Raw genomic sequence first — 67,215 nt, 5'->3', positions numbered from 1 at the left:
AGAAAGAACATATTCACCCGATTTGGCACTCCAAGGGCGATAATCAGTGACGGAGGAACTCACTTCTGCAGTCGAGCCTTCGCAAAGCTATTAGAAAAGTATGGTGTACGTCACAAAGTTGCCACCCCATATCATCCACAAACGAGTGGGCAAGTAGAAGTGTCGAACATAGAGATAAAAAGTGTTTTGACAAAGACTGTGAATGCTACAAGAATGGATTGGGCAAGGAAGTTAGATGATGCACTCTGGGCCTATCGTACCGCTTTCAAAACTCCGATTGGTATGACGCCATATAAATTGGTATTTGCGAAGGCATGCCACCTACCAGTGGAGTTGGAACACAGAGCTTTATGGGCACTGCGACAGTTGAATCTTGATATAGAAGCTGCGGGCACAAGTAGAGTCACAGAGCTGCACGAGCTTGATAAATTTCGTTGCCATGCTTTTTAGAGCACAAGATTATACAAGGAGAGAATGAAAATAATGCACGATAAACATATTCTTGAACGGAGTTTTAAACCCGGAGATAAGGTATTGCTATACAACTCGAGGTTGAGGTTATTCCCGGGTAAGTTAAAGTCACGATGGTCGGGACCATTTAGTGTGGTGAAGATTCACCCCACCGGAGCCATAGAGATTGCTGCATCAAATAACTCTCGCACCTTTAGAGTCAATGGGCACATGTTAAAACATTATTTGGGCATGGAAGATGCGAAGGTAATGTTGGTGACTCATTTGCTCGAGCCACCAAGGTTAAGCGAGCCTTAAGTGCAATTATCTGTGTCGTGCCACGACCTTAAATCAGGCGCTTGTTGGGAGGCAATCCAATTCGTAGTTGATTTTTAGTGTAGTTAGAATTTTTCCTTTCTTTTTTGTTGTTGTTGTTTTGTTTTTAGGTACTAACAAGTTTGCAGGCGAGTTGGGCAAGTCGAACAGGGTTTAAGCATCACCTGACACACCAGGCATTGGGGCTGGCGACGCCTGGCTAACGCCAGGATCTGCTTAGCCTTAGGCTGGTGACGCTGGCTAAAGCCAGGGTCTGCTTGGCCTTAGGCTGGCGACGCCGGGCTAACGCCAGGTACTAGGCCAGGCGACGCCAGGTAAGTTATTTCGGCCCAGCTTAAGTTATTTTAGTCAAACCTCCAAACATTACACGCCCTAAACACTGAACACAATACAAACAACCCTAACCTTACTTAAACCAAAAACACATCAAGCTTTAGGAAAGAAATTCACAAGCACACACATCTTCTCATCATCGTTGCTCTCAACCAAACACACTGCATGAATTGCCCTCACCCACAAACACTCAACAACACATTGCCATAATGGTTTTCCCCATCCCCATTGAAGTCAAGTTTAATCTTGCTATTCTTTCAAACTAATCAGAAATTCTTAGGCAGCTCCCTCCTCTCAAAAGCTTCAAAGGTATGATTTAATCTCTTTTCTTTGAAATTTCAAGAGAGGTACAAGTATACAATTACACACAAAAATTGGTGGTTGTTCTTCATTGTGGTATTGAGTTTGTGTGCCCCAACCCCATGAAACCCCATAGGAATGGTGCTGTGATTATGACAACATGTGGTAGTACGGAACCCCCAAGCCGATTTGGGAGGATAAGGCAATCCCTCATGTCCATAAGAAATTCCATGGCACTAATGCATATTAAGTGTTTGATATAATGCCTCAATGGCATTCTGTGTCCCCATTGGAGCCCGAGTCTCCGGGATTAATAGACTAGTGTTATGAAGTCATACACTACGATAAAAATTTAAGTGTGGGGTGGCTCGCGAGTAGACCATGTATTGTTCTTTGATTCTAATATTAAGAAAAGACGAGGTGAAGTCTGAGTAACCTCGGAAAGTCGGAAAAAAATTTATGTGTGTAGTGTGTAATGCAGTTTTATCTGACTACTGCTTATTTGTGTAGGAACAACGATGCCTCCCAGAAAAGACACAGGCAAAGCCAAGGCTACTTCCACTGCGCCGGCTAAAGTAAAGGCGACCTCAACACCTCCCCCAAAGAAGAGAAAAAGGGGGGAAGCTACCTCCAATCCAAGCGGAGTACAAGCTGTAGCAGCTATAGCAGCTATGCGTCAACAACCACAAGGCCAACAGGATTTTGGCATCAATAACATACCACAGCATACTAAGGATTGGTACACGCGTTGTAGGCCTAAACATGTACACCCGGAAGCAGCTATCAATGAACGCAGCTTGAAAGCAAAGTATCAGGCAATTTGGATGGGCATTCAGGATATGGGGTTGAGCTATGTATTCAAGAACACAGGGAACATTAATCTCAACTTAGTCCGAGAATTCTATGCAGGGTTTGATCTGCAGAGTACTGAACAGTTGGTGCCGATTCGTGGCGATTGATAGATATTTCACCCACGGCCATATGCAACTTTTTAGGTGCTCCAGATGTTCCTGTGGAGCCATTGAACCACTTCATTCGCCGGCCTACATACAGAGAGTTGAGACACATGCTTTGTGGTGCCGATTCTACGACAGCATGGGTCCGGGATAAGATAACTAATCGGCACACGAGGTTTCCCAAGAAGAAGATGAAGACGTTGCTTGATCAAGGAGTTTCTTTACACCGTACTCATTTTTCGTGTTTTGTCATTTTGTGCATGCACTGAGGACAATGCATGATCTAAGTGTGGGGTGGGGACTTGTACATGTTTAATTTTAGTCATTTAGTTATTTAGTGTTAATTGTTTTAGTGCCATTAAGAAAAAAAGTTTAACTCATCCTGATGATGGATCTCCTAGACAGTTTTATTGAGGGAAGTAAGTCAAAAGAAAATACCAAAAAGATTTTTTGTGTGCAGGCATTGTAGTAATTCCCCCTTGATTTTTCTTTGGGCCACGGTTCTTTTTCAGGAGCTTTTAGTTGAACCGGGCGTAGTTAGTTCTAATTTTTAGGAGTAGGAACCACGAAGCCATGCATTTAATTGTAGCAATATCTCTTAGCTTTGTTATGCCTTGAGAATAGTTAGTACTATGATTGTGACGCTTAGGCTCGATTTTTGATTCTCACATAAGTACCTTAATTTGTAGATTCCTAATTCTGCTTAACTGCTTTGACTGGAGTGTCGCGATGAAACCAATCCTGAGTGAGTTATGTGCCATGCGTGTGTGAGTTTTGTATGTATTCTGTGCATTGCATTTGATGTCTAGAACTTGCCCTCTGTGTGTGCAAAGCGAAATAGTAGTCTTGTTCAGTCTGAGAAGTGATATAGGCGTTTCTTTGTTAAGCCAGATATATAAAGTTTACCACCCTAAATGTTATGTATCGTAGTTAACCCCGTTGAGCCTATAATTTTGTTTCTTTGGTAACCACATTACAAGCCGTACACCTTTATTTTAATCGATCATATATTTGAACCTTTTCACTTCTCATGAGCACTCGAATTGTTATGAACTTTGTAAAAGTTAAAGTATGGGGTGGTTGGTTCGGCTTTTGTGTGGAACTAATGAAATAAGGAGAAATGTGCACTGTTTTAAAAAAGTAAGAGCCACTTGAATTGAAAAAGAAAGAAAAGAAAAATTAGCTATATTGTAGTGAAAAATATTCCTTGATAGTGGTGACTCTTGATGTAATTGTGCTTAAAGAAATATGGAGTTAATATAAATTGAAGTGAAGGTGGAATGTTTGGTTTGGCACAAGTATGGTATATGTGTTAAAGTATATGTATTGAAGTGCTTAAGGGAGGTGTAGTCACTCATATCCAAATGTATCCTACTCGACCCGCAGTCTACATTATAACCAATGAAAGTCCCACTTGATCTTAGACTGAATGAACTCGATTAGTAGAGTATTACACTACGAGCAAGCCTATGGTGCATCATTTGTGGCATATGAATGTTATTTCTGAGAGCGAGTGAATTTTTTCTATCTTGAGTTCCTATGTTCTTAAAATTCATTATGTATGGAACGAAACTCTTTGATTAGGTGAGGGCACATGATTCATAAAGAAAAGGTAATGTTGTTGACATCCATGTCAGAGTAAGTAAGTAAATTTTGAATAAGGCATGTCAGAGTAAGTAAGTGAATTTTGAATAAGGCATGGTATTTGTGAGTCGAATCTTGAGGCGAGGATGTCACACTTGTGTGCTTAAACTATTTTAAAAATTCTTGATGTAATGAGTTAGGAGAATTGCTTTAAAATGTCGTATCTATAAGTGTAGTTTGATTTCTCGAGGACGAGCAATGTTTAAGTATGAGGTATTGATGTGTGGCTATAATTTCATAGTTTCGTACATTATGTGCCTTGCATTTACATGCTTTAATGATAAATTGCACTTTATTTGTGCATAATAAAGTCTATTTTATGTGTAGGTGAATTGGAGATGAAAGTAGAGCAAAAGGGATACTTAAACGTTAAAAGTGTGCTCGAGAACAGTGAAAAGGAGAGACCTGGCGAGGCCAGCCAAAGGCCAGGATGGACCAGGCTTTAGCCTGGCGAGGCCAGCCTAATTCCAGGCGTTAGGCTGGTGACGCCAGGCCTAACGCCAGGTCCAATCCGAGTTTTGAAGACTTAATTCGTTCCGGGTTTGACTAGGACTCGGCCCACACGTTTAGGGTTTCTTCTACACATATAAATAGACCTAAAACACCATTTGGAAGAACGTTTTTTCAGCAGCCAAGAAGGGACTTGGGCAGCCAGAGGCAAGCAGAGCTGGTGGAATCAACTCTTGGGAGTTAGAATTATCATTTCTACATCTTTTCATCTTTACTCTGTATTTTAATTATACAAAATGTTTGGGATATTGTTACTATGAGTATGCGTAGCTAACTTCCTAATCTAGGGTGTTGATGGGACCTATTGAAGGATGATTTTCTTGTTACGTTAATATAGATTTGCCGTAGTATTTTCTCTATTTGTTCAACTATATTATTCTTGTGGTTGATTGAAGGGCCCTCAATTAGCTGTGCCTATTTAGTATGTATTACTCGGGAGAGAGTGCATATTTAGGTAGTTGTTAAACAACATCATTCCTAAGCGTATATGAGGGATCAATACAGAGGTTTAAATGTGGGTTTAGGGATAACGAAACCTTGATGCGATCTGAGTGAGCTATACTTAATGCCAGCTAGCGTAATTCGGGAGAATATGCCTAGTAAATTGTGGTAATTACTCGGGAGAGAGTTACGACAGTTAGAGTGCTCATGGTCGATAGAGAAGACTTAAGCAAATTTGTAGAAAACGTAGCAGAAAAGATTCCAACAATAAGGGGAATCACAACCTTAGATCATTCAATTCTTGTTTACAACTTGTTCATAGTTATCTGTTAATTATTACATTTTCATTACGTAATATTTAGTTAATAAAATCCAATCTGCTACTTAAATATTTTCTGAAGATTGGTTGTGTGAATTTGTGTGAGTCTAGTAGCTGTGTTTGATAGGTTAATTCCTTGTGGGATTCGACTCCGAACTTGTAAACCTGATTATATTTACAACGATCGCTTAGTCCTTTTTATAAGGCATAGTTGGGCGTGATGAGTAACCTTGTAAGATTGGAAAAATAATAACCTCATAAGACGATGATACAATACAAATGAATAATCTTTCAAGAAGTTACACTTTCTCGTTAAAGGAAGAAAAAGGAAACAATTCACTTTAAAAATAAAATTGATTCGCTTTGCCTATATGGTATAGTTGAAATATTTAATGTTAGGTGCTCCAATAATAAAAATGGTCCCACATATAATTTTGATATTTAGATGCTCAAAAGCTGTCAATCAATAATCAATAATAATAATAATAATAATAATAATAATAATAATAATAATAATAATAATAGTAGTAGTCACGAGTTATATAGCATGATTTAACAAAGTTGGGTAGTGTGATTTTGGCATAGCCTATAAAAAATTGATAGAGCATTTTATTTCACTTAGGACCTAAGTCTAAGTTTGGTTGTTTCTTGGTCAATGTTGGGAGTCTTATTCTTTATGGTCTACAAGTCAAACATAACTAAAAAAAATAACAATAATCATGTTTCAATTCCAAATAAATTATTGCCGGCAATATAAATTCTCATTGATACGTTACCTCATTTTAATTAAACATAAATCAAAACTTAATGATAAATAAACATAAAACTTTATTGAACCAATACACTTATATGGATTTAGTAACCATTATTAGGCTAAAATTTCATTACATAGTATTAAAAAGAACGTATTTAAACTCAAAGATCGAGATCATATTTTATTTGAAGTTAAAATTTATATATATAAGTGTGAGGTATCCAAGAGATACCTTAGGTACAGCCATCTCCAATTTTATTTGAAGTTAAAATGTATGTATATAAGTCCCTTAGGCACGTACTCGCTCCCTTAGGCATGATGTTCTTTTGTGGAAGACTTGTGTGATAATTATTATTTACTTACTAAACCCCTACAAGATTAGTATATAAAGTGAGTTATTTATTTGTAATTTATAAGTAAAGCAATCAAGTTTTCTATAATAAAAAGTTTACTTGCCAAATTTATTCCGTATATAACCCACAAGTTGTACAGTAAAAATGCATTTAAGAACATCTGAAGAAAAACTAAATTACAAAGCAAAAAAGATTATTTAAATATTCAAAATAATAACTGTGAAACAAAAATATAATAGAGAAAATAGTAGTAGGACTATAGGAGTAAAGTATTTTATAAGAAAAATATTAGGTTGATTATACTTTAATCTATCTTATTCTTGTTCCTGAATATTCAGAAAGACCAGTCATTGTAAAAAGTAGTCATCAGAATTTCCTTCCTATTGTTTTTCCGCCGGAGTTTCTTCGCCGGCGAAGTTGACCACTAGTTCCCGTCGGCCTCTTACCTCCTCCTCCGATCTCCTTCTCCGGCGAAATCCACTTGTAAGTTCCGCCGCTCTCTCTCTCTCTCTCTCTCTCTCTCTCTCTCTCTCTCTCTCTTGATTTATACATAACAGCTAACTATTATGGTAAAATACGAATTGAAAATTCAGTTGAGCATTCCATTGTATAAAGAAAAACATTGAACTCCGATTTATGTAGTTTCTTTGTGATTTTTACTAGTTATTTTGCTGGCTTACTTACTTCACCTGTGAATAGTGGCTATTAAATTCCGATAATGTTCCATAGGAAATGGAATACTTGTCCTTCCAATCTGCCTAAACCTTGGTGGGTAGTGTTACTTGTACCTGTGCTGGTGGCAGTTAGCACATACCCGGTGGAATAATCGAGGTGTGCAAAAGATGGCTCAGACCCTACCATTATAAAATGAAAAACAAAAAACAAAAGGAAAATAGAAATGTAGTAGTAGATTCTTTCTATCTGCGTAAGCCTTGGTGGGAAGAAGTAGCTAGTACTTGTATTGATAGGAGTAGCAGGTACTTGGTGGAGTAGTCTTCATCAAAAAAAAAAAAAAAGTACTTGGTGGAATAGTCGAGACACCCTCCATTCCTACCATAATCAAAAGGAAATAAATGAAGCTTCTAGTGTTTGCTTCAGCAGATATTTCACAGCAAAGCAGTGTTTGCTTCAGCAGATATTTCACAGCAAAGCAGTTGCAGATAAATTATTTGAGTATAGATCTTTGTATCTAGTTAGCCTTTTTGACAAAAATGAAAGATGTATACAATATAAATGGCCCTTTGGAGTTCCTTCACACTCTACAGGATCTGTAGGATACTCTGTTATTTTTAATAACCGCACTTTATATGTATCAGCACTCTCTATCGCTGTATCAATAAAATCTTGATATTTATCTTAGAAAAAGAAGAAAAAATTGTTCACGGGCCATATTTAAATTCAAAATTCGTGAGCCAACAGAACAATGATACAGGTAATGTAAAAGCCCCTGACGTATGGTGGATGATGAAGATAAAAAATTAGGCATAGATTCAAAATCAGAATCTGAAAACAATATTTTTTGAGATTCTGATAGAAGCTACCATGCACAGGACTAATATTTTTTGAGAGCCTTATTTAACTTCAGTACATAATAATAGGAGGGAAATGCAACCTAGCCACCAGAGCAAGTAAAGCAACATTATAAAATATTTTTTTTTTAAAAAAGAAGGAAAAATAAATGGTTGTCCTTCCGATCTGCCTAAGCCTTGGTGGGTAGAGTTATCTTGTACTGTGCTGGTGGGAGTTAGTACCAATCTGGTGGAATATCGAGGTGTGCAAAAGCTGGCTTAGACACCCACCATTATTTTTGAAAAAAAAATCAAAAGGAAAAGAAATGGAATAGTTGTCATTGTATGTTGATTTATCTACAATGCGATAAATTCATTACTTTCAAGTTGTTTAGCAGATCCTCCTAATTTCAGTTTAGAGCCATTGGAAAACTAAGCATTTTATATCAATGATTTGAAATACCCCTTAAACCCAGATTCTTTCTATTAGACCCTTGACATAATTCTAGTGTGCTGGAAAACTTGATGATTGATACATCGTTAGTACTTTTCTTTTTTCTACCAAGATTATGATTATTAGAGATTGTTTGCATGGACTGTAGCGTCTTTTGATATAATGGGATGCAGGGTAAATAGAATTCTTGGTTCTATTATGAGTTTTAGCGTGGTCAAGTCTCAAAGAGATTTAAATTTGGTATTTCATCGAAAAGAAATGTAAAACTTGTAATCAGTTTCTTTCCCTTGTTCTTGAATTCACACTCTATGAACAAATGACCCGCGTGGCGCCCCATTGCTAAATTACATGCTGTTTTTTGGTGTAGAAGTGCGAATTTTGGCCATTCCATTTAGAAATTAAAAAATTACTCATTGTTATAGCTAGATATGAAAGACATCGATTGTTCAAGACATTCGTACTATTATTTTCTAGCTATACACTGGACTTCTCTTCATGCTCAGTCGAGATGGTAAACCTGTCAAGTCCATACCCTTCTCCAGGTCAAATTGCCTCTACTAAGAGGAGGATGCATCAATTTCCAATCCGAGTCGAAATAGAGAAATGTTTCGTTGTTGCATTAATCTCCTTCTTCCCATGCATTAAAAAAACCTAGCTATGTTGAAATTCTCACCGATGCACCAAGCTTTAGTCTTTAGACCACAAACCTTGTGAATCAGAAAGCTCTTCCCATAAAGCAGTAACAGAGTGATCTATAGGCCTGTAGGCTCCACTCTCCAGTAAGAATCCATGTATAATCATCCACAAGATTTATGATTAAACTTGATACAGAATACGAAAGAATCAAATAATCAATAAAGTGAACAATTCTGCAACTGACTTTGAGCTTCAAAATGCCCTAGAGTTCCTGAGATACATTTGAGGTATGCTAGAGTTGGATATCTGGAGACAAGTACCCAAATAGTTTGAGTTTTCTTTCTTTTGGTTGCTGCTTTGACCTTTTATGTTGAACTATCAAGTATTGACTCCTCAAACAGTGTGAGAGAGAATGTAAACCCATAAGATAAGGCTAGAAGAAGATTGTCTAACAGATGCAATGCATTATAAGACCACATAATCAGTCAATCATCTCTTGCTCCATCTTGACGTTCCTCAAGATATTTGGAGTGTGTTAAGTTCAGTGGTGGGTATTCATTGGGTAGTGGCATTTAAAACGAATTAATTGCTGCCTGCATTGGTTCTAGGATCCGAAGGGCACAACAAAAGTGGTGGAAGTTAGCATTAAATTTTTATGGACTATCTAGAAAGAAGGAATACCAGGCGTTTCAAAGATGACAAGGCAGGAGTGCAGTTTGTGAGTCTTAGAAGTTTGCTTCTGTTGCAATCATGCTTTAAAGAAATCACATAATCAGTCAATCATCTCTGACATATCGTTAACACATTTTTGTCTGCAGAATGAGTTCCTCTTCTTTTTCCCCCCTCCTTTTTAATCGTTTTTAATTCTTTTGCACTAGTGCAGCTTTTATGTTATCATTATAATCGAAGATTTGCACTAAGAGCTTCTGATAACCACTCTGAATCAGTGGTTTCCGGTAAATTTCGTCGCTATCCACTTGGCTATAGAGTTTTATTCATGAACCTTTGGGTCTTATATTATGTCATTGCTTCTCTTTTCTCATTTCAGCTAAAGGAGATGGGTATATACCTGAGTACTCCGAAAACGGAGAAATTTTCAGAAGATGGTGAGAATGTTAAGGTTAGATATGGTTTATCATCAATGCAAGGATGGCGAGCAACTATGGAAGATGCTGTGAGTAATCAGTAATGATCCCATCTACTTTAGCAAATATATTGTAGTATGTAAGTTTGTCAAATAAAAGAAATCATATTTTCTCATTCAGTGATTTGTTAGTGTATTTATGCCATAAGGAAAAATGATTTTAGTGCACCCAAGGGTGTGGTCTAGTGGTTAATAAATTGGATGGAGAACCATGAGGGCTCAGGTTCAAATCTAGCAGCGACAAAAAAACTATGTGATCTCTTCGCATTTGCTAAAGCCTAGGTGGGAAGAGATACCCGATATCTGTGTTGGTGGGAGGTAGCAGGTATGCGGTGGAATGGATGAGGTGCGCGCAAGCTGGCCCTGACACCACCGTCGTAAAAAAGAAAAAGTAAAAAAAGTAAAATGATTGTAATACTAAAAGAGGAAACACACACTCTAATAGTCTATGCTTTTTACAGCTTTCGGTGTAGGAAAAGATTAGCTTGTAGCCTGTGTTATTACGGATCCTAAGCATGAGACCATGAGTTAAGGGTATAATCATCTCCATAATTCATGAATAAAGGACTCCTTTAAGCTCTGTTTGATTCTCGTATCTCTATCCATTCTTTTTCTCTGGAGTTATGTAATTCGGCACAATCAGTACTAGCAGAGTTTTCTATCTATATAGGAGTATTTACAAACTTCCTTTTTCTTTGCGTACTTCCTCTATGAGAACTAATCAACTCGTTATAAGCTGGAAATTTGTGACTGTCTGACTACTTTGTAATGTGCTAGTTCTCAATCGCGTTTTCCTGATTCTTAACCATTTCTAGCAACCCAAACTACTTGTTTAAGGCCTTCCACGAAAGGAGATAAAGAACCAAATAAGTGATAGTTGGAAGAATCTCTCTGTGGAAAGATTAGATTATTTAGGACGTTCTATTATGTGATAGTTGTTCGCTTCTCTTGAGTCGAGGGTCTTCCGGAAACAACTTTTCTACCGTCATAAGGTAGGGGTAAGGTCTGCGTACACTTTACCCTCCCCAGACCCTACTTGTTGTTGTATTATGTGATAGTTGGGAAGGGGAGTTCACATCCGCTTAAACTATGATTTTATTGTGCTTTATATTTGTTTGGTACACGGTACATGTATTGTAGCTACCTTGGGAGTACCTTTCATATGTAATGTATGCTTCTGTTTTGCAATACATGCTCAGCGTCTGTGTTATCATAGTATATAAGCTATGGAAAGATTCAGCTTGATGTGTGATGTGAACTTTATTTTGATCTAACTATTGCCCTCATTTATTTAGCATGCAGCAATTACTGACTTGGATGCTTCCACTTCCTTTTTTGGTGTCTATGATGGTCATGGAGGTAGGCAGTGACTATATATGCATCATTAAATGGGAAAACTTTATTTTCAGATATCTGACAAATTTAATAATTAAAGCATGTGTGGTTGAGTTAAGGTAATATTAGCTTACGAGGTTATCCGCTCTAAATGAATTATTCATGATATGACATCTATCCTATTCATGTCTTCAGTAAATAGATGATATTGTCCATTTAAAAGTATATCCTAGAGATATATCTGGTCTTGCTAGCATATGATTATCTTATACTCTTTTGATGAATTATGTTTTTAATGGTGTTGAAGATATCCTGCATATTTGGATATACTATGAGATAAATCTGCTGATGGATGATGTTTCTATTGAGTCCCACATCGACAATGAAAGGGATGGGTGGTCTCCTTATATGGACTTGGGCAATCCTCACGTCTTGAGCTAGCTTTTGGGTCCGAGTTAGGCCCAAGGTCCATTTATCATGGTATCAGAGCAGGACCCATCCTGATTTTCTAATGTTGGGCCCCCATAATTGTCCACGCTCCAGATGTCCAGTCACGCCAGAGAGGGTGTTGAGTCCCACATAGACAATGAAGGGGATGGGTGGTCTCCTTATATGGACTTGGGCAATCCTCACCTCTTGAGCTAGCTTTTGAGGTTGAGTTAGGCCCAAGGTCCATTTATCAGTTTCATGTTGTGACGTTCCTTTGGTGAGAATGGCATTTGTACATTGGGTGGTGTTTAGCTTGTTATACATGCTCAGTGGAATGTTTTGTATATTTCCCATCTAAATTTGCTGTCTTCTGCTTTTTATTTGTTCAACTTATGGTCTAGGAGTTTTTTTTGGTTTTTATGTAATTGAAGTATATCTGTTTTGGAAAACTGGAGGTTAATTTGTCGGCTAGAGTTCAGGGGAGAAGCTCTTATTTCACTTGACAGTTCCTTTTAAACCATGGTCACTTTAATCCCTGTAACTTTTGGTGCACTAGAAAGATAAATTAGGCTAGTAATGTGCATTGTTAAAGATGTCTTGCATAACCAATATGCTACCTTTGTTATATATGAAATAACTGAACCATTTATACATTTCAGGTAAAGTTGTTGCTAAATTTTGTGCCAAGTATCTACATCAGCAAGTGCTGAAGCATGAAGCATATCTGCATGGAGATATTGGAACTTCAGTCCAGAAAGCCTTTTTCAGGTGATTTTCTTGTAGTTTTGGTTCTATAACTGGCTAATTAATAAACTGTACTCTGCTGCATCTTTTAGCATCGATTACTGAGTTTCCATATATGTGAAAAGATTCATGTCAACCTTATTCCAGACTTTCAGTTTGCCTTTTGTCTTTATATATTAACATGATGTATGCTTTTTGGATGGATGAATTGAATTATTTCTACCTGTCTGCTTAAACTAATATCTTCTGAAACTAATAGATGACACCTAGTTGACTGCATCTGCATTTTAGTCCTTATATTCTTTTTAGGCCAAATACGTAGACGGCCCCTTAAACTTGGCTCCAGTTTCCATTTTGACACCTCAACTCATGTTAGTACCTATTGAACACTGCAAAACCAGTGTTCTTCACCGCGCATGAATGGGTCTCAAATTAGATTTTTCCTTTTTCTTTTCCAAAAAATCACATCTTTTCTTTCTCTTTCTCTTTCCTCATCTCTCGCGCGACCAACTCAGCGTTCTCCTTCTCCCTCCTCTCTCCCTACAATCACTACTACCACTGCTACTCCTTAAATAATCCACTAATCAATTATAATGATAGCAAAAAATTTCTGTTCTAACAAAAAGAACAACAAATAAAATAGAAAAATAAATTGCCCATGGCATTACATGAACAGAATAACACTGGCAGCCAAACTAGTGTTCACCGGCATGTGCGAATCTAGTAAGGCCCAAGGGAGTGGTATGCCACCCGCAAGCTTCGGTCGAAACTCTGTATATATAATGTATATATATATGTAAGAAATCACATATATATTTAAAGCGCCACTCGTAGTAACAGATGATACAAAGGTGCTAGTGGCAAAGGGTAGGAGATTCCACCTTGGTTGTGAAGGATCTAAACCCACTGGCAATAGTTTTTTAACCTTTTGGCTTGCTACATCACGTTAAGCTTTCTATCATTCTATATATTCCGTTCTTTTATTTTTTCTTCTATAATTATTGTTAACTATCTTACTTTGTTTGTTAACTTTTGACATTCTTTTTGTGTCTCTTATTAGTTAAGGTATTTGTTTTTTCACACAAAGTCAAAATAGCATTTTCTTTTGCAGATCTTCGCTTTATCATAACTATAGTACTATATTTTTCCGTTCAATCGATTTATATTATATACCAAAAAAATAAGTAACCCGAACCGAAGTCCAAAGTTGCTCAAACCGACAAAATATACTCTATCTCAATGTATAAACAGCGACACATGGACGTTCAAAGCTACAAGGCACCCGGAAGCTCCAAATCCTGGATCCTCCACTGTTCGCCGGTAATGAAAATTCCGGCGAATTCTAAAATTTAACTATCATGGCCAAGCTCATCCTCCTTTCTCTTTGTATTTCACAACGGCCATCTTTTCTTTTTCGAAATCCTTATAGCCTTCTCCTTAAGATTTGGGATCAGAGCTTCTTTACTGCAGAAAATAGCTTTTTGTTTTACCAATTTTCAATTCATTCCTCATTTCTCTATTTATTCTTTTTGGTTAGATTAAAAAAAAGAGGTTATTAATTGTATTGGTAGAAGGATCTAACAATCGTGTCTGAGGGATGAAGGTGGGTCTGGCAAGAGGAAGATGTGGTGGGGGGAGGGATGGGATTGCAGCGAGGGACGGCAGAAAAAAGTTTGAAAATCGTGGGGGAAGGGGGGGGGGGGGCATGGAAGATTGGGGGTATGGGATGGGGATGTCTAGGGAAACCTTAAAATTGTGAGTGGTGGTAGATATTAAAAGGCTGGGGACATGATGGCGGCTGCAATGGGGTTTATGGAAGAAGTCTTGTTTCTTCTTTTGTTTTCTTTCCTTTTTTTTTTTCCTTCCTCAAAGGTCTTTTTTTAAATTCAAAAGCCATGTGGCATTTTCTGATTCGTCCATTTTGCCACGTCACTGCACGTGTAGTTCACGCGGCTGGACTTACTTGGGTATTTTTCGTGAGGTGTTCAATAGTTACACTTTTATTGGAGTTGGAGTGTTCAATAGGTACTAGCTTGAGTTGAGGTGTCAAAATAAAAACTGGAGCCAAGTTTAAGGGTTTGTCTCGGTATTTGGCCTTCTTTTTATTACTCCTGAAACCTAAGTTCTTTTGTTGGTTCTCCAATGGTGATTATCAGCTGTCACGTCGCATCCTTGACATTCAGATAGAAAACCTAAGTTGCATTGGTAGTCATTACTTCGATAGAAGGAACAAAAATGAAAGCTTTAAAAGTAATAAGCTGTAATCTAAGCTGTTAGACCTGGCTTCATTTATCTCCTCACTTAAAACCATGGATCGTATGATTTTCACTGCATGACTGTCCCAATCTCCGTCACCCCGTGAAATTCTGCCTCAACATTAAGTATTAAGCATGAAAAACTTCAATATATTTAGGGCTGACTAGGTTATCTGTCAGATATATAACGCTTATTTTGGATTAACACCATTTGATTAGATTAGCAGAACAACAATCTCTAACTAGTTTATCTCTGCCCCTCCTTTCTTTTTGCTGTTGCTTTTTCGTGTCTCTCCCCCTCGATATTTGATCTATTCTACCTGTTCTAGATTGCTATGGTCAAGATATAGACAGAGAAAACTCTCCTCCTCTCTATGAATATTGAAATTGAATAGTAAATACCAGGCTAGATAGGTCGGACGAAGCAGCAAAGACTCAACTTTACTAAGGATAACCTAGTATATGGGGAAGTCATCGTTCCCATATCGATTTGGAAGTCAATACCTTCGTATCCCTCTGTTCCCTGCCCCGTAACCCGTGCAAAAAAGACCTAAGAAAGAAATTCTATTTCGTTAATGCTAGTGTATATAAGCTTTATTGTTGTTTGTGCACATGTTTGACACAGAGAATAGAGAGGGTACTTACAAGAAAATAGAATTGTGAAGTGCCAAGAAACTGAGGAACGTTAAGAAGAAGTGCGTTGCTTAAGATGATATCAACTCCCCAGGCCGTTGTTAACCATTTTATAGCTAATAATCCTATGAATTCAGCTTGCCTAACCTTCCAGCAGAGATCTTTTGGTATGAAACGGTCTTAAAGTTGTAACTAAATGAAGATCTAAGTCATGCTTGCATTTTTTGCATTATGAGATCACTAATTGCCTTTTATGTTGCTAAGCTGTGTGTTGAAAGATTTTGTTCTGTTCTTGGTGCAGAATGGATGAGATGATGCGTGGTCAGAGAGGATGGAGGGAGCTGGCTGCGTTAGGGGATAGATTAAACAAGTTTACGGGTATGATAGAGGGTCTTATGTGGTCTCCAAGAAACGGTGATGGAAACGGCAATACTGATGATTGGGCCTTTGAGGAGGTACGTGCAGAAATTGGGATATAGTGTGATTTATTGCTTTCCTTTTGTTTTATAGTTGACATATCAATTTTTAATTAAGGACACGTAATTTCAATTCCCTGTCATTTCTCGTGGCACATTGGGAGGCGGGAGCTACCTGCATATTTCCATTGTTGTGCTCATTGATTGATTGTTTTATGGCTATGTGTTTGCTGTTATCAGGGGCCTCACTCTGATTTTCCTGGACCAACTTCTGGAAGTACGGCTTGTGTTGCAATCATTAGAGAGAACCAAGTCATTGTTGCGAATGCTGGTGATTCGCGCTGTGTGATTTCACGGAAGGGCCAGGTGGGATGCTATCTTCGAGTTAATTACTGTCTTTCCTGCATTCTTATACTTTTCTCCTTGGGTAGATATTTTGTATCTGAAGTCGTGTTCCGACAGGACAGCTCAGCATGCCATGGCACTGAACTTGCTAGAGCTGGGTCGTACTTTGTCATGCGCAGTCATGGATGCATTTGTTCTCGCAATGATGCATTGATTAACTTTTATGGTTTAATACCAAGCATCATGTGTCTTTGTGCAGGCGTATAATCTATCAAGGGATCACAAACCTGATCTTGAGATTGAAAGAGAGAGGATCCTGAAAGCAGGTGGTTTCATCCACGCAGGACGTGTTAATGGTAGCTTAAATCTTGCAAGAGCTATAGGTATTATGCTATTGTGTTTGTGAAACTATATTAATCTGCTTAAACACTAGCCAATTGAGATGCAGTTCGCAATGTCAGTAATGGAGCAAGATAGAAGCTGTAATTAGGATCTATTTTCTAAGTGGCAAATTCACAATTTAAACTTTTGGTTATTTAGGAATAGATGGGAAGAAAAGTATCTATTGGATGAGGTAGCTAGCATATTTTAACTTCTTTGCAGGTGACATGGAATTCAAGCAGAATAAGTTTTTGCCAGCTGAGAAGCAAGTTGTTACAGCCGATCCAGACATAAATATTGTATGTTCCTTAAATTCTTCATAAATCGTGCAATGTCTTCGATCATAATGTTAAGACATCTATTCTCTGAGAAGTTCTAATGCTATTGGATAGTGCATAATATTCTTTGTTCCATGTGTAAAACTGTCTCTATTTCAGCGTGTTGTCCATTTAGAGAGTTTTTTTCCTTTCTAAAAAAAAGGGAAGAGAACAGTCTCTAAATGACCAACACTCAGAAATAGCAATCTGTGGTAAATCATGCCGAATTTTGTAAATTGAAAGTGACCAAATGCCAATCCAACAATCATTGGATGCTCCGACTTATCATAAAGTTTATCTATGGAACTCCAACTGTTGATCAAATTTCATTATCCTGCTATTGCAGTAATTATTTTCAGCTCAGTTGTTAATAACCATGTGATGAGAAAAGATGGAATAGTTCATAAGGATCAAACAAGAATCAAATGCAAAGAGTGTCCAGGAAGATTGTTTGATCTGAGATGCTGCCTACTATGATCCTCCAGAACTGAGTTCCTTTAACTTTTGAAGCCGCTTTATATTTTCATCAGTTTGTGGAAGTAATACTCTAGTAGTTTAGGGGTTAAAAAATGCTGGTACAAGCCAGGTGTATATGTAATACTCGTAATATCTATTGAGTCTCCAGAGATCTCTATTGGGTCCTTATTTTATTGGAGTTGTGTGTTTATAGTAACTCTTTTGGACAAAGAACTCCAGAAGAACAAGCCATAGAACTGCTTCTTACAATTTATGGAAACGGAAATGTTAGATTTAGTCCGCTTTATCACGAGGAAAACCCCTCACTTGCCCAATGTCAATAAATGGGACAAGTACCTAAGTAGAGGCAGAAACGGTGAGGTTCCTACTTATGCCTCCATGAGAATCAAACTAATCTTCGATTTGGAATGTGCTCGTGAAAACTGAAGTCCGAACTATAGCTCATAAGCTAAGATTACCAGATCATTGATATTGCTTCTTTTTGAAATAATCTTCCCTGTTGTATATTATGCAGTTGAACTATTTCTTATCAATATCAGTCTATAGTTCAATGTATATTACTATTGGTGCTCTGTTCAAGGTATTTATAAAGCATATCCATTTTGTCAATCAAAGATAAAATCCCACAATGTAAATCTGTTGCATTGAAGATCCAACAGAAGAACAGCTTTGTTTGGAATCGGTCTTCTTTCTTGGTGATACATTTAACTTTATGATTTGGATGGAAGGGACAATATTGGTACGAACTGCTGAGAAATCACAAGTTCTGATCAACTCTGAATTGTGAAATAGTATTAATGCTGCATTGCTGTTCCTCTTCTCCTATATTTCTAAAGAACAGATTCTAACATTTTTTTGTTCTCTAATTAGGTTGAACTATGTGATGATGATGATTTTATTGTGCTCGCCTGTGATGGTGTGTGGTATGCTTTCTAGACTCTTTTTTTTTTCAATTTGAAAAGTCTGCTAGAATTTAAGACTACAACAAAGAAGAATAGATAGGCAGGAAATTTAAGATCATATCAAATTGAAAGAATATCATGCATGTTAACCTTTCCGATTCTAATAACAATGACCATCTTGTTGAGTTTCATAGTGTACCCTTTTGCTCCTTACATCTATCATTAGTGACTGACACCACGACAAGCTATTGTACTGGTAATAGATAGTTTGTTCCAAAGAGCCACTGCAAGTAGGACCGACACTACACCAGCAATTGTTGTGATGTAACTGAGCTGATTCTCAAGAATCGTACCCAGGGGTCATTTGGTTCAGGTATAAGATGAAAGTGAATTGTCATTATGCCATTGAATTATAATGAAGGGATAGTGTATGAGTTAAGAATTAGAATATAGGGTCGTACTGATAAGTGAGAAAATGACTTATTTGCCCCGTGTATGTGAAAGATGAAGGGAAAGGCTATTCCATTTTCCTCTGTCCTCCTTCCCCTTCTCTTTGATCTGGCTCTACTCCATTCCTGTGCAGCCTCTCTTCCCATGAGTCATAACTATACTGGTGAAGTCACCAATTCAGGCAGAATCTTCTCCCCCTCCCTCATCTAACCAAAACCCATGTCTAACCTTGATTTGCCCTGCTCTCCCCACCTCTTTGCGGGGCAAGCGCCTCTTCAACAAGAATATGCTTTGCTTCCATCTCTTTCTCAAACTTTTATTTTCTGAATTTTTTTTGCATTAGGGTAGGCTGCCTACATCACACCCCCTTGGGGTGCGGCCCTTTCCCGGGCCCTGCGTGAACGCAGGATGCTTTGTGCACCGGGCTGCCCTTTCTTTTCTTTTTTTCCCTCCATTCCAATTTGCTTGGTGATACTTGACAGCACACGATTTTTTTTAAAAAAAGAAAGACTTTTTCCATGTAAGTTTAAATTACATGAAGTACCAAAAGTAACCTCAGTATCAATAGGACAACATTCAATTTTTCATTGCGAAGGATGACTGACCTGTTACTTCATCTTCTCTTCTTCTTCTTCTTTCTTATTGTCCATGTGGTGTCTTGTTCTCTGTACTTCTCTTTTAATAAAAAAGTGACAATAAGTAATTCCTAGAACGTGTTATTGAAGGTAAAATGAGATTGTAAAAATTAAACAGTTTCTAGATATAGAAAAGTACCCATTTTTTTGGGAAGTAAAAAAAGGAAAAGATTCCATACAAATTGTGACAAAGGAGTAAGTATTTTGCTTGCTAATTTCATTTTTTCTTTTTGGAAATTTCAGTTGCACATCTTTTTAGTTCTTCGGTTTTATCTTTTTGTTTGTTTACAATGTTCCATCCTTTTCTTGCTCTAACAGTTTTTTCATTTCCCCAGCCAGCATATTTGAAAAGCTTTTGCTTGCTTTTTCCTTTCCTCTTGTTGATGTTGTTTTTGAATATATTGGTTGTATATTTTCTCTTCTTGTAATTTATTTGTCTTTTGAATATTCCCCACCATTTTCTTTCTTTTGTCAAAGTTTTCTTTCCCAAGTTTCCTTGGGATTTAGTTTTTGAACTTGAAAAACAAAATTAGACTTTTGGAGGTCGGCAGATGTACCCTTTTTGTGTAGTTGTGTAATGAAAAATGAATATCAAAATAAATAACTTAAGATTTTCTCACGTAGAACAATTTAACTCCAGTAATTTATTACTAAAATTTTATTCTGATATTAAACCAAGAGTTGCACTGGATTAGATAGAATGATTGACTAGTTATCCTATGATGCGGAATCCCGAGAACCAAACTCTGGGCGAGGATTTGAAATTTGAGCTATAATCCTCTCATTTCAATCTATTCTAGAGAGTATGCCAGTTTAATCCCTCCATACGTTTTAAGAAGGCGAAGTTTATGCATGCCTCGTGGTGAGGGAAAAGCAAAATGCCTTGGGATTCATACAGCCATATCCAAACTAGTTGGGATTGAGACATAGTAAAATGATTGATCTGAGTGTTTGCACATCTTCTCTTGGCTTGGATGAGGATCTTCATGTAAAGAATATAGGGCGGTGGCCAGTGATCTTTCACCTTTTGCGTAGATTATGTTTCCTTCTTGTCTAATGTATTCAACAATTTTACAATACTCTATCTTGGTTCTCATTTTTCATTGATCCTATGGTTTTTCGGCTCATCTACCACTCTTGCATTGCGCCATTGTCAGAAATAAATTCTACTGATTAGTAATGTGTTTCTTGTTTTTCAGGGACTGCATGTCGAGCCAGCAATTAGTGGACTTTATACATGAGCAGCTGAACTCGGTTAGTCTGATAGATGATGCTTCTGTATCATTAAGATTGGTTAATGCTCAAGTACAAAATTCAAATATGTGTGTTAGCTGTAGCATTGAGATCTTTGAGTTATGTGATATTCATCATATTCACTTTATGGAGGTGCCCAAGGCCAAAGATTATAAAGCCACTAAAAGTGAAACCTGTGGAAAACCTAGGTGAGGAAGTGCATTGTCCATAAAAAACGTTTTGCAACTCTGTTTCTTCCAAAATGACATCTTTTTGCCATGCATGCTTGCCATATTTTGGAACATGCTTATTTGCCACAAATGGAACTTCTTTGCTATTAAAAGAGTATAAGGCTGAAGTTGAACTAAGTATAAGAAGGCACATCCACTAATTTGCACCTCCGGTTTCAAAAAATATGAAAAATTAATAACACCCGTTGTGCATGAGTAATTGTTTGAATAAAGATAAAAAAAAACAGTCTTGTTTTAGATCTAGAGCAGTATATGCTTGCTTTCTGACCACTCATCTTTTTATGTAAGCAATCAAAATTTTGTTTGCTTAAATATGATTATTTGTTTGGAGCACTGCACTTTCCAAGAAAAGAAAAAGAAAAAAGAAAAGTTCCTCTTTCCTAAGACGTTTTCTGTTGGAAAAATGTGAATCACTCGCTGTATTTAGATACCAATGTAGGAAATCAATCGCCCCCCCTTCCCCCGTAATATGATAGCACTTAGGAATTCAAACTCTTTGAAGTAATAGTTACCTAGGAAATAAGCAAACTCCAATTATTTTCTTGGAAATAAGGAGGCTCATCATTTTTACCTTGAGTTCCTGATTTCCATGATTGCTCTGATTCTTAGCCTTAGATTTGTGATGACTCAACTGATTCAATGGGCAAATTGATCTTCACTCCTCTCATGTCTTTACTGGATTAACAAATGCAGCCAAGGCTGAGGCCAGCTAAATAGTCCCCAGCCAATTTGCATCATGTTATCTTTGATAATTTTCTGTTCTTTCTTCATCCAATAACGCGCTGCTATCTGGTTGAGAGTCTTTAACTATAATTGACCTAGGAGGTTTAACTTGTAGGAATCCAAGCTTTCAGCGATATGTGAAAGAGTTCTTGATCGGTGTTTGGCACCTACTGCTGGAGGTGAAGGATGCGATAATATGACCATGATTTTAGTACAACTCAAAAAACCTATTCTCTCGGGGGCTTCTCCACGCGATGAACCATCGGCTTCTCCAGGCGATGAACCATCGGCTTCTCCAGGTGATGAGCTGTCAGCTTTGAGTGAGAAACTCCCTGCTTCAGATGAAGTAAATGCTGAATCAAAACCAGCAGAATGTGGATCAAGTTCATAATCACAGATATCCTTTGTTGAGTCTGAAACTTCCTTCTCAAAGTATAATCTGCAGTTGTAAATGATTGTTTCTTTTGGGCTATGTGGATCAACTACTGAAAATTTTACTTTTATTGCTGCTGGTTGTATATGTTTTTTGTATTGTACTATAACTCTTTGGATGACATGTATAGATGCTAGACCAGATGTCTGACATGAAAACTAAAAACCGAACAATTTGTTATCCAAATTGATTACATCCTTTTTTTTCTTTTCACAAACTACACTCTCCCTTATCCCTTGGTTTTTGAAGTTGTTGACCTGTTGGATTGAAATGATAACTCCTTTCTATGTGTAATTTCAATACTTTATAAGGGCTGTCAAAGGCATTTTCATCCTTTTTAATAAAAAAATTATGTTCAGAAAAGTTGATAATAAGAATAAAAAATCATGATAGTATAATTTGCTATTTACTTTTTTGAGATGCTACGTCAATTCAATTAGATTACATCACACTTAAACTTAAATTTTTTCTTTCGAAATATATTCCAATTGAGTCCATAAGCAGAATATTTGTGATGAATATAAGAAAACAAGAAAAGTTTAAGCATAACAAAAATATATGACGGCAAGTAAAATCCTGGATTAAATTAGCTATTGGTCTGGATGTAAAGTGTAGCAAATTTAATATATTCATTAGAACTAGACAAGGTATAAAATACTTCGAACTAAAGGTATAAAATGCTTCAATTTTTATAGCTCTAATTATTATTGAAAGAATCTTCACTAATTCTAAAACTAAGTTTAGATTGTACTTAGATTAAAACTTTGATTTAATCTAGAATTTTACTTGATGTCATAATTTAATCAGATTACATCACGCTTGAACTTAGTTTTTCTTTTAAAAAACTATTCCAATTGAGTACATATATAATATATATTTGTGATGAATATAAGAAAAGAAGAAAAAATTAAGCATAACAAAAATATATGACGGCAAGTAAAACTCTAGATTAAATCAGCTATTGGTCTGGATGTATGATATAGAGTTAGTAAAATGTAGCAAATTTAATATATTCATTAAAACTAGACATGCATAAAATGCTTTGGGAAAAAGAGAGGTTTAAATGCTTTAATTTTCGTAACTCTAATTATTATTGAAAGAATCTTCACTAAATCATTTCTCTAGAGTTAATTGGAAAAATATTAGGAGGTCGTTAAATTCAAACTCGTGATACTTTAGTTTGGATTACAATATAGTAACGAAGCTCTCCTACGATGAATAGTTTATTAATTCACTAACATTTAGTAAATCTCTAGCATAAAATTTCAGTATTTTCTTTAGAAGGCACAAATAAGATGCAGTCGAGGCACAATTAGAAACTAAATTGCTTATTACCCAAAAAAAGAAAGAAACTAAATAGCCACAAATTTCTAGTGCATCCAAAAACAGTAAAAAATACACGTGGCAGAAAGGCTGATCAATAGCCCAACACTGAAGCCCATTAGTAGAGGCCCAACACTTGGTCCAAATACCTTATATAAAAACCGAAATACCCATTACTAAAAAACCCTAATAGCGAATAGAGGCTAAACAGCACTTCGTCATCTTCCCGGCCTCCTACGAGTTCAACCGAAGATGAAGGTTACTAAATAAACCCTAATTTTCTCCTTAATTCTGTTTATTAAGTATATTTAGCTGATTTTTTTTATTTGTTTTGTAGTTCAACATCGCAAATCCCACCACTGGATGCCAGAGGAAGCTCGAAATCGACGATGACCAGAAACTGTAAGACAATAGTGTCTGTCTTTTTTTTTTTTAATTTGTAAATCTAACTTTATGTGTTTGTGTGTGTATATAGTGTGTGTGTATCTGTTTTAATCTAGCTTAATTTATTATAGACATAATCAATCGGAAGTCATTCTCATTTTATGATACGTGTAAGTGCACGTGTGGGATTGAGAGAGAATTTTGTTTTAGAGAGCTGTTAGTTGTTGCAATGATAAACTGTTTATTATTGGAATAAAATGGACATAAATAGAGCTGAATGTTTATGATGTGTTAATATGGTCACAATGTTTATAGAGTATTAATATATGATCGAGCCCAGCTAGTTTGGAATTGAGGGCAGTCTCGTTGATTGATTCGTATTATTGCCAAATAAAAAGGATATTGTAAAACCTTTATTCCTATTTACTGTGATTAGTGAACCTCTGTTTACTTCTTTTAGTACTTTTGGTGGAGCTTATAATACTGTAAGATTTGTGTGAATTTATCTTTCTGTCTTTAAGACAAATTATTGAACATTGGAATGAATGAGCCTAGATGGAGCGGAATGAACGTTGTAGTGGATTGATATAGCTGACCTTAACTAATTTCTATACGAGCCATAGAGTAATCTCTGTGTTGTTATAATTATAATTTTTTACTTAGCATGTTAACTGTCAATTGATGGATTTATGTTGCAAACCTCTGTATTTTCTTGGAACATGTATGTCCAATCTTGTTTTATGACATTGACGCATTCATAATGTATTTTGAAGTAGCATTATCTAAGCTAAAGTCTTGAAATGCAGCCGAGCCTTCTTTGACAAAAGGATCTCCCAGGAAGTTAGCGGAGATGCCTTGGGAGATGTAGGTTTCTGTTCCTTTTACTCCGTAATTTTTGGGTTCAAATCATTAGATTTCATCAACTCTTTTTAAAATTGTTATTTTTCAATTTGCAGGAGTTCAAGGGTTACGTTTTCAAGATTATGGGAGGATGTGACAAGCAAGGTTTTCCAATGAAGCAAGGAGTGTTAACTCCTGGCCGTGTTCGTCTTTTGCTTTACCGAGGTAGGTTTAGAATGATCTTGATGGGCACACCTAAATTGTTTTTTGCATCAAAAGCTATGATTTTAAGATTCTTTTTAAAAGCTGTTATTAGAAGTACCTAAACATTTACACATCAAACAGGTACCCCTTGCTTCCGTGGTTATGGTAGGCGAAACGGAGAGCGCAGAAGGAAGTCTGTCCGTGGATGCATTGTCAGTCCTGATCTTTCTGTTTTGAATCTGGTTATTGTTAAGAAGGGAGAGAAAGATCTGCCTGGGCTGACCGACACTGAAAAACCAAGGATGAGAGGACCCAAGAGGGCTTCTAAGATTAGAAAGCTCTTCAATCTTTCGAAGGAAGATGATGTCAGGAAGTATGTTAACACATACCGTAGAAATTTCACAACCAAAACTGGTAAGTTCTTTACTCTTATTGCTACTTGTCATTAGTTATTTATGCATTTATTTATGTTTGTGTCTGCTGCCTGATGAAGTGGAAATCTTAAACTTACCTAAAATGTTATTATTATGCTCTGTTGGGACAGGGAAAAAGGCGAGCAAAGCTCCTAAGATTCAAAGGTTAGTGACACCCTTGACTTTGCAAAGAAAGAGAGCTAGAATTGCTGACAAGAAGAAGAGAATTGCCAAGGCTAAGTCGGAAGCAGCTGAATACCAGAAGCTTCTTGCTACTAGGTTGAAGGAGCAAAGAGAAAGGCGTAGTGAGAGTTTGGCCAAGAAGAGGTCTAGACTCTCTGCAGTTTCTAAGCCATCAATTGCTGCTTAAGATCAGTGAGATCATAAGAGGGAAACAAGGATCAGTGAGATCTAATTCCTGCTATTTTTGTATCTGGCTCGTTTAGTTATTGCTTGGATGTCTTATATGCTTTTGGTGGTTTCTAGTGTTCTGATATGATGACTTTCATCTGATAGGTTTTCACATACAATTATCTTTCAGCTTTCAGATTTTGGTTACTTTGTCTCTGATCTATCTATATACAACGATCTGCTGTTTTATGTTTTTCTCGGGATTGATCAGTTCTTTTAGGTTACTCTTCTGACGTAAATCTGCTCTCAGCAGTCTTCTACAATCTGTTGAGGTTTGATCACTTAAAAAAATTAGAATCGTAGGCATGAGATGTCTTCACCATCTGAATCTCGAGAGGTGCAATTGTCGTTCTTCTATTGAATGGCTAAATTCTTCAGACAAAGCTGTTGAGCTATCTTGAACACCATGTAATACTAAAATTAAGTATACTAAGAATGTTTGCTGTCATATATGGTTGGTAATAATCATAGCGAAAGGCAATTAGAAATGACAGATTTGAAAGTATACTAAAATGAGAATCGAGGAGATGCACAATATATTTTCACTTGAAATAAATTAAAGTTTGAACTAAATCTCGCTCTAACTTCCTATAGCTATCATATTTACTTCCTATAGCTAATATTTTGTTGCTACCGGACTGTATTCGTTGTTTACTTCCTATAGCTAATATTTTGTTGCTACCGGACTGTATTCGTTGTATTTGCGCTACTGTATTTATGAATACACTTACGGAAATTCGCCTAATAAGTTGGGAGCTTAATAACGGAAAGAGTATCAATTAGTGTGTAGCACTCCTAATTTAACTCAACAAAATTAAATTCTACCAAATTTCGTTGCTATCGGACTGTGTTCGTTGTATTCGCCTACTGTATTTATGAATACAGTCGTGGAATTTGCCTAATAAGTAGAGAGTCCAGCTGTTTAATAACAGAAAGAGGATCAATTAGCGTGTATCACTCCTAATTTAACTAACAAAATCAAATTCTACAAAAATTCGTTGTTACTGTACTATATTTCCTGAATTCACGCGACTGTATTTACAAATATAGTGAGGTAATTCGCCTAAAAAATCGGAATTATAGTTGTTTAATTCTGTATTCCATGTATCGTAGGAATGTATTTATAAATACAGTGAAGCAATCCGCCTAAAACATAGTGATTACAGGTGTTTAATAATGGAAAGCGCAATATTGAATTGTATTCAATTTCACTATATTGAATTCAATTGTATACAAAAACAACAAAAATCAAGAAATAGGGTGTATACCATTCTATACAATTCGACTGTATACATTGTATTCAATTTACCGATATCATTATTCACTATTTTACATTGTATTCAATTTACTGTATTCAATTCGACTGTATACAAACAACAAAAAATCACAAGAAACAGTGATATTCGTCTATATTCAAAAAATACAGACCTTCAGAATACATAAAAGACAAGCGAAAAAATAATGTATTTATACAAAAAATACTATGTATTTGAGTGGATTTGTACATAATACAACGTATTTATATCATTGTATGTGACTCAATAGCAAAGAAGAGAAGAAAGTTAATAGTGATATGCAACTGTATTAAAAAAATACAAACATTTGGAATACATAAAATACCGGCGAAAAATTAATGTATTTATTCAAACATATAATGTATTTGAGTGTATTTGTACACAATGCAATGTATTTGTATCATTGTATGTGACTCAATAACAAAGAAGAGAAGAAAGTTCGTCGAAGATGGCGTTTTTCGGTCAAGCAAAATATTATATACATTGTATTAAAACTAAAAATGGAGACGAACAAAAATTCGGTCCTCAAATCTTCTCCGGCGACCCTGCTTCAGATTTCCAAAAGCTCAACCTGTAGCTATGGCCATATCTGTTCTCCTACTCCCTCTTCGCTTCAGATATTTTCTCTTCGCTTTAGAAAGTCCACCATCACCACAAAAATGGCTGCTACGACAATTGCTTTGATGGAAAAGGGGGAGAGATTTGAGGGAGAAGAGAAGGGATTGAGAAGCTTGCTGATAGAGAGAGAAGGAAGAGAGAGAAAGAGCATAACTGGCGTATTTCATGCCTCAATTGTTGGGTATAAAATAAATACCTATTTTGCTATAAAATAGAAAAGGTAGCTATAAGTAATAATAATTTAAAATTATATTAGTTTATAATAAATAGGGTGTAATAGTTTGGTACATGAGGTAATTTTTTTTTTAAAAATAACCTACTTATGGGGCTTTTGCATCTATACCCGATTTTGAGGGTCACAATTGAGGCTATACCTACTTTGCAAAAAAATTTATAAGTCTACCCACTTTACGATCAACTTCAGACTTATCAGGCCTGAAGTTTAAAAAAATTAGTCTGAAGTGTAATGCACTTAAGGCCAATTAAGTCTAAAGTGCAAAAATTGCACTTAAGATGCACTTAATGCCAAATAGGTCTGAAGTGCAACAAATATTTTCTTGCACCTAAGGTTAGAGAGGGTTCTGAAGTGAAAAAATTACACTACAGATGCACTTAAAGGCCAAATAGGTCTAAAGTACAACCAGTGGTTTCATGCACTTAGGCCAACGAGGTTCGAAGTGAAAAAAATGCACTTCAGATGCACTTAAGGCCAAATTGGTCTGAAGTGCAACCAATGTTTTCATGCACTTAAGGCCAAATAAGTCTGAAGTGAAAAATTACATTTCAGATGTAATTAAGGCCAAATAGGTCTGAAGTGCAACCAACGTTTTCATGTACTTAAGGCCAGATAGGTCCGAAGTGCAAATTGCGAGAAACAGAAATTTGTTCTTCGAATTTTAACAATCTAATATACGATTTAATACCTAAATCTACTCCAAACGAGCTCAAATTTGAAACATAACCTCCAAATATCATCAAGAACAAACCTCAGTCATCAATTTGTCAAAAAATAATGAATCTAACAAACTCATTTACAATTAAGAAAAAGAAGAAGAAGAAACCCTAAGTAGTAATAAAAAATAAAGCACCACATCAACTCACCACCGTAAAATATTAGAAACTACCTTAAAATATGTTCACAAACACTATATAAAATCACTATCACCAGTAGAAGAAGAAGAAGGAGGAGGATGAGGAGGAGGAAAAAGCCTGAAGATGTTTAAACTTTGGGTACTAGTTAAAAAAAAAAATTAAAAAGTGGATACAGGTTAAATACGGCGACCAAATAGGGCGCCCCGTGCAATTTTTATCTACTTCTTATCCCCTCTGATTAAATGACTTTATGTGTGTGTTATCTCTAATAACTTAAAGAGTTTAAGTTCTATGATTGAAAGCTTACTTTCAGTAGTTTTTGCTTATACCCTGTATCTAAATCAGGAAATTCGTTAAATATATATAAATATTTGATTGTGAACCAAAACAAGTTATGAGTTTGATAGCAAATTCACAACCCATAAATTTCAAATCTTGACTTTACCTCAACTTTACTCACTGGCTTTTAGGTGACAATCTTCCAATTGTTTTCAACTCTATTCCAAAAATTCAATGTTTAATTGACAGGAGTTTAAGGAATATATTTTCAAGATAAGGGGAGGATGTGACAAGCATTGTGTTTCTCATTTAATTGTTGGTAGTATGGACAGTTTTAGCACTTCACTACTTCACATCTGTTAATTACCTTATCATTATAAATATCTTTTGTTTCTTAAACTTCATATCAAGTGAAAGAAAAAGTAACATAAAATTTGGTGTCAAATCAAATATAGTCATAATCAGGGCGGAGCTAAAAGCCCGAATACGAGTTCGGCCGAACACAATAATTTTAACTTAAATATTATATCTGTGTTAAAAAATTTTATTAAAGGTATACATATATTGAATTTAGAACCCAATTATTAGCAATTAAATTCGTCGTTCTAAAATCGAGAACCCGTAGAGTTAAAATCTTGACTCCGCCTCTGATCATAATACTTAGACACTAGTATAGAAGAGTTAAATAGTAAAAAAAAGGTTGGTAGAAAATGTAAGCATCTTTTTCATGAGGAAATAAGCCTTCATGATTATTTACAATGTTGAAATGAACAAAGTCTCTTTTTTAGATGAATCTCACGTGTAACAAAAGAGATGAGATCATAAAACTAAAACAAATTTATAATGGACCCCAAAACCATTTGACCCCTTTTAATAGCTGACCCCTTTTAATAGCTGAAAGCATTTTAGTATTAAAAGGTAATTAGCTAATCAATATTGAAAATTTGAAAATACTGATCATTCTTTATTTAATAAACACGAGGTCGCAAAGTCGTGAGCTGACATGCTAAAGTTGCTCAGAATTGTACGTTACGCTTGGCTACTTGCACTATAGTTCAATTTTGACGTTATCAAGATTCAACATTTCAAAGGGTCTTCAGATTCAAGCATGAACAGACAGGCAGACACGTCGACAGAACAAAACCCCAACTACCCAACCCCCCTATATTAATACTACGAGAAAATGACAAAAACAATTGAAATAAATTTAACAATCAGAACCGGTTAAATTTGATAAAAACCAAACATGCTTGCTTTTGACAAATTATATGATAAAAAATAATATATTTAGGGGTCGTTTGGTACTTGGTAGGATGTATTAAGGAAATTAATACATATATTAGTTTTGGTATTATTAATCCCTTATTTGATAGTGTTTTTCAATCTATGTATAATTAATACTCATATTCAGTACTATTTTTATATATAGCGAACCATATCATTAGTAATACCATAGTTTTTAATACATAGATAAGCATGCATAAAGATATTATTGCTCTTTAAATATAACAAACCAAACAATCGATAAAAAATAATTTTAGCATAACTAATTTCAAGATCACTAATATCGACACTACTAATAAACTCTATTCAGTATTATTCTTATCCCTTAATAGCTTGTTTGGATGATTGTTATATATCGTTTTATAATGTATCATATAGTATTGTATCGTTTTGATGTATACAACGTTTGAATAAATTATATTATTTGCCGTCATTTCATGATGTCATGCACCAATAATATCAAGAAAAAACTTGCAATATTTTAAAGAAAAAGTAAGGTACAAAGACAAAATTATTATATAAAAAAGTATGATAAATAATAAAATAGAGTTATTTAATAATAAGGAAGGGCATGATGAGAGAAAAAAATAAGGTAACAACGCGACCACATCAAATCGGTCGTTCCATAAAGTAACACTTTTAATCGTTACGTAACCGCAAATTTAAAGATACGATACAATAAAATTTAAGTAATAATCAAAATAAATATTATATTTAAAATAATAATACAATACAGTATGTAACAACAATATAAACAAGCCGTAAAGCACTACTCTTAAGTCTATACAAGTGACAGTTTTTTAACCTTTGTAAGATTCCCTTCTTGGAAAGTCCGAACAAGATTTGCTTTTAGCTACCCAAAAAAGTTACCTTTTTTAAAATATATTGTCTTAAAACCCCATAAAAAAGGCTCCTTTCTTGATCACCTGATCCTTAAGTTTTCTTATGCTGTGAGTTCCTCTCATCATGGCATTATCATTGAGAGTCATATTATTCACTCTCTTCATTTTTATTACACTCATTTTTACACAGATCAAAGTTGAAGCTGAATCATCATCTGTGAATAATGATGAACTGGAACATGTTCAATCCCATGATTCCAATTCTCAAGAATTGGACCATCTTAAGTCCAAGATCCAATCTTTGGGTTAGTTTTGAAAATTTTCCATTTTCTTTAATGTTTAGTTTAGTTTATGATTTTTGGTGTTTTGGAAATTGTGTTTCTTGAATTTCAGTGTGGATTAGCTGATCAAAAGTCTAGCTTTTAAGGTGCAATGGAAAATAGTTTGGACTTGAGAATCATTTCCTGGAACATTTTCCATTGTTTGGTTGGATAGTTGTTTAAGAGGGAGGATAGTGCGCGCAAGTTGACAAGGACACCACCATTATTAAAAGGAAATGGAAAATTTCAAAACTAACCCAAAAGAATGGACCATCTTAAGTCCAAGATTCAATCATTGGGTTAGTTTTGAAAATTTCATTTTTTTAGTGTTTTGTTTAGTTTGTGATTATGTTTTTTGGGTGTTTTGGAAATTGTGTTTCTTGAATTTCAATGTGGATTAGCTGATCAAAAGTCTAGCTTTTAAGGTGCATTGGAAAATATTTTGCATTGGAGGATCTTTTCTGGACATATTCCATTGTTTTTGAGATAATTGTTTAATATGGAGGATAATAGGATGATAGTGTTCTGGTTGTATTTTTTTAGTACTGATAAAGATTGATGATGATATCCATGAGTTCGTTAAAATAAGTGGTATAAATTAAGAACTGTGGTATTTGAAAAGAAAATGACTTCTGTTCATAAGTAGTGGAATTTGCCATAGTTCAAGGTAAACAAATAGTGAAATATAGTTTCATGAAAGGAAATTCTTTTGGGGACTTTTTTTTTTCCAGTCATAGGAAGCTATACTTAATTTTCATATCGGGTAATGCAAGGGACTATTTGAGAGTGTTAATTTGATGACTTAATTTGGTTGACTGGTTAAAGTTCTTATCTTTATGGAATTGAGTTAATGATAATCTAGAATTGAAGATAAGAATAGATTTTGGGTTAGTTAAGAAAGGAAAGAAAGAAAGGGCAACCCGGCGTACAAGGCATCCCGCGTTCATACAAGGTCCGAGGAAGGGCCGCGCCCCAAGATGTGTGATGTAGACAACCTACCCTAATGCAAGCATTAGTGACTGCTTCCACGGCTCGAACTCGTGACCTATAGGTCACACAAAGATAACTTTACCGGTGCTCCAAGGCTCCCCTTCATATTTTGGGTTAGTTGATACGCTAAATTTGATGGTAGAATAGATTTTGGGTCGGCGATGCAAGATTACAGGACTAAAAAAATTAAATAATTTTGTTCAATTACATATATTGTTCAAAACGGTTGAAGAAATGGCTACATTGAAGGCAAAACTGAATGCTATATGTCAGAGCTAATTAGTTTGGTACAAAGAAAGAGATATCATTATGTCCTTATAAGATAGCAGAGACATATTGTTTAAATCAGAGGGTTGCCTTCATAATACTGTGTTGATGTACCCATTAAGTCACCTACAATGGTGTCGAGAGATGAAACAGAAAAGTTATTACTAGTCATATTTTACAAGGTATACTTTCTGGGTGCAAAGTATAAAGTACTCTGTCTACATAGGCTTCTGTATCTACAGGGGCATACACAGTATTTTTCGTAAGCAGCGTCGACATTTAAGGAAGTGAACAAATGAACAAATGAGGAAGGCAACGCTATAGTAAAAGAAAGATTCAAATAATAATAATAAAACATAATAAAATATGTATTTGACAAAATTTTCCAACGAAGCGGTGTCGGATGACACCGCTTGCACTAAGGTGCGTCTGCCCCTGTGCAACAGGATGTGTTGGCTTAAGCAATAGGGAGCTGCTCCTTGATTCTTTGGTGAAAATGTTTTGGTAACCTAAGGATGTGATTATTAGTTAATTACTGTGTTCTCTAAAATGTTTTTGCTTTTCAAGAATCAAATGTGGAGGAGACGGCTATGGAACTGAAGCAGAAGGATGAAGTCATTGCTGACAAGGAGAATATGATTAAAGAGAAATCAGAGAGTATTGCTTCATTGCTAGCCGAGATAGCTTCTCTCCAAGTGAGTCCACAAACTTCCTCATACTAGTATTGGCTTTTATCTGCACTTCTATGATTGCTAAAATATCTGAATAACGCTTCTATAACACCTATGCTCATAGTTTTTATCTTAGGAAAACTACACAATATAGCCGCTCTAAAAAATAGTAGCCAGTAAATGTATATTATACATATTTCGTACATAATATTTTTGTATATTTGGCTAGCGGATGTAATTATTTCTGGCCGACCGGCCAAACGTGTAACTTGCCCTTATATCTTTTGTTTTCCCAGAAAAAAGGTACATTAGATGCTGAGGAGCAAGTTAGAAAGGCTCACGCACTAGTTTATCAACTAGAAAATCAAGTCGACAAACTGAAAATGGAAGTTGATATGAAAAATAAGGAGAAAAAAGAGCTGGGAGCCCAAATAAATGAAGCAGAGAAGAGAGCAACTGAATTGAATTCAAAAGTTGAGAAGGTAACCTCTTGTCTGAAACTGCATTTTAGTTTTTTGTCTTGGTACCTGCAGTATCTAGCCTAATCATATAATGTCATTCACATTCTTTTGAATTTATGCAGCTTCAAAAGACTGTTGACGAGCAGAAGGCAAAACTAAGAAAAACTGAACGGGCTCTTCAAATTGCTGAGGCATGCTCTTGATAAAAATGCAACTTCAAACTTTTGAAATTTGTATCGTAGGATACAATTTCTAATGCATCTCCTGTTTTGTACCCTTCTTTCAGGAGGAAATGATTAGAGCTAGATCCGAAGCCATGTCAAAAAGTCAGCAGCTCGGAGAGGTATAATTACTTGGTGTATGTTTGATTGCTTAAGCTGCATGCAGGGAATATATTACTCTCCCTGGGAGGCCATAATTTCATGCCTATTTTGGGTTGGAACTGTCTATATTTTGATAGATGCTTTATCCGATCTCCCAGTTGGACTAGAAATCTTGTGATCCATGTAAAAATTTCAAACTGGTACCGTTTGATTGCTACCTGTTATTTTCTGCTTCGACATGTTGATTTTATAGTTTAGCTAGTCTTTAAAGGTCCAACCACAGTAAAACTGGGGATATCTGTGTGCTGGTGGTATCACGTATGTTTCGAAATAAAGAATGGTGCTGTTGGTGGTGATATCAGCAGCAAGGAAAGAACTGGATTGACTTTTCTAACTCTCTTTAATAGAGACTACTTTCAAATTCACTTGCCTTAGAACCTTCTCTTTATTGACATTGATCTAGAATCAGCTATTCCTAGTTCTTTTTTATTGTTCCTAGCCAGACCGAGCATGCGTGGAGTTAATTTTTCTATAGATGGTAGATAGGATACACCATATGATATATTCTATGGTTAGCATGTGATGGCCTCATGTACTCTATATGCATGGGATTTTCATGAGAATAACTACTATTTCCCTATGTTGCGCTTTTAGTTAAATTTCTAACTTTCTAGGGTGCCAAGTATTGGACTGGCCAGTGATTTTTGTTGATTTTTTAACCACTTCATATAAACATCTAAGTTGTCAAAGAGAGTACACTTTTCATTCATTTAATGATGTTCTCAACACGCCTCCTCGTGTGCGAGCTTGGTTCCTTTTCATAAGTGAATCATGTGGAAATATTTTGGCTGAACCGTGGCGATGAGATGCGAGCTCAGGACCCTACCTGCTTGGATACTATATTGAAGTGGGTGACCACCTTATTCAAAAATTTCATCTCGCAGAGACTACACTTTGCTTAATTATGTCTTCAACAATTTTAAGGATCCTTGAAAAATTAAGTAGTGAGATTTGAGTTAAGGGAAGAAATGATGTTTTTATAGTTGTTATTTGGTATTCCTTTTGGCTCGGTTTGTTCGTCGAGCTTTGGATGCAATAATTTTGTTTGGTTGCATATTTGGTTGGTAAAGATTCACAAGGATTTAGTTGATTTCTTGTCACTTCTAAGAATTTGACTATGTGGAACCAGGTTATGCTTCCTACCAAGCTATTTCCGTAGTAAGTGAGTGTTATCAAAGGCGAAAAACGCAAAAAAGCTCTAAGCCCCGTTGGGGCTTTAAACGCAAAGCGCAAATAAAGCGTGAGTTTTAATAAAAAAAGGCGCAACAGGAGAAAAAGTAAAAATATGTATATGTAGTCCAAGACTAATAATTATAAGCATGAATAACGAATATATGGACAAAAAAATTGAAAAAAATTACGATAAAGTGAATATCAATTGATTAGTGTCACCTTTTCCGGATTACATTCATTGGCAAGGAAAAGTATGCCTTAGAGCCTTGATGCGACACTGAAGCTTCCGTAAAGCGAGGTGAAGTGCTTAACATATTTTGAACCTCGCTTCAGGGCTTAAGCGCGCCTTTGATAACACTAGACTAACTCAGATAAAAAAAAAAACAAATGAAGAAAGGCAAGAAATTTGAATACAAGAATTGCCCGATACTAGATCTTTAATCAAAGAGAGGGATTGGAGAATTTCAAAATTTGAATACGATGATGCAGCAGTGTTAGTTATCAGAGCTAGCAATTTCATCATTTGTGTCATTCTTTTTCCACCAGACGTTCCTTATGCCAAGTAATGCCTGAAAACCTTAAAGGCGGAAGTAAAGTATTTTTGCAAAATAGGTTTTATATGATAAGTATGCCTTATTTTAATATTTGCTTCTTGCCGTAGTAAGATTTCGGTGAATCATCCTACATGCCTGGTAATATGTTCTTTTCTTTTCTGAAAATTCAGGTGCATGGTGCATGGCTTCCACCTTGGCTTGCCGTTCGTTTCATTCATTTCCAGGTAGTTGGATAAACAATCATGTTTCTTTAGAACTTCCGAAGTTGGAGCAACAATCACATGTAACATGATTTATCCTGATTTCTCATTTTTTTGTCAACTGCAGTCTATTTTGGAGAAGCACTGGATAGAGCACGGAAAACCTGCTATGGACATAGTGATTCAGAAGGTACATTGTTTTTTGGCTGTTTGATATCCCAGTAGGCTGCGTCGAGGAAGAGCTAGGATTTCAACGTTATGGTTCTAAATTTTAGAACGACGAAAAGTGCTAATAACTGGGTTCTAAATTTAATACTTTTTACATATTTAATGAATTTCTTAACACAAATACACTGTTTGAGCAAAAGCTACTGGGTTCGGCCGAACTCGCAACCGGGCTTCTAGCTCTGCCCTTGAGGCTGCGTTATCTCTTCTAGTTTAACCTGCTTATCTCTTTTATTTGCTTTTTAGGCTACTGAAAAGAAGGCCCAAGCTGAAACATGGGCTGCACCACATGTGGAAACAATCAAAACAGTAAGCCAGCTTTTGCATCATTAATGTCGAACATCTTTCTTTCCTAGATATAAAATTGTTTCATTCACTTATAGTTTCAACATTTCCATGACCTTGCAAAGAAGTTATGTGCTCTTTATTTTACATTATCGTAGATTAAATCTTTTATTTGTTATCATTATGTAGAGAGCTTCTAGTACTTTTTTGTTTTTATTTTGTATAATATTGGCCATCAGTGAGCTTAAATGGAACGACATGTTCAGTGAAGATTCATACAGCCGACCTCTACTTGTTTGGGATTGAGACATAGTTGTTGTATTTATATCGTTATATCCAATATTATATAGTAAATTCAGCTGCAGTGAGTGAGGATATGGGTATTTGCAGATATTGTTGCTTAACTTCTTATTCAAAATTGAAGAAATTCTCTCGCAATTCAAACTGGATTGATTTGAGAAGCCTTGTGTGTACTGAACAAGTAATTATACAAATTTAATCTACTGTTTGAAGCAATGGATACCAGCTGCGAAGGAGAAGTGGGTGGTGATTTCCACTACCGCCGAGCCACATATAGAATTGCTAACTACTAGAGCTCTTGAAATTTACGAGACATCTAAAGGCGCCATAACTCCACATATCATCAAGGTTCAAGAACTAGCAACTCCTCATGTTCAGGTAGCGTTTCCCAGTCCACTTAAGAATAATTTTTTCCCGATCTTGTCATGCATTTATAGATGAGTAGTCCTACCTTCTAAGTCTGCCATCCCTGAACAAAGAATGATTTTCTGACAGGAAATTAAGAAATTCAGCAAGCCGTACATTGATGACGTCGCCACTGCTGCAAAACCACATGTTGAAAAAGTTCGTGTTGCTGTCAAGCCGTACACAGAGGTGGCGGTTCATCATTATGGGAAGTTCCTTGAGTCTGCAACGACATACCATGATCAGGTATGAGAAAGTTAACAGATATTATTCCCTGAAATATGATTTCATGCAGATGTATCTTCTCCCCTTTAGATTCCACATTTCTACTACCACCTCGATAACTTATGCATAATAATTGGATATTCCTGTAGTTTGAGAATGTCATCATTTTCTACCTTTAGAAATATTACCCGTATTTCTTTCTTTGGATTTTTAATATCAACATTAAATCATTGGATTTGGCAACATTAAGTTCATATTCTTTGCCGAGGCCATTACATGCTCAATGCTTCTGGACTTGCTGTCAGAAGGATAAGTAGGTTACATTTCTGGCTTCTGATTTTTACACTTCAAATGCTCTGGTTGAAGTAGTAAATGCCCTTATTTAGATTTGCGCATATATATACACACACACACATCCCAATTTATGTGGCGGGTGTTCGGATTTTGAGAGTCAATCGAGTTTTTCTGATCTCGATTTTTTCATATGCCTTTTGAATATTTTAAATTGTTAATTATTGTGACTTATAATACTTTTTACGTAATTTTTAAATATATAAATTTTGTTTTTTAAAAAATAAATAAATTTCTATATCCAAATTCACGGTCAAAATTAAGAAGTTTGATTCTCGAAATTCGCATTCTGACACATAAATTGGGACGGAGGGAGTATCATATTATTCTTTTGATCCACCAACTGTGAACTCCATCTGATATCCTTTGAAGCTTCAAGGCACAGTCAAAGAAACACTAGAGAAGCATGACGTTACAAGATCTCTTGCGACAAAGGAGCTGGTTTGGTTTGCTGTATGTATCTATTCGCATACTTCATTTTGCGCAGCCGTTCATCTCTCCGCTTTTTCCTCCAATTTTGTATCTGATCAATTGTAAAATTGGTTGATGTGTTGTAGGCCTCGGCATTGTTGGCTTTGCCCATTATAGTTCTGTTCAAGCTTTTGTCTTCCATCTTCTGGTTAGTACATCTACTCTGTTCCTCATTTTCTTAAGTAGAGATTATTTCATTGTTGCTCAAATTTCTCTTTCTTGAATTGTATGTTGCAGCACAAAGGCAAAGGAATCCGATCGCACTGGTAATTCACACCATTCACGTCGTAAGGCCAAGAGGGGTCATCCAGACAAGAGTGTAACGGAAGTTGACTTTGTTCATCAAAACTAAGGCGCGCTTTATAGTTCACAGGTATTCCTTTTTATATTTAACTAGCATCGATTATTCTATGGACGAGTTTGCAGTTTCTCGACAAGAGAGCATGAAATGCCTTTCTAATCGCCAATGTGTGCTTCATTCTTGTTTATTTATTGTCCTTTGCCGCTTAGCGTCTGATCTCTGGATTGTTTTCTCCTCGGCAGATTGTCTGTGCTTTTTCTCCCTGGGCATTTGGATCTTTAAGTCTGTCAACAAATTCTTTTTGTTTGTTTCTAAAGCTCTTGCCTTAGGTTTTTTCTTGTGATGTGTATGAAGCCAAAATGGGGATACAACAAAAGGTTAGATTTGAAAATTGTGTTGGTGTATCACAGCTTTGGCTTTGGATAGTCTAATTATTCCTGTAGAAAACTCTGTTTTTTATTCTAAAGTGATAGTAAGTGTATATGTTTTGATGTATTTTTGGAGTATATGAAACTGTATCAGGTTTCTAGCAGGGTGCAAAACAAGCATTATTTTCTACTTGACTTTCTCATAATTGTCCATGAATTTTAAACTTTTATACACTGATATTGTAAAAGAATTTCTACACTATCTGATCGATTAAAAGATAATAATAAGTGAAACTAGTTATATATCTAAAAAATAAGCAGCCAACCTGCTAAAATATGTAAAATTATACCAATAATTTTTTCTAAACTATCGGTATATATAAATTAAATCTTTATCTATAGAAACTCGGTTTTAGTGTGGTATTATGTTTTATACTTTTCTTGGAGTCTTTTACACTATTCTTTTTTATAGTGGGGTATGGGAAGAGAAAATAATATGGGAGATGATAGGAAGTGGGGGAAAAAAAAATCAAAATCTTCTTTCGATTAGCTGAAAGAGAAATACGAGGGAAAAGTATCGTCTTGTTAATTTTGGGAAGAAAAGTATGAGTTTCGACTTTCGACAATAACAACAATTACGCCTCATTTTCAACCAAATAGGGATCGGCTTTATGAATTTTTATTTTTTTATTTAAGCTCAACTCATATAAAAGACAAGTTCCAACAAAAAGATTATTATTATTATTATTATTATTATTATTATTATTATTATTTTGTTCAGTTTCTTATTCTCTTCTTTTCAACCTTGCATATCAAACAAGAGTAGAGGAAAACTATTTACCACTTTCTGCTTTTTATCTACTTTCCAAGTAGCATATGCAAAGACGCAGAATGTAAAGGTTTACTAAAATAGTTGATATATAACCCAAACCCATTTGACCCGCCCAACCTGCCCAAACTTTAATGGGTTTGGGCTAGAATGATTTTGCAAATGGCTGTTTTGGGCTAGTCCAAGTTAACCCATCAAAAATTATTAGCCCAAATGGATCCATGATGATGCCCAGCCTTAACCCATGGAAATGCTCAATCTTAGAGTTCTACCTTGACACATGTTCTGAAAATATTTTCTAATTTTTTCATGTTTGGTTAATATCTTCATAAAGAAAGTTACTCATTTTATTAAAATGAAAGAAAATATTTTTTCTACAACATGAAAAGAAAATATTCTTTTTGTTGAAATAAAAAAAAATACTTTTTCTACAACAGGAAAAGAAAGTACTCATTTTGTAAAAAAAAAAATACTTTTTCTACATCATGAAAAGAAAGTACTCTTTTTGTTGCAACAAAAGAAAATACCTTTTTTTACATCATGAAAAGAAAATACTTATTTTATTCAAATGAAAGAAAATACTTTTTCTACATCATAAACAGAAAATTTTTATTTTGCTGAAATGAAAAAGAAAATACTCTATCTACAACATTAAAAGAAAATATTTTGTCTACATCATGAAAAGAAAGTACTCTTTTTGCTGAAACAAAAGAAAATATTTTTCCTACAACATGAAAATAAAGTACTCCTTTTATGGAAAAAAAATATTTTTTCTATATCATGAAAAGAAAGTACTTATTTTATTGAAATGAAAGGAAATACTTTTTCTACATCATAAAAAGAAAATATATTTTTTGCTGAAATGAAAAAGAAAATACTCTATCTGCAATATTAAAAGAAAGTACTCTAAATAATCATGAAAATAAAGTACTCTTTTCGTTGAAACAAAAGAAAATACATTTTCTATAATATGAAAAGAAAGTACTCATTTTATGAAAAAAATACATTTTCTACATCAAATAAAATTCTAAATTCAAATTGAGGAAAGAAATAATTTGGCATGAATTGATATTTATTCCAAAACATAAGTTAATTTTTATATATGCTTGTTTTAAATGTTGAGAATATTGCAAAAATTTGGGGCAATTTGAGCGGGTTGGGTTACAACCCAGTGTTTAGCCCATCTTGACACATACCATCTTAACCCAAGTAAATTTTGGGCAGGGTTAGGCAATGACCTAGTTAATGAGGCACCCCATCTTGACCAGTCCGAATACAGCCCGAACAACCCATTTGCCATCCCTATATACAAGCAAAAACCTCAAATAAGCTCACTCAATTCATTATTAATAAAAGTTAAATATTGATTTGGTAATCATACAGACTATAGTAATAACTTGTAGTAAGAAGCAAAATATTTTCCCCACCTACCAAACATTTGACAAGATACACTATGTATTGTCAAATTTTTCTCCACAATATATGCGTATTACAACTATACAAGATTTTCCTTCACGATGAATTTAAACTTTCGATTTTATGCTGCTCATATAAAAGGAAAATTGTTTATGATATCAATTAGCTAGGTTCATATTAGATCGTATATATAGTTTGATCTGCATAAGTCAAGGTTCGCGCTTACATATTGGTTGCAATTCACTTGTCGGAGCTCGGCAAGTTATAGCGAACGAGTAAAGGGTAGCCCAGTGCGCAAAGTATTTCGGGTTCATGCAGGGTTCGGGAAAGACCGTACCCCAAGGGTAAGATGTAGACAGCCTATGACTGTTTCTACGACTCGAACATGTAGCGTATAAGTCACATGAAGACAATTTTACCGTTACTCCAAGGCTTCGGCCTTCAAGTTACAAGAAAAGAGAATACAAAAAATTAATTCTACTAAAGTTTACTACACTTTCCCTCTCCACATATAGTGACCATTCTTTTTGCTAGTCCTAGAGTTGTCCAACTTGAGATTGTATAAGTATTTTACTTTATTGGGACCAAAATTTTGTTTTAGTTCGTAATAGCCAGAACCAATGTTATTCTTCTAAAGCTCCGGATATATTCATAAATAAAACTTTACAATAAGAAAACTGCTTGATTCAACTGGACCATTTGCATTAACAGTTGAACAATGATGAGTTTGATAAGAAAAAAAACATAATAAGTTAAGACGTAAAGATTTCAGATTCAATTTTACTAAGCGATGTCAAAACCTTCTCTTCAGAATAATTCTTTTTTAAATTTATCATTTTAATTATACACTTTATTTTTTATGTTGCTCTTATAAAAATGATAGTGTTAAAGTACTTTAATTAAATAAATAAATAAAAGGAAAAAGTTAACAGATTCAATTCCTTTCTAAGGATCGTACATTTATTGAATACTTTTAAAATTTCACATTTCTAGTAACAAATGTTGAGATGGCCGAGTTGGTCTAAGGCGCCAGATTAAGGTTCTGGTCCGAAAGGGCGTGGGTTCAAATCCCACTCTCAACACATATTCTTTTTATCCTCTTTCCTTAGCTTTACACAAGGTCACAAGTAGGGCTGCTTATCGGGCGGATTGAGCGGTTAATTACTCTTAACGGTTTGGCGTAACGGTTATCGGCTTTTAAATGTATTAATCCGCTAGCCACCCGATAAGATATCTGGCGAATTGGTATCGGTTTAGCTCTTATCGGGCGATTATCGGGGGTTTATCGGCCTAATTCAATCTATATTGCGTTCATTAATTGTTTGCTGACTGATTGGGCAGTTAATTACTCTTAACGGTTTGGCGTAACGGTTATCGGCTTTTAAATGTATTAATCCGCTAGCTACCCGATAAGATATCGGGCGGATTGGTATCGGTTTAGCTCTTATCGGGCGATTATCGGGGGTTTATCGGCCTAATTCAATCTATATTGCGTGCATTAATTGTTTGCTGACCGTCTAGCATACAAATTCAGAATAGAAAATTACACATTGAGTCCAAACATACATGTCTGTTAACGCCTACATAAGAATGATGTAGTGTGTCATGTGTTGTAGAGTGAAAAAAATTATGGCATATCATTGATGTTCTTCTATTAAACATAGACAACAAGCATTAGTTTAAAAAAACAAAAGCAGAGGTGAACCATAGACAGCAACTTAAACAATCTTGTTGTAGGGTGGGAGAATAAGCTAAGCTAAGCCAAGCCTGGGTTCTTCTGATGCATAGTACGTAAAGGTTCTGATTATTTAGGAATTAAGCGTTAGAACTTAGAGATAGAGTATTGGAAGAAGTGGAAGAGTTTTTGATATTTAATATATATATATATATATATATATATATATATATTCTTAACGGGTTAATGGATTATCCATTAAGAAAAATGAATAATCCGCCCCCAAACCGATAAGCCGTTATTAAAAAAAATTCAATCCCTAGGAGAGGGAGTTTTAAGTATCTTGGGTCTATTATTCAGATTTTGGTTCGGTTTTCAATTTCGGTTCGATTTTGAACACCCCTAGTCACAAGCTAACACAAAGGAAAAATAAGCAAAAGCTTTCATCGCTGTAGGCTTCACAAGTTAACTTTCATACCTTATGATAACAAAACTCTCTTTTTTATTTGGTTTGTAAAAATTGAACATCCACATTTAATATGATTTCTTAAATTCATGAGGTTAGTTTTTATGAGTGCGGGTAAATTCTGAATTCACTATTACTTTTCGCGCAGAACACGATTCTACCATCAGAGTTGTGTTTAACCGGAAAAATTAGAGTTGTTCTTAAAATATTGTACCTTAGGCATTGATCCGTCAAGTACAGTCAATTATTCAATTTACTACTTTTATATAAAACCTTGAAGTGAATTATTTTAGCGCAGTGAAAGAATTTTTATTGAGAAACTAGTAAAAAATCTACTTTAGAATTATAATTGATGTCAAAAAACATCTTAAACTTCAAAATAACATAGATGTCAACTCAATTGCTTATCTGAGTTGCTATTTTTTTGGATGAATGATTTGGAAGAAAGGAAATATGACAAATGATGCTACTTATTTTGTGCATAAAACTTACCAAAATATCCTTCTCTTTTCTTCCATTCCCATTCTCTATTGTGCACCACATATACGATAAGAACTATCCCTCAATCGATAGGTTAAAGATAGAAAAATAGTACCGGTGATATTTCTAATCTTTGAGAAAATCGGGATTTTTTTCACATCACAACGTCAACCAAAGACGGGAGCATCTTAGCAGACACTAGAGAGAAATACCTAGTAACTTCGTCGCTCCAAAACGATTTGGTAAACTTCAAAACATGAATTATAATAAATAATATTTAAAAGGAGAGATATTTCTTTAGATATAGTTAAAGTGCACTGAAACTTTATATTTGTTAAGTGGCCTTCATCATCTCGTCGGCAATCACCGTCGCCAAAAATGTCATAGTCGCAAAACTTTGTCGTACCATACACCCTTTCAGCAGCTCTCCACACAAACATATAATGTTTAAGTGCGAATAAAGGCCAAGAACTACTAATTTCAAATTCTTACAATACAAAGGTTAAGCAAGAAAGCTACAAATTAAAAGTCATTCATTCAGACTCTAGCTAGATGGCTTTGCCATAGGTGTACTAACACTCCTCAATAAACATATAGTAATAACTTTGTTTCCTAATTAAGTAGAAAGAAAAGTAGTTCCTAACACAAATACTAAACAATATAATTTAAACACATACTCCTCTTCCTTATTGATCAATAAGTAGCCCAATAGTTGTCTAAATCAGCACAATAATTTGCACTATTCATTTCTGCCCCATAACCTGCCTCACTTGTAATTGCACAATTATCCAACATAGAAGAAGTCATCACTTCTTGTTGAATATTCATAACTTGTGTTGGTGGTGGCGGCGGCGGCGGCATTGGCCTTAAAACTGGCTGAGACGAGGCGGCGGCACCACCACCAAGATTCAAGTTTAAGCCTGAAATAGTAAAAAAATTATCTCCTCCTCCACCACCACCACCACTACTACTACCTCCGATATTGTAATTCATTTGGGGTTGTTGTATTGGGAAATTGTTCATATAATTAGATGCATGGTTTATGTAATTTCTTCCCATTGCAAATTGGAAGCCATGATCAGGTTGCATCATTATTTGTGAGGATATTGCATTTTGATTGATCTCTAGAGAATAGGGATTAACTACTGTCCTTGAATGGTTAGTAGGGTACTTCTTCAATCCTGCACTCTTCTGGAAGATTCGGCAAACCACCCACTCGTCTTGCTGACAGTGTAAAAAATATTTTTTATACTATTAGATCGTTAAAAAGATAATAACATGTATCGGTCTATAATAAATGGAAATAATTCCCTAAAACGTAAAGCAGGTAACTAGCTATAACAAGTCAAAATAATAGCGTAAAAGGTTTCTTATTGACATGTTTTCTAAATGTAAATTCTTTTGTTGAATTTTAAATTTTTTTTGCAATGTAAATTTTATTTAAGTTGTCTCTGTAGCTAAAAAAAATAAAGAACTTTAAATGAATAAAACTTCGTAAACAACTTAAACTGACTTAGTTGATTATTTGATCCCAAGGGATTCCAATTCCTCAAGAAAATTATTGCACCAAAATAAAAGTTCAAATTTCAAACATATAGGGGGATAACACATGGATACTTTGACATGACCAGGTTAATATATGTAGCTGAATAAATCTAATAAATATAAATGATATATATGGATAATGTAAAAATTTACGCTATTGTGTAGTTTAACTTGAGATCGCATATTATCAATTATCATTTTCACAATGTCGGTTTATTAGAACTTAAAGACAAATCTAATAGAGTTTAAGTGATATGCACTAAGTGTAAGCAATTTTTACACCATTATACATGCATACATTTTATATATATATATATATATATATATATATATATATATATATATATATATATATATATATATATATAGAGAGAGAGAGAGAGAGAGAGAGAGAGAGAGAGAGAGAGATTAGTATAAAGAGAGAAAATATAACCATGTCATACCTTGTTTGTTCTATAAGAGGATTTGGATCGAATTCTATATTCATGCATCACCCAATTTGATTTCTCTCCTCTTGGAGCTCTTCCTTTATAGAAAACCAATGTTTTTTTCATACCAACTAATTCTGAAGTTTTACTACTGAATATCTCCTTGTCTTTGCCAGTAGTTTTCCAATATCCAGTATTTGTAGCTCTATTTGTTCTCACTCCAGTTGGGTATTTCCGATCGCGAAGGCTGAAGAAATACCATTCTTTTCCTCCCATTTTTGCCTTCCCTGTAATTCTCACATGAAAATTATGGAGTTAAAAATATTGCATTTAACTTATACTTTCTTCGTTTCATTTAGATGACATATTTCACTTATCGAGAGTTAAACTATGTGAAGTTTGACCAATACTTTAAAATATATTTTTTATCATATTGACATGGGGAAAAGTATAACTTGCAGTACTTTCCATATCGTTTTTGAATATCTAAATTTTAATTTTAAAATACTGAGTTGAACTAACCCAATTTAGCTCAAAGTTTAGTCAAAACTCTTGATAAGCGAATTATATGTGGCATCTAAATTGAAACAGAGAGAGTATGCACGTAAAAAAGGTTACACCATGAGTGTATTTTAACATTTTATATAGTAGGTTAATTTTTTTATTTTTTAGGTTACTAATCTCATTTATTATGGGCAATTTACATGTAGTTATCTTTTAGATAACCTGATAGTGTAATAACTCTTTTATAATAGATATTAAGTTATATCAGAATTTTCGACGAGAAACGTGAGCGTTAATTTGTTGATAACTTATTAAGAAAGCTCAATCGGTAGTACAAGAATAATGATAATAGCTTAATTTGGTGTTCACTAAACGTTTGGGTTTGAAGAAGAAAAGAGGAGGAAACTATTTAACTATTTTATTGTCACAACATTAAATAAATCTCCATATAATTCCGTAACAAATAACCCTTCGGAAAATCCCCAAGCAAGTTTACCGGAAGATTTTCCCAAAGATTTGTCAAGCAAATAATTTTTAAAATTTTTTGATTGTATACTTGGGGATTTACTTGTGGAAAAGATAAATCAAATAGACCACAACAAAAGAGTAACTTGAAACCGTTTATTATCCAAAATGAAAGTAAAAACAAAAACTATTAAGTGGAGGGAAAGATCTAAACTTGTTGTTTTATGCCCATCACTTCTCTGGAAATTTCTCATAGACATGACATATTTTTCTAGGAGTGATCATCCAATTTGGTCGATTTTTGATCGGTAATTGTTCAAAATTGATTGAATTTAGTCGGTCTTTTTATTGAAAAATAGTTGTTTTTAGTAGTTTGAAGCCATGAATTCTAACATGGGGATTCAAAAAATAAATATTAGAGTGTCACACTTACGAATAATCAACCTACGATCAAAGAAAAATTTTGAACCATCTTTAACACTACGTACATACACTAGAAGTCCGATCCCCCTACATCAGGAAATTATCAACAATATATTTTTACCTAGCTACATATACAGTATAATTTTTCGTAAAAAGGGATTCAACTGAACCCTTTCGGACCATGTACCTAAATGCAAAACCAAAAAAAATATTAGAAACTAAATTACAAGGAGTGAAGTTTAGTATATATTACCTGGAAGATCCCAGGGCTCAGATTTGTTAAGATCAACATCTGCAATAGCCCTTCCAGTAAAACTAGCATCAGAAATCTTGTTCACAAGATAATATGTTATTAGCTCTTCATCTGTTGGATGAAATCTGAATCCTGGTGGTAGACTACTCTCTTCTTTATTCACTTCTAATTCCATTTCTTTAATTTTTTGGTCCTTAATAAGTTACTTATATTTGTTTCTTTCTTCAACTACTATGCAAAACCTAGAATTTTACAGCTCTAACAGAAACCCTAGAACTCAAAACTTTTATATAATAAACTAATAAGAAAACCAAAAAAGCAAATATTTTAGAAAAAGTTGGTACACGAAAAACAATATGTGAAAAGTTGAAGATCTAAACAAGTTGCACAAAAAAGAGGAAAACCTAGCTAGCTAATAAAGTTTGTTGTTTGCTATGTGTTGCAAGAAATATATATATTTGCTTGATTGGTTGCATGTAGAGGAAATGGAATTTAGGGTTTTGTATAACTTTATTGCTAAAAGGTTTGCTAGAAGTTTAGGGTTTGAGAGACAAGAGAAGAAGTGTTTCTTGCTTCAGAATTTAAAGAAGAAATGGGGAAGAGTGTGTCCGAGAAGCTCTTACCAACTATGGATCTTGAGGTACACGGTGGCGGATCCAACATTACGGTAACGAGTTTATCTGAATCCAATACTTTCGACGTGGAGCACAAATATGTATAAAAATTTACTAAAATTATAACAGTAATATATATGAACTCGCAACTTTAAAAATATAATGAATTCAATAGTAATAACCTTGAAATATTGAACCGATAGAGCTTAAATCCTGAATTCGACTCTGGTTTTTACACTACTTTCTAAACAATCTAATTTATGCAAACTGATAGTATAAATAATTTTACGTTGTTAATGTAATTAACTTGGCATAGCAGGTTATTTTTTTTATTTTTCAAGTTATCATATCATGTTTGTTATAAACAGTACAACCGATATACTAGATAATTGTTTAACCCGATAATGTAAAAGTATTATATATTATCTATATATAGAATTTATATTTTGTTAAAAAAAAGATATGTACTCAAACTTCCTTTTTATTGAGAATTTGATCACAATACTCGTTATGCAAGTACTACAATGTAATAGACCCATGGGCAGGGGCGGATCTATAGCCTCAATTATGGGGCACGCGAACTCATTGTCCTCCGCCAAATTAGGTATTTTATGTGCGTATTTTTTTAAAATTGATCTAATATTATGTATTGGCACAAGTGCTCCACAAAAGTTGAATGGTGCACTTGGTTCAATACTTAATACAGAGAAATACTTCCCGATAAAACACTGCATAGCACTAGTCTAAGAAAATGATATTAGCGTGAGTATATTTTTCATGAGTATATTTTGCTGTTAATATTCTATTATTGGCAAATTTAGATTTTTATAATAGATAGTTACAGTCATTGAAATATTAAGTAGGCGGATCTAAAAGCATTACATATTGGCTCACCGGAACCCAATACCTTATTAAACTCAGTTATTATTGTGTATAAATTTGAGATCATTTTAGGAATTCATAAACTTTAAATCCTAGATCCTTCTCTGATTAATCCTACATTTTTTAACAATGTTGTATAGTGAAACTATTATGATTAAATTAATTGGACTCGTTAATACGAATAACGTCGTAACTATATGTGCATTTTCCACTATGTTTCACCCAACGTATTCTATGAACTAACTTCAATTGAACGTAAGCAAAGATTTTGACAATCTTAGGTGAATATATTGGATTACGAACAACATACATGATACATCTAAATCACTAATTGTATTAGTAGAGTTGTAACTAGAATGCCAAAGTGCAGGAAACTAATATTTCTAGAATATTTACTAGACCAATATTTGGTGTATTCTGAATATTAAAGAAATTAACTGTGAAATGTTAGTAAATATAATGTATAATGTGCATATATGTGAAAATCTCTTTCATGTATATAAATTGATTGTTGAATCTTATTAAATATAATTTTAGTGTAGTGCCAAAAGTTGATTAAAAAGTATTTTAGATCATATAATTAACTCCCAATTGTTTACATTTTAGAGTGCCATTTTTAAATTTCCTTGTCTCTAATCTTGCCTTCGCCTCGTGTATTGAGGTGACTAAACAAATTGAATGTTGATCTCTAGCATAGTTCCATCCAACTTTTTGGCAAGTAGTGAATGTCATGATATCTTAATCAATGATTGTAACGACCCGGCCGGTCATTTTGACTAGAGTTGTAGCCTCATTCCTCCATTTACTGCTCATTCTGTACTTTATAGCTGTATTGTGACTTGCCGGGATCGTCAGTTCGAGTCCAGAGAGATTTCAGAATGAATTGAGACACTTAGTCTCAAGGTTGAAAACTTAAGTTGAAAAGGTTGACCAGATATTGACTTATATGTAAACGACTCCGGAATAGAGTTTTGATAGTTCCAATAGCTCCGTATAGTGATTTTGGACTTAGGAGCGTGTCCGCAAAATTATTTGAAAGTTCATAGCTAAATTAGGCTTGAAATGGCTAAAATAGAAATTTAAGTTTGGAAGTTTGATCGGGGAGTTGACTTTTTGATATCGGAGTCGGAATCCAGTTCTGAAAATTTTTATAGCTCCATTATGTCATTTATGACTTGTGTGCAATATTTGAGATCAATCGGAATTCAATTGATAGGTTTCAACATCAAATGTAGAAATTGGAATTCGTTAAGCTTGAATTGGGGTATGATTCGTAGTTTTAGCATTATTTGATGTGATTTGAGATTTCGACTAAGTTCATATGATATTTTAGGACTTGTTGGTATTTTTGGTTGAGGTCCTGGGGGCCTCGGGTGAGTTCCGGATGGTTAACGGATAGAAATTTGGACTTAAACAGCTGCTGAATTTTTCTGATGCTTGTATCTGGTTTCCTTCATCGCGTTCGCGAACATAAAATTTGGACTGGCCATTTTATGCTTCGCGTTCTTGACCGGGGGCACGCGTTCGCGAAGGGTCAAGGGGCAAGGCTTCGCGTTCGCGATCGAGGCCTCGCGTTCGCGAAAGGGAAAGCCGGCCTGGGGGAAATTTGGTCTTCGCGTTTGCGAGACCAGGCTCGCGTTCGCGAATGAGAAAATCCGGGCAGCACAAAAATGTGCTTCGCGAACGCGAGGGAGTTGTCACGTTCGCCAAGAAGGAATACCTCGACACAAACTGTAAGTTCTGAAAATGGGACTTCGTCACAGTTTCCATTTTTGTCAGATTGGAGCTGGGGAAGAGGTGATTTTTGTGATATTTTCAAGAAAAACAACGGGGTAAGTGTTCTTAACTCCATATTGGTCAAATTACCCGAATCCATGGTTGTTTTTAACATTTAATTGAGGATTTAAGTAGGAAGATTTAGAAAACCCTCTAAGTTTAGATTGAAGATTTGATGGTTGAGTTAATGTCGGATTTTAGTAAAAATTATATGGTTGGACTTGTGGTTGAATGAGCGTTCGTATTTTATAACTTTTGTCTGGTTCCGAGACGTGGGTCCCACAAGTGATTTTTGGGCTAAATTTCAGATTTTGTTAGAATTTTTTTATTTTCATATGAAAATTATTTCTATAATTTATATTGATTGAATCTAATTAATTATGACTAGATTCTAGTCGATTGGAGTCGAAAAATTGAGGAAAAGGCCAACTACTTGACTGATTGAGCGTGGTTTGAGGTAAGTGACTTGTTTAACCTTGTGTGAGAGAAATTTCCCTTTGGATTGGTATTGATATGATAATTGTGATGTGTTGAAAGTCATGTACGCGAGGTGACAAGTGTGTACACAGGCTAAATGTGAAAAACTCTGATTTTTAATTTGTGTAGATCTCTGTTACACATTAATTAAATTATTTTATCCATTTATATTCATAATCATTGATCTATTTTTATATTTTAAATTTGCATGACAGTTTTTCTGTTAATTGTTTTACCTGTTTAGTTGAAACTTTGTTTCTTTTATTCTGTGCTCATCATTTGAAAGTTAAATTTCTTAATTAAATTATTATTAATATCAAGTATTTGACATTAAAAAATTGGTATTGAGGCAAGGTGTTAAATTTGTGAAATATTATTTTTGTTGAGTTATTCACTTCCGAATATTTTGTGAGATTTTGTATTCATTGTGATTGAGCCGCGAGCTCCTTATTGTGGAAATAATATTGTTGTTGATTTATTTTGGCAAGTTGAAATATTTGGGCACTTGAGGTGCAAATTATGATATATTATGATATTGATACGCATGCGGTGGTATAAGGTCTGGGTGTTGAAACGTATGCGGTGAGATAAGGGTGGCTAAAACGCAGGATGCTATTTCGGGAAAAATATTTTTCTTTAAAATTAAATGGGAAGGCTCCCGCAGTGATATAAGGAAATGAGATATTGTGAATTTATTTATGATTTGGGATTACGAGGCGGTACCTCGAGAGTGCCCTCGTTGATATTTCTTTATGGCTGCATTTGCCTTTGGTTATTTTGTGTTTTCCTTAAAAGTTGTAAATTTCTGATTTCCTTCCGCGAGGTATTATTTGCCCTTATTCTGTGTAGTTAAATTGTGACATACTACTTACTTGATTCATCCCCATTGTCATTATTATTATTATTATATTGTTAAACTTTTTACCCTGTCTTTTATTATTCCAGTAGAGCCTGGCCTGACCTCGTCACTACTCTACCAGCTTGGCACTTACTGGGTACCGTATTGGTGTACTCATACTATGCTTCTGCACATCTTTTTATGCAAATCCAGGTACTTCATATCAGACCAGGCATCAGTGAACTAGCCGTACGCGGAGACTTCAAGGTATATCTGCTAGCGTCCGCAGACCTCAGAGTCCCCTTCTATCCTTATTATGTTGTTTTCCTTATTCTCTTTAGACTCTAATGTATAGAGACCTTTAGAATAAATTCTTAGAAGCTTGTGACTTATTTCTACCTGGTTTTGGGAGTTGTAACTATTTGAATCGCGATTTGATTTATTTTAAATGTTGAGATTTGAGTTTTAGTTTTGTATTTCGCATAAATGATAGGCTTACCTAGTCTTAGAGATTAAGTGCCATCACGACATCCTACGGAGGGAAATTGGGGTCTTGACAAGTTGGTATCAGAGCTCTAGTTTCATAGGTGTTATGAGTCACAAGCAGGTTTAGTAGAGTCTCGCAGATCGGTACAGAGACGTCTAAACTTATCTTAGGGAGGCTATGGAACTGTTAGGAAAAGTTTCACTTTCTTTGATTCCTTATCGTGCAAGATTTTGACTTCAGACTCTAAACTTTTGTCTTTATATTCTTTCACAGATGGTGAAGACACGTACAACTGGATCAGATGACCAGACACCCGTGCCCCTGCTAGAGCCGCGAGAGGCTGGGGCCATGGTAGAGGCCGAGGATGTCCACGTGGTGCAGCCAGAGCACCCGCACGAACTACCACAGAGAAGCCACCAGTAGCTCCACTTGGAGAGCAGGCACCTGAGGCGCCTGTTACTATTCTTGCACTTTAGGAGACTCTTGCCCGGTTTCTGAGCATGTTTGGCACTCTAGCTCATGCAGGGTTAATTCCACTTGCTCCTGCCACATCTCAGGCCGAGGGAGGAGCACAGACTCCCGCCGCCCGTACCCCACAGCCACAAGCCTAAGTTGACCATGCCCCAGAGGTTATACCAGTGCATCCAGTTTTCCCAGTTTGGCCCGAGGTTAGGGCAGTAGTTTCGGAGGGGGAGCAACTCAGGCTTGAGAGGTACAAGAAGTACCACCCTCCCACTTTCAGCGGTTTGGCTTCAGAAGATGCTCAGAGTTTTCTTGAGAAATGTCATTGTATTCTCTATACTATGGGTATTGTGGATTCTAGTGGGGTTTCTTTTATGGCATTTGAGCTTAGAGGAGCGGCCTACCAGTGGCGGCGGGCATACGAGTTGGATAGTCCGGCTGAGGCAACTTTACTCACTTGGACTCAGTTTTCAGATATGTTCTTGAGGGGATATGTTCCTTAGAGTCTTAGAGATGCATGGCACGCAGAGTTTGAGCAGTTGCACCAGGGTTCTATGACCGTGTTATAGTATGCGGTCTGATTCAGTGATTTGGCTAGGCATGCACTAGCCTTAGTTGCTACTTTTCGAGAGCAGATTTGCCGATTTATTGAGTGGCTCCACCCTAGTATCAGATTCAGTATGGCCCGAGAGCTGGAGATGGACATCGCATACCAACAGGTGGTGTCAATTTCTAGGAGATTGGAGGGTATGCGAATCTGGGAGAGAGAAGAGAGGGAAGCCAAGAGACCTCAAGATTCTGGCACATATAACAATTCTCATGCCCCAGCTGCAGCCCGTCATAGTATAGGCTATGTGGGCCATCCTATTCATTCAGCACTTCTAGTCGCCAGCTGTATTCCGGCTACTCCCAGACCTCATGTTTCATATTATGCACCGCCAGTGTCTACTATACCTCTTGTACGGGGTGCTTTTAGCAGTCAGTCCAGTCGATCAGGCCCGAGCCAGTCCCAGTATCCACGTCCCCCGAGGGCTTGTTTTGAGTGTGGTGACACTCGTCATATAATGATGGATTGCCCCAAATTTAGGAGGGGTGCACCTCCATAGATTTCTCAGGCCCTACCCATTCCACAAGTCCCTCAGGTTTCTCAGTCCATGGTTACTACACCAGTTTCCACTCCACCTGCACATCCAGCTAGAGGTGGAGGTCGGATACGTAGAGGTCACCCTAGAGGGAGAGGCCAGGCCAGATATTATACCCTTCCTGCTAGGACGGAGGCAGTTGCATCTGATTCTGTTATCATAGGTATTGTTCGGTCTATCATAGAGATGCATCAGTCTTATTTGATCCAGGATCCACTTATTCTTATGTGTCATCTTATTTTGCCCCATATTTGGACGTAGCCCGTGATTCTTTGAGTTCTTCTGTTTATGTATCTACACTCGTGGGTTATTCTATTATTATTGACAGCGTGTATCAGTCATGTTTGATTGTTATCAGTGGTTTTGAGACCAGAGCTGATTTATTATTACTCAGTTTGGTGGATTTTGATATTATTTTGGGCATGGACTAGTTGTCGCCCTATCACGCTATCCTTGATTATTACGCCAAGACGATGACGTTGGCTACGCCAGGTCTACCACAACTATAGTGGAGAGGTACCTTGGATTATGTTCCTAATATGGCTGTTTTATTTCTTAAGGCTCAACGAATGGTTGAGAAGGGGTGTGATGCGTATCTGGCCTATGTGAGAGATGTTAGTGTTGATACTCCTACTATGGAGTCAGCTTCTGTAGTAAGGGATTTTCCTGATGTATTTCCAGCGGATCTTTCGGGTATGCGACCCGACAGAGATATTGCCTTTGGCATTGATTTGTTACCGGGCACCCAACCCATTTATATTCCACCATATCGTATGTCCCTATTAGAATTGAAATAATTAAAAGAGCAGTTACAAGAGCTGCTTGATAAGGGTTTTGTTTGGCCTAGTGTATCGCCTTGGGGTGCTCCTGTCTTATTTGTGAAGAAGAAGGATGGTTCTATGCAGATGTGTATTGATTACCACCAATTGAACATGGTAATAGTGAAGAACGGGTATCCATTACCACGTATTGATGACCTATTTGATCCGCTTCAGGGTGCCAGGGTGTTCTCTAAGATTGACTTGCGTTTAGGCTATCACCAACTGAAAATTCGGGAGCCAGATATCCTGTAAACTTCTTTCAGGACACGGTATGGTCATTACAATTTCCTTGTGATATCATTTGGGCTAACCATTGCCCCAGCAATATTCATGCACTTAATGAACAATATATTTCAGCCCTATATTGACTCTTTTGTCATTGTGTTTATTGACAACATTCTGGTGTACTCCCGGAGCCGGGAGAGTCACGAGCAACACCTGAGGACGGTGCTTCTGACTTTGAGAGAAAAGAAGTTATATGCAAATTTTTCGAAGTGTGAATTCTGGCTAGATTAAGTGGAATTCTTGGGTCATATAATTTCGTGCGAAGGGATCAAGATAGATTCGAAGAAGATTAAGGCAGCGCTGAGTTGATCTAGACCATCCTCAGCTATGGAAATCCGGAGTTTTCTTGGCTTGGCGGGGTATTATTTCCAATTTGTAGAAGGTTTCTCTTATATTGTTGCACCTATGACCAGATTGACCCAGAAAGGTGCTCTGTTCAGGTGGAGCAAGGAATGTGAGGAGAGCTTTCAAAAGCTCAAGATAGCTTTGACTACAGCCCCAGTATTAGTGTTGCCTACAGGTTCAGGGTCTTATACTGTGTATTGTGATGCATCGCGTATTGGTCTCGGTGCAGTGTTGATGCAAGATGGTAGGGTGATTGACTATGCGTCCAGGCAGTTAAAGGTACATCCGAGGAATTATCCGGTTCACAACCTTGAGTTAGCAGCTATTGTTCATACCTTGAAGATTTGTCGGCATTATTTGTACGGTGTCCATTGTGAGGTTTATACCGATCATCGGAGTCAACAACATCTGTTTGAACAGAAGGATCTTAATTTGCGGCAGCGGAGATGGTTGGAGTTGCTTAAGGATTATGACATCACCATTCTTTATATCCCGGGAAGGCCAATGTGGTGGTTGATGCCTTGAGTCGTAAGGCGGAGAGTTTGGGTAGCTTAGCATATTTACCGTTAGCAGAAAGGCCTTTAGACTTGGATGTTCAGGCCTTGACCAACCAGTTTGTTAGATTGGATGTTTCCTAGCCGACCCGAGTATGGGCTTGTGTGGTTTCTCAGTCTTCTCTTTATGATCGTATCAGAGAGCGTCAATTTGATGGGCCCCATCTGCTTGTCCTTAAGGATACAGTTCAGCACGGTGATGCCAAAGAAGTCACTATTAGAGATGACGGTGTATTACAGAAGTAGGGCAGGCTATGTGTACCCAATGTAGATATCTTGTGTGAGTTGATTCTCTAGGAGGCTTACAGTTCGCGGTACTCCATTCATCCGGGTGCTGCAAAGATGTATCTGGACTTAAGACAAAATTATTAGTAGAGGCGGATGAAGAAAGACATAGTGGAATATGTAGCTTGGTGCCTAAATTGCCAGTAGGTGAAGTATGAGCATCAACGACCGGGTGGATTGCTTCGGAAGTTGGGGATTCCAGAATGGGAATGGGAGCGGATCACTATGGATTTCGTTGTTGGGCTCCCACAGACTCAGAGGAAGTTCGATGCAGTTTGGATGATTGTGGATAGATTGACCAAGTCAACTCATTTCATTCATGTGGTTACTACTTACTCTTCAGAGCAGCTGGCTCAGGTTTACATTCGCGAGATTGTCAGGCTTCATGGCGTACCAGTATCTATCATCTCTGACCGGGGTACGCAGTTTACATCACAATTCTGGAGAGCCGTACAGTGTGAGTTGGGTACCCGTGTGGAGTTGAGTATAACATTTCACCTTCAGACGAACGGACAATCCAAACGCACTATTCAGATATTGGAGGATATGCTTCGTGCGTGCGCGATTAATTTTGGGGGTGCTTAGGATTAGTTCTTTCCACTTGCAGAGTTTGCTTACAACAGTAGTTATCAGTCGAGCATTCAGATGGCGCCGTATGAGGCCTTATATGGTAGGCGGTGCCAATCTCCAGTGGGTTGGTTCGAGTCGGGCGAAGCTAGACTATTGGGTACAGACTTGGTTCAAGATACTTTGGAAAAGGTTAAATTGATTCAGGATCGGCTTCGTATAGCCCAATATAAACAAAAGAGTTATGCATATCAGAAGGTTCGTGATATTGCATTCATGGTTGGTGAGCAGGTCTTGCTCCGGGTTTCGCCTATGAAGGGTGATATGAGGTTCGGAAAGAAGCACAAGTTGAGCCCGAGGTATATCAGACCTTTTGAGATTCTTGAGAGAGTTAGAGAAGTGCCTTATAGACTTGCACTACCACCTAGTCTCTCTGTAGTTCATCTAGTGTTCCATGTTTCCATGCTCCGAAAATATCACCGCGATCCATCTTATATGTTAGACTTCAGCTCAGTCTAGTTGGATAAGGATCTATCTTATGTTGAGGAGCCAGTGGCCATTATGGACAGACAGGTTAGAAAGTTGAGATCGAAGAGCATTGCTTCAGTAAAAGTATAGTAGAAGGGTCATCCGGTCGAGGAGGCGACTTCGAAGACCGAGCATGATATGCGCAGCTGTTATCCTCATCTTTTTACCACTTCAGGTATAATTGTAAACCCGTTCGAGGATGAATGTTTGTTTAAGAGGGGGAGGATGTAACGACCCGGTCGGTCGTTTTGAGAGTTTTAGCCCCATTCCCCTATTTACTGATCATTATGTACTTTATAGTTGTATTTTGACTTGCCAAGGTAGTCAGTTCGAGTCCGGAGAGATTTCAGAATGAATTGAGACACTTAGCCTCAAGGTTAAAAACTTAAGTTGAAAAGGTTGACTGGATATTGGCTTATGTTTAAACGACCCCGGAATAGAGTTTTTATGATTCCAATAGCTCCGTATGGTGATTTTGGACTTAGGAGTGTGTCTAAAAAATTATTTGGAAGTCCGTAGCTAAATTAGGCTTGAAATGGCTAAAATAGAAATTTAAGTTTGGAAGTTTGGCCGGGGAGTTGACTTTTTGATATCGGAGTCACAATCCAGTTCTGAAAATATTCATAGCTCTGTTATGTCATTTATGACTTGTGTGCAAAATTTGAGGTCAATTGGAATTGAATTGATAGGTTTCGGCATCAAATGTAGAAGTTGGAATTCGTTAGTTTTGTTAAGCTTGAATTGGGGTATGATTTGTGGTTTTAGCATTGTTTGATGTGATTTGAGGTTTCGACTAAGTTCGTATGTTGTTTTAGGACTTGTTGTTTTTGGTTGAGGTCCCGTGTGCCTCGGGTGAGTTTCGGATGGTTAACGGGTCAAAATTTGAACTTAAACAGTTCCTGGATTTTTCTGATGCATGTATCTGGTATCCCTCATCGCGTTCGCGAGGGGAGTCTCGCGTTCGCGAAGAGGAAATTCGGACTAGCCATTTTGCGCTTCGTGTTCGCGACCGGGGGCATGCGTTCGCAAAGAGGAAATTCGGACTGGTCATTTTGTGCTTCGCGTTCGCGACCTGGGGCACGCGTTCGCGAAGGGTCGAGGGGCAAGGCTTCGCATTCGCGATCGAGGACTCGCGTTTGCGAAAGGGAAAGCCGACCTGGGGGAAATTTGAACTTTGCGTTCATGAGACCGGGCTCGCGTTCGCGAAGGAGGAAAATCGGGCATCACAAAAATGTGCTTCGCGAACGCGAGGGACCTGTCGCGTTCGCGAAGAAGGAATTCCTGGACATAAACTTTAAGTTATGAATCCATTTTTGTCAAATTGGAGCTCGGGAAGAGGCGATTTTCGGGAGATTTTCAAGAAAAACAACGGATAAGTATTCTTAACTCCATATTGGTCAAATTACCCGAATTCATGGTTGTTTTTAATATTTAATTGAGGATTTAAGTTGGAAGATTTAGAAAACTCTCTAAGTTTAGATTGAAGATTTGAGGGTCGAGTTGATGTCAGATTTTAGTAAAATTTATATGGTTGGACTTGTGGTTGAATGGACGTTCATATTTTGTAACTTTTGTATGGTTCCGAGACGTCGGCCCCACAGGCGATATTTGGGTTAAATTTCGAATTTTGTTAGAAAATTTGTATTTTCATATGAAAATTATTCCTATGATTTGTATTGATTGAATTGAATTAAAGATTACTAGATTCGATCCGATCGGAGTCGGAGAATCGAGGAAAAGGACTACTACTTGACTGATTGAGCGTGGCTTGAAGTAAGTGACTTGTCTAACCTTGTGTGGGGGGAAATTTTCCTTAAAATTGGTATTGATATGATAATTGTGATGTGTTGAAAGTCGTGTACGCGAGGTGACGAGTGTGTACACGAGCTAAATTATTTTGCCTGACATTTTTCGTTTAGATCTCTGGTTCTTAATTTGTTTAGATCTCTGTTACACATATATTAAATTATTGTATCCGGTTATATTCATCATTATTGATCTATTTTTATATTTTAAATTTGCCTGACATTTTTCGTGCTAATTGCTTTACCTATTTAGTTGAAACTTTATTTGTTTTATTCTGTGCTCATCATTTAAAAATATAATTTCTTAATTGAATTATTATTAATATGAAGTATTTGACATTAAAAATTTGGTATTGAGGCAAGGTGTTAAATTTGTGAAATATTATTTTTGTTGAGTTATTCACTTCCGAATATTTTGTGAGATTTTGTATTCATTGTGATTGAGCCGCGAGCTCCTTGTTGTGGAAATAATGTTGTTGTTGATTTATTTTGGTAAGTTGAAATATTTGGGCACTTGAGATGCAAATTATGATATATTGTGATATTGATACGCATGTGGCGGTATAAAGTCTCGGTGTTGAAACACATGCGGTGAGATAAGGGTGGCTTGATACGCGTGGCTAGTAGGGGAACGCGGGATGCTATTTCGGGAAAAATATTTTTCTTTAAAATTAAATGTGAAGGCTCCCGCGGTGATATAAGGAAATGAGATATTATGAATTTATTTATGATTTGGGACTACGAGGCGGTACCTCGGGAGTGCCCTCGTTGATATTTCTTTATAGCTGCATTTGCCTTTGGTTATTTTGTGTTTTTCTTAAAGTTGTAAATTTTTGATTTCCTTCCGCGAGGTATTATTTGCCCTTATTCTGTGTAGTTAAATTATGACATACGACTTACTTGATTCATCCCCATTGTCATTATTATTATTATTATTATTATTATTATTATTATTATTATTATTATTATTATTATTATTATTATTATTATTATTATTATTATTATTATTATTATTATTATATTGTTAAACTTTTCACCCTATCTTTTATTATTCCAGTAGAGCCTGGCTTAACCTCGTCACTACTCTACCGGCTTGGCACTTACTGGGTACCGCATTGGTGTACTCATATTATGTTTCTGCACATCTTTTTATGCAGATCCAGATACTTCATATCAGACCAGACATCAGTGAACTAGCCGTACGCGGAGACTTCAAGGTATATCTGCTAGCGTCCGCAGACCTCGGAGTCCCCTTCTATCCTTATTATGTTGTTTTCCTTATTCTCTTTAGACTCTGATGTATAGAGACACTTAGAATAAATTCTTAGAAGCTTGTAACTTATTTCTACCGGGTTTTGGGAGTTGTAACTTTTTGAATCGCGGTTTGATTTATTTTAAATGTTGAGATTTGAGTTTCAGTTTTGTATTTCGCATAATTGATAGGCTTATCTAGTCTTAGAGACTAGGTTCCATCACGACATCCTATGGAGGGAAATTGGGGTCGTGATAATGATCTAGTCATACATCAAAATTTTACAAAAACAACAGGTTAGGAAACCTCTATATACTAAATGTGACTCTAGTCAAGAACTCCCATGTCCAGGAGCTGAAAGTAATTGAATTGAGGATGTTGAGATGGATGTGTGGGCATACTAGGTTAGATAGAATTAGGAATGAAGTTATTCGAGACAAGGTGGGAGTGGCCCATGTGAAGGAAAAGATGCGAGAGGCGAGGCTGAGATGGTTCGGGCATGTTAAAAGGAGAAGCACAAATGCCACAGTCAGGAGGTGTGAGAGGTTGGCCTTGGGGGGTAAGAGGAAGGGTAGAGGTAGGCTAAAGTAGTCTTGGAGAGAGATGATCAGGCAGGATATGGCGCAACTTGAGCTAACTGAGGACATGACCCTGGATAGGAGGGTGTGGAGGTCGAGGATTAGGTTAGTAGGTAGGTAGTCGTGGATTTACCTTTCTCTTCATTAGTTCGATAGGATTAGTGTTAGTGCGGTACCCCTTTCATATTTAGTTTGCTATTATCGCATATCTTGTTCTGTTATTACTTGCCATCAATACTTCCTTAGTTTGCTATCGGTACTTCTTTCATATTCTCTATTGCTATCTTGGATTTAGTTTTCTAAATATATTGTCTTGCTATTGCTTGTTATCAGTACCTCTTTCATATTATCTATTGCTATCTTCGATTTAGTTTTCTAAATATATTGTCTTGCTATTACTTGCTATCAGTGCTTCTACCATCTTATCTAGATGAGGGTTTATCGGAAACAGTCTATCTACTCTTCCAGGGTAGGGGTAAGGTTGCGTACATCCTACCCTCCCTAGACCCTACTTGTGGGATTATACTAGGTTGTTGTTGTTATTATTGTTGTTGTTATCTTGAAATCGTCAACTTCATGGCGATCATCTCTAACTCCTACTTCATTAAGAAACTCTGGTAAAATATTGGGTGTTTATGGTAGGCTAGAAACCCGTATTTTAGCAGTAGTATTGCACTCTAATTATTGAATTTTATATGTGTTTGAGCTTAAATGATAGTGAATTATACTTATTACATATTTTATGCCTTGTAGGAAATGATTCTGAGCTATTGAGATAATTTGGAGCGAAATCCAACAAGTTGGAGCTTTGAAGTCTGAGTAGAAGCCCAAAAACTTAGGCCGAGATCATGTTCGGGGGTCGAGGATCAAGTCCGGATATAAAAAAGTGAACCTGTGAATTTACTCTGAGAAAAAGCCACTACCACGCCGCATGGGGCACTGCGAGGCGCGGCAGTGCAAAAGTGGCCTGACAAGAAAATGCGAGCTCTCTGGATTTCCTCACTAGCGCGCTGCATGGCGCAACGTGACTGTGCCAATTTGTCAGAGTGATCTCCAAGGTCGGCTAGAGAAAGGATAGTTTCATCCGGGCTTGTTTCTACACGGTATAAATACACCAAAAATACGATTTTGAAGGGACTTTTGACCGACGAAAGATTGGAGAACCAACGAAGGCAAGATGACTCAAGAATTACGGGAGTTTGTATCGAAATCAGTAGCTTTGATGTTTTATTTGTTTTTAAACTTAATTTAGATGTATTACTCCATTATTATGGAGTAATTTCCATTAGGGTGTTGACAGATATGGTGTTTTGATAACTTGATTAAGGATTCGATTCTTGATAATTGTTAGAATTAATTGATGGAGTTTTAATTCGTATTGTGGAGTTATTTCTTATTTTGCTTAATCGAAAGAGGAGTATTATATTGAATTGTTTTACATCTTATGATCTAATTTAAATTCGTGATTCACATAGATAATCGAAAGAGCCTCATGAATTGTTAATCGAACTAGAAAATAGGAAAATATTTGTGAGAAATTACCCTTTAGATCATAAACATCATTTTATTGTTGCAATTGTTTACCATGCTTCAATTGAATTAATTACTGAAATTAACGTTGAATTGAAAGAGGAACATTAACTTCAAGTGTAATATGATTATCTGTTGAATTCGTGAGAATCAACAGTATTATAGAGTGAATTAACTCAAGAATTAGATTCTGAGTCAATATCTTGCACCTATCTATTCAAATACCCTTATTTCTCTCATTTTTAATCGTAGTAATAGTCATCAAATCAAGTGTAAATTTTTCTGGATAGTAATCAACTGAAGATTATTCGAACACTGTTTAAATTCAATCCCTGTGGAGATGATAATTAAACTATACTATCTTTGACTAGCGAGCAATAATTTTGTGTTGTGTTTTGCGCTCGTCAAATTTTGGCGCCGTTGCCGGGGATTGGCAATCAATAGTGTTTAAAATAGTTTTTAGTACTAATTCAGGAATAAATTTTTACTTTAGTTATTCACGTTTCTTACTTGTGTGCAGGACAGAGGTTTGATTTTTCTAGTGTATGACTCGATCATCTTCAAAAGAAGTGATACCCTACGAACCAGAGTTCGAGAAACACCTGCGATAACTGAGAAAAGAAAGTGACTCAACAGAAAATTTCTTGGGTCAAACTTCGACTCAAGATACCATGGCAAATGAAGAGAATGATGGAGTAGACTTATTTGCAAGAGAGGAAGCACAACTAGAAGCTGCATAGAGAATTGCTGATAAGACCGTCAACGATGATGGGGGGTCGAAGATTCAATCTAAACCGACCCTTGGTTGAAGACCAGTTCAAGAATACAGCACCCAGGCCTGGAAGATCATTGGGTGACTATGCTAGGCTAGTCTATAATCAAGGACTGTCAAGTGTCAGACCCCCCACCCATAGTAGCAAACAACTTAGAATTGAAGCAAGGCTTGCTTCAAACCATCCAAAACAACTACACTTTCAGAGGGAAGGTGAACGAAGATCCTAATAGTCACTTGATGGACTTTGGCGATATCATGAACACCTTCCAATACAATGGAGTGTCAAAGGATACAATCTACTTAAGGGAATTCCCATTTTCATTGAAAGATGACGAGAAGCAATGGCTTTGTTTCTTATCCGCAGGTTCTATCAGGACATGGGAAGATATGACCAAGAAGTTTTTTGACAAGTACTTCTCAGCTGCAAAAACAAGGAAGTTCAGAAGGGAAATCTACAATTTCTGCCAGAAAGAGACAGATTTTTTTTTGAAGCTTGGGAACGATTCAAGGAGATAGTCAGAAAGTGTCAGTACAATGGAATCGATTTGTGGATGCAACTCCAGGATTTTTGGGATGGACTGACACCGTCCTTGCAACGCACTCTGAATACTACATGTGGAGGCCCATTAATGAAGAAAATGCCGAAGGAGGTTGTCTTAATCCTTGATGAATTATCCGAGGATGCTAATCAGTGACCAACTGAGAGTACTGATAGAAGAAAATCAGTTGGGGTTCACCAGATGGACTCTAACATATCCATGCAAGCCCAGCTAGACATCATGGGCAAGGAGATAAAAAGGCTGACATTGGCCAAGGTACAGAATGAGCCACAAATAGCATGTGACTTTTGTGGATTGGGACACCCTACACATGAGTGTCAAGCATCAGCTGAGGAAGTCAACGCAGTGGGAAATTTTAATAGAGGAAACTACCAAGATGGGAACAACTATAATGCTATGGGTCAAAGACATCCAGGTTTTTCATGGAGTTCACCTAGTGGGAGCTTGAATTCATGGCAGCCAAATAATCTTAGACCCTAGGATCAAGGACCACCAGGTTTTCAAACCAGTAGAGGCAGCAATACCAGCCACAACAGTCAAATCAGTCTAGTATGGAAGACCTCATGAAGGCATTCATCAACAAATCAGATGAAAAATTTGAGACTCAGAGCACAACCATCAGAGAGTAGGGCACAACCATCCAGAATTTAGAAAGACAATTGGGACAGATTGAAAATTTGTTATCTGAGAGGGCTCCTGGGACTTTGCCCTCTGACACTGAAAAGAACCCAAAGGAAATAATCAAAGTTGTATCTTTGAGAAGTGGCAAAACATTGGCTGATCCAGTGGTGAAAGCTAGACCCGAGGTGGTGAACAAGCAGGCAGAGACACCGACAGAAAAAAAAAAGGTGAAGAGGAGCAAGGCCAGAGTAGTGGGGTACAAAAAGAGATTGAATAAAGTAGACATATGCCAGCTCTACCATTCCCTCAAAAGATGAAGCGGGAGAAACTTGACAAATGTTTTGGGCGATTCTTGGAGATGCTCAAGCAACTTTATGTGAACATTTCCTTCACATAGGTACTCACTCAGATGCCGGTCTATGTAAAGTTCTTGAAGAAAGTCCTGTCTAGAAAGAGAAAATTAGAGGAAATGATAGTGGTCAAGTGAAATGCCCACTGCAGTACCATATTGCAAAATAAAATTCCCCAAAAGTGTGGGGACCCAGGTAGCTTCACCATACCATTCTCGTTGGGGAGTGAAAAATTCGACAAGGGCCTCTGTGATTCTGGTGCATCGATAAATCTAATGCCTATGTCTGTATTCAGAAAACTAGAAAGTGATCTTGGAGTGATCAAATCAATACCAGTGTCCCTACAATTGGCTGACCAAACCACCATTCTACCTTAGGGAATTATTGAGGATATTCTAGTGTGGGTGAACAAGTTTGTGTTCTCCGTAGACTTTATTGTGGTGGATATGGAGGTGAACAAGAAGGTGTATTTAATTCTAGGTATACCATTTTTATGTACAGGCAGGGCTATCCTTGATATCTATGAAGGGCAATTTATTCTCAGAGTGGGCAACGAAAAAGTGATGTTCCAGATGAAGAGGATGATGAAATACCCTAGTGATGAGGCATCCGCCTACTCGTGTTTCAAGATGGATGTTGTTGGAGAATTGGCTGAAAAATACAAGTTTGACAAGCTTATGGGGGATACTCTAGAGAGGTGTATTACTCAGCCTAGCACAGTGGAGGATGAAGATCCTGAAATAAAGAAAGAGGTTGAAGCTCTTGAAACAGAGGATCAAGTGGTTGATGAGGAGGAACTAAAAGAGGAGGCTTCTAAGCCTAATGTGGAATTGAAAGTCCTCCCCACTCACTTAAAATATGCTTTTCTTGAAACTAACACTTTTCGTGTGATTATTTCTGTTGACTTGATAGGTACACAGGAGCAAAAGCTGGTGGAGCTGCTGAAAAAACACAAGATGGCCATTGGCTGAAGTATATCTGATATTCAAGGAATCAGTCCAGCCATTTGCATGCACAAAAATTTGTTGGAATAAAAGAGAAAGCCAGTGGTGAAACCCCAACGCAAGCTGAACAAAAGTTTGAAGGAGGTAGTGCACAGGGAGATCATCAAATTACTAGATGCGGTTGTGATTTTTCCCATCTCTGATAGCGAGTGGATTAGTCCAGTACAAGTTGTACCTAAGAATAGGGGCATGACAGTGGTGAAAATGAAAATAATGAATCGATCCCCACAAGAACAGTCACTGGGTGGAGAATGTGCATTGATTATAGAAGGCCGAATGATGCAATAAGAAAGGACCACTTCCCACTCCCCTTTATTGATCAAATACTCAAGAAAGAGGCTGGACATGGATGTTACTGCTTCTTGGATGGGTACTCAGGCTACAATCAGATACCCATTGCCCCAGAAGATTTTGAGAAGACCACATTCACTTGCTCGTCGGGTAGTTTTGTTTATAGGAGGATGTCGTTTGGGTTGTGTAATGCACCTGCCACTTTTTAGAGATGCATGATGTATATATTCTCTTATTCAAATGGGAAGTGTCTAGAAGTATTCATGGATGATTTCACCCTTTTTGGTGATGGCTTTGAGCACTGCTTGAAGAATTTGGAGCTCGTGCTTGAGCGTTGTGAAGCCACGCACTTGGTTCTTAACTGTGAGAAGTGTCACTTTATGGTGAAAGAGGGAATTGTCTTGGGTCACAAAGTAACTGAACATGGAATTGAAGTTGCTAGAGTCAAGGTGGATGTAATTGCTAGGCTCCCTCCACCAATATCGGTGAAGAGCATAAGGAGTTTCTTGGGATATGTTGGTTTCTATAGGAGGTTCATCAAAAACTTCACGAGTATTACCAAACCGCTGATTGCATTGCTAGCGAAAGATGTCAAGTTTGTTTTCAACGTAGAGTGCTTAAGAGCATTCAAATTGATAAATGAAAAGCTTGCAAGTGCTCCTATTATGGTAACACCTGTTTGAAGCTAGCCATTTGAGATAATGTGTGATGCCAGTGATGTAGTTCTGGGGTAAAGAAAAGTGAAAATGTTTAGGCCTATTTACTATGCCGGCAGGACGTTGAATGATGCTCAAGTAAACTATTCCACTACTGAGAAAGAGTTTTTTGTTGTGGTCTTTGCTTTTGACAAGTTTAGATCATACCTGGTGA

General features: G+C 36.3%; 4 protein-coding genes and 2 non-coding genes across 9 annotated transcripts; 4 read left to right on the top strand and 2 right to left on the bottom strand.

Moving 5' to 3' along the window:
• Positions 1-6,696: 6,696 nt before the first annotated feature.
• On the top strand, positions 6,697-22,314 carry LOC107778442 (putative protein phosphatase 2C 60). 4 transcript variants are annotated; one of them, XM_016598696.2, is made up of 12 exons: positions 6,697-6,879; positions 9,878-9,950; positions 10,043-10,168; positions 11,434-11,497; positions 12,562-12,670; positions 15,836-15,989; positions 16,191-16,316; positions 16,555-16,678; positions 16,899-16,975; positions 18,341-18,393; positions 20,657-20,711; positions 21,780-22,314. In XM_016598696.2, exons 3-12 carry the CDS (start codon positions 10,052-10,054, stop codon positions 22,053-22,055), a joined length of 1,155 nt encoding a protein of 384 aa, XP_016454182.1. In that variant the 5' UTR covers positions 6,697-6,879; positions 9,878-9,950; positions 10,043-10,051; the 3' UTR covers positions 22,056-22,314. The 4 variants fall into 4 exon arrangements, with proteins under 4 accessions (XP_016454182.1, XP_075086725.1, XP_016454185.1 ...); XM_075230624.1 differs by having other exon boundaries at positions 20,657-20,899; XM_016598698.2 differs by having other exon boundaries at positions 6,739-6,879; positions 9,873-9,950.
• A 1,254-nt stretch (positions 22,315-23,568) lies between these two features.
• On the top strand, positions 23,569-25,867 carry LOC107778441 (small ribosomal subunit protein eS6-like). The gene is made up of 6 exons (XM_016598695.2): positions 23,569-23,678; positions 23,758-23,822; positions 24,611-24,668; positions 24,761-24,869; positions 24,990-25,262; positions 25,393-25,867. The coding sequence occupies exons 1-6, from the start codon at positions 23,673-23,675 to the stop codon at positions 25,629-25,631; spliced, it is 750 nt and encodes a 249-aa protein (XP_016454181.1). The 5' UTR covers positions 23,569-23,672; the 3' UTR covers positions 25,632-25,867.
• Positions 25,868-31,022: 5,155 nt separating this feature from the next.
• On the top strand, positions 31,023-39,167 carry LOC107778440 (uncharacterized). Its single transcript, XM_016598694.2, has 14 exons — positions 31,023-31,387; positions 33,227-33,354; positions 33,627-33,812; positions 33,914-33,982; positions 34,078-34,134; positions 36,072-36,125; positions 36,229-36,291; positions 36,573-36,635; positions 37,125-37,289; positions 37,407-37,562; positions 38,265-38,345; positions 38,450-38,511; positions 38,601-38,736; positions 38,907-39,167. Exons 1-13 carry the CDS (start codon positions 31,207-31,209, stop codon positions 38,713-38,715), a joined length of 1,380 nt encoding a protein of 459 aa, XP_016454180.1. The 5' UTR covers positions 31,023-31,206; the 3' UTR covers positions 38,716-38,736; positions 38,907-39,167.
• A 3,111-nt stretch (positions 39,168-42,278) lies between these two features.
• On the top strand, positions 42,279-42,359 carry TRNAL-AAG (transfer RNA leucine (anticodon AAG)). Its single transcript has one exon. It is a non-coding gene; the product is annotated as a tRNA-Leu (tRNA).
• Positions 42,360-44,339: 1,980 nt separating this feature from the next.
• On the bottom strand, positions 44,340-48,051 carry LOC107781560 (NAC domain-containing protein 92-like). Its single transcript, XM_016602286.2, has 3 exons — positions 47,517-48,051; positions 45,887-46,158; positions 44,340-45,122 (listed from the first exon to the last, which is right to left on the bottom strand). Exons 1-3 carry the CDS (start codon positions 47,689-47,691, stop codon positions 44,592-44,594), a joined length of 978 nt encoding a protein of 325 aa, XP_016457772.1. The 5' UTR covers positions 47,692-48,051; the 3' UTR covers positions 44,340-44,591.
• A 15,903-nt stretch (positions 48,052-63,954) lies between these two features.
• Positions 63,955-64,060, bottom strand: LOC142170015 (small nucleolar RNA R71). Its single transcript, XR_012699634.1, has one exon. It is a non-coding gene; the product is annotated as a small nucleolar RNA R71 (small nucleolar RNA).
• Positions 64,061-67,215: the final 3,155 nt, after the last annotated feature.

This window comes from Nicotiana tabacum, chromosome 15 (assembly GCF_000715075.1).
Source record: "Nicotiana tabacum cultivar K326 chromosome 15, ASM71507v2, whole genome shotgun sequence".
In the NCBI taxonomy this organism is placed as follows: domain Eukaryota; kingdom Viridiplantae; phylum Streptophyta; class Magnoliopsida; order Solanales; family Solanaceae; genus Nicotiana; species Nicotiana tabacum.
Note: the sequence above shows the minus strand (reverse complement) of the source record. Positions and strands in the feature narration are given on the sequence as shown.

Bases quoted from the DNA above. Each gene is read 5' to 3' on its own strand.
- LOC107778442 (XM_016598696.2), top strand. From the start codon at position 10,052: ATGGGTATATACCTGAGTACTCCGAAAACGGAGAAATTTTCAGAAGAT. The intron at 10,169-11,433 runs GTGAGTAATCAG...TCATTTATTTAG, and splicing joins GAGCAACTATGGAAGATGCT to CATGCAGCAATTACTGACTT. The intron at 15,990-16,190 runs GTACGTGCAGAA...TGCTGTTATCAG, and splicing joins ATGATTGGGCCTTTGAGGAG to GGGCCTCACTCTGATTTTCC.
- LOC107778441 (XM_016598695.2), top strand. The intron at 23,823-24,610 runs GTAAGACAATAG...CTTGAAATGCAG, and splicing joins ATCGACGATGACCAGAAACT to CCGAGCCTTCTTTGACAAAA. The intron at 24,669-24,760 runs GTAGGTTTCTGT...TTCAATTTGCAG, and splicing joins GCGGAGATGCCTTGGGAGAT to GAGTTCAAGGGTTACGTTTT.
- LOC107778440 (XM_016598694.2), top strand. From the start codon at position 31,207: ATGGCATTATCATTGAGAGTCATATTATTCACTCTCTTCATTTTTATT. The intron at 33,983-34,077 runs GCATGCTCTTGA...CCCTTCTTTCAG, and splicing joins GGGCTCTTCAAATTGCTGAG to GAGGAAATGATTAGAGCTAG. The intron at 36,636-37,124 runs GTAAGCCAGCTT...TACTGTTTGAAG, and splicing joins ATGTGGAAACAATCAAAACA to CAATGGATACCAGCTGCGAA.
- LOC107781560 (XM_016602286.2), bottom strand. From the start codon at position 47,691: ATGGAATTAGAAGTGAATAAAGAAGAGAGTAGTCTACCACCAGGATTC. The intron at 46,159-47,516 runs GTAATATATACT...TGAGAATTACAG, and splicing joins TGAGCCCTGGGATCTTCCAG to GGAAGGCAAAAATGGGAGGA. The intron at 45,123-45,886 runs GTATGACATGGT...TTACACTGTCAG, and splicing joins CCTCTTATAGAACAAACAAG to CAAGACGAGTGGGTGGTTTG.